The sequence below is a fragment of the Eretmochelys imbricata genome, chromosome 1 (assembly GCF_965152235.1).
Source record: "Eretmochelys imbricata isolate rEreImb1 chromosome 1, rEreImb1.hap1, whole genome shotgun sequence".
In the NCBI taxonomy this organism is placed as follows: domain Eukaryota; kingdom Metazoa; phylum Chordata; order Testudines; family Cheloniidae; genus Eretmochelys; species Eretmochelys imbricata.
In genome coordinates this window covers 294,309,625-294,361,484 of record NC_135572.1, presented here as the reverse complement: position 1 = coordinate 294,361,484, position 51,860 = coordinate 294,309,625, and the positions used below count along the sequence as shown (strand labels likewise).

The following is a 51,860-nucleotide window of genomic DNA, read 5'->3' as shown; positions in this document are numbered from 1 at the left end:
GTTAGTCTCAAAGGTGCCACAAGTCGTCATCCTTTTTTCATCCTCTGAATGTTGCTGTAATCAACAGTGAGTTGCTACATTTGTCACTGGTCACTTTGACACTTATTTTCTGGCTAAGGAAACCGAAGTCACTCGATCTAGTGACAAAGTAGCTAAGGTGGGTCAGCCTCCATCGGCCCGGTGCGACCGCGCCTCGGTGCAACCCGCCCTCCCGTCACCCTCAGGGGCTCTGCTTGGCCCGCGGAAGACTACAACTCCCAGAATGCAATATTCAATAGGGTGGATGTGCTCGGCCGAGGCAGCCTTTCTGCTTCCGGCCGACAGGGAGCGGCTGCGCCGCGGGAGGCAACGCAATTTCCGGTGGCTGCTGGGGGGTTAGCTCGTGGCCTGGGGACGGCTCGTGCGGCCGTGACTGTGAGCGGGCGCGAGGTGATCGGCAGGACGCTGGTAGCAGATTCACCGTCACCATGGTAAGGCCGGGGCCGGGGCCGGGAAGCGAGCGGCGGGGCTAGGCGGGCTCGTGCCTGCGCTAGGTCCGCGTGGGAGCGCGAGGAGCTGTGGCTTTCTGCCGCCGTTGCCGCCCGCGGCTCCGGGCCCTCCCCCTCCTTTGTGCGGCGGCGGTGCCGCCAGTCACGGGGGAGCTGGACCCTGCCGCGCCCGGCCTAGAGCGGAGCGCTGGCCGAGAAGTTTCTCGAGCGGCTCCCCATGCGGGGCCGCTGCCTGGCCTGCGTCACTCGGGGGCCCATCGCCACGGGGCCTCCGCCCCATCCCAAGGGAGCGAGGGGCGGGGCCCGGCCGGGCTCTGACGCGGTCGGGTTTGGGGCCGATGTCCCATGTGCCTGCTGGCGAGAGGGGCAATGACAGCTCTGGGACCGGACAGCGACAGCTCGGCAGCCGCTCTCCCGCGGGGCACCCGGGGGTGTGGCTGAGGCAGGCGGCCCTTGGCAGACTCCAGGTTAGGATTTACCTGGGTAACAGGATCATCCACCGCAAACAAGGTAAAATATGTTTAAGGGAGCTAAGTCTTTGTGTTTCTGCACACAAGGCTCCTAGTAACTGACGGGGGCTTGGGAAGAAACTTACTCCTTGGGAAAAACTATTCCAGAATTGGCCCAACCATATATCAGAACAATCTACTGTGTTAAAAGTTTGCAGCGGTGTAAAATTGAATATACTGTAAATATCCAAACATCCTAATACCACTGAATCATTTATGTTCCTTTGCGTCTGGTTCTGAGTTGACTTGAAGCTGCTGAAGAATCCTGAGTTCGCTTTAGAATGCAGCATTCGATGGTGTACAACTTAGTTCTAGATTGCTGCTGATTTCATGGGGGCCTTGATTAAGTTTAGATTTCTAATTTTAATGGGCTAAAAGATACTACTATTATGGTCTAATTAACATGGGAAAGGCAAGGAAGTAAAATTGTGATAATGTTAACTTAAAAACATTGTCATCTAACAACTTTTAAGTTTTTATGTTTGTTTTCAGTAATTCCACAAAACTTTGAAATGAGTGGCTCCAATTTTCTGCTGGGTGCAGCAGAGCAGTGGAGCAACAGAGGTTCTGGTTTCCTAATTTTCTGGTGGGTTCACCTTTGCCCTGGTGTAATTAAGAGCTGATTCCTTTAAACTACACCAACTGATAATGCTCCTCCAGGGTTGCTAGCTAGTAGAGAATAGCTGTATTCACTCCAGGAATAGGGGTAGCAGAAAGCTAGTTCACTGCCAGCACAGGTGAAATCTCAGTCAGGGAGATCTGGTTAGTTTCCAGGCAAATCTGTGTTCTGCAGGGCAGGAAATCTTATATTTGCTCTGTTAGTTCATCTCAGCAAAGTTGGAGACAGCATTTGAGTTCTTTGGTGCCCCTGAGGTAATAAATATCTTTCTAAATTAAGAGGCTCTATATAATGTCAGTGAAGTGAAGATTAAAAAAAAAAATGTAGATAAAAAGTGTGTTAAAGATCCATTTATTACATTATACCTAGGAATAGGGGATATTAAGTATTGTAATTCAACCATAACAGAAACATAATGTAATTTAGCTTTATCACTTCATTTTCAAAACATCTCACAAACATAAGTTGAAATTAAATAATGATCACCATTATTTCAGGCATCCCTTTCGTTAGCACCTGTGAATATTTTCAAGGCTGGAGCAGATGAAGAAAAAGCAGAGACAGCTCGGTTGGTGAGTTTATTTAAATATCAGCAGAACTGCTAACACCTGCTATAGGTATGGTTGGCTGACAGTTTCCATTATAAGTAAGGCCCTGTGTAAATCACACTGTCACGGAGGGCATGGAAACCATTAAATTGCCTCCCCTCCCCCCAAATGGCGATCTTTTAAATATTTATTTTTTAAAAAAAGAGAGTGTTTACAAGAAAGTCTTCAATACAAAACATTACCTTTACTTGCAGTGGTGTGTGTATCCAGAAGAATAGAGTGCTCTGTGCACACAAAGGAATAAGACTGCTATGTGCATGTGTGTGGAAGAAATTGATTAACTTGTAAAATTCATTCAGTTATTGAAATCAGCTAAAGTTACCTGTAAAATTAATTGCATGGAAGCTCCCTGAAAAGCAATACTTCGCCATTTACACAGTTGAGAATTTTCTTTAAAAAAAAATAAAATTACAATTTACACCAAGCCCTAAGTGTAAGACCCTGTTTTCAGTTGCATATAACAAGTTTTAAGCAAAAATGGTTCAGCTGTTTTCAAGAACGAGATTTGGGGTGGGGGAGTGTGTGTGCGCTCATATTAACAAAATATTAAAAAGTGTCTGTTTTGTTGAGAAGGTCTGCTCCTTCCGTGCTTTGGACCGAGGATTTGAAATCTGAGAGTGGGATTTCTTTTGCCACTCACATGAAAAACTGCCAAATTTGGCCATATTTAATAATTTTTTTAAAAAAATTCAGTTTGCATTTGTTCAGTAGTAGAGGCTTACTGCAGTATAATTCTTTGAAGATTTCATCTGTACTGAGAATGCTCCAGCCTAAATTTGTAGGGATTGAGCAGGAGTTTCCATGGAGTTGCTGCTTCTAGCAGCTGTGGGTCGGTGGGGTGCTGGGTACAGAATGAGCAGACAGAGCAGCATCTCTTGAGCTCTGAGTGGCTCCTCTACTGGCACCCAGGTTATGAGGAGAAGGGAGCTGCCTGACTTTAGAGCTGGACCAGGGGAGGGAAGGGGATGGGATATGGTGGTGGAGGGAGTAGATGAGGGCAAGTAATTGTGATTCCTGACCCTGTTATGGTTTAATCTTTAGCTGCTTACTCTTATAAAAGAAATGATGAATCCTTGTCTGATGCTTGTTCACTTTTATTCCAGTCATCCTTCATTGGTGCTATTGCCATTGGAGACCTGGTTAAGAGCACTCTGGGACCCAAAGGCATGGTAAGATATCTGCAGGCTCTCAGATAACAGTTGTAAAGACAGCTAAAACTGTGGTAACGCTATGAAGTACATGTTCAAGCAGTATCCCAAATCTTGCATCCTATAGGACAAGATTCTTCTAAGTACTGGAAGAGACGGCACAGTGACAGTAACCAATGATGGTGCAACCATCCTAAAATCTATTGGAGTAGACAACCCAGCTGCCAAGGTTTTGGTTGGTGAGTTTGACTAGATGTTTTTCATTACAATATTTTAAATCATCCTTGTAGGTCAATTATTAGATAGTTTACTTTAGCAAACAAAACATCCTCTGTGCAAGTTTCTTTTGCTATGTAGCAGGTTGATAATATGATGCTCAGTTATTGCGATTAATCCTGCCCTTATGTAGTTTTTAAAAACCCTGTTTTTGATTTCCAAACTAGTGTGTATCCATAATATATAATATTTGTCATTAGTACTGAGCAGTACAGAATATTTGAATAAATAAACTAACATAGTAGTATTCTCTCTTAGACATGTCAATGGTTCAAGATGATGAGGTTGGTGATGGAACTACATCTGTAACTGTGCTGGCAGCGGAATTACTTAGGGTAATGAAACTTTTGTTTTTAAACATTTTCTACTGTATCTGGCATTTGAGTGCTCTGGTACCATATACAGCATAGGGTGCCACCAAGAGAGTAAGCATTAGTGTATCACTTATCAAATTTTTAGAAACAGGAACAAAACTTAGATGATGTCTGTGCTGCTTCTTGGGAGTATCCAGGGTTGTGAAGCACCTTGCTACCTCCTACCCTTAATGTGAGGAATTCTTGTCTGTCTGCTGTGTATCAGTTCCTTGACTTCACCAGCCTCTGGCAACGCAGGTACTACCTTCTAGGCCTCTGCGTGCCTCACTCTCTCTGTACAGGCTAGCAATAGGCGCTCGCCAACCCCCAAGTCCTCCAACCATCCCTCTGGAATGCCCACCCCCATCTCACTGAGCACTTGGAGAAGCCTGACTTGCTATTCCTAAAAGAGTAGTATTCACCAGCCACAAGATTCAACTCAGGATCACCACCTTACTTTACACATAGCACCTGGGGGAGTGTGGGGGAGATAGTGAAAGCAAGAATAAATGTATCAAAGAACAGAGATTCAAGTGATAGAAAGGAAGAATATTGGTAAGAAATGGTTATAGATATATATAACCATCATAACGTGCGTTTTAGAGCCTAAACTTAACTCACAAGGCCTCTGTGTCCTACATGATAGCTTGCCCCAAGTCCTTTTTCCAGTGTTTCAACCAAGTTGGCTGAGGTCCCTGCTTCATAAGATCAAGCCCACTGGTGGCTTGTCCTCACAAGTTAAAGGATAACTTCATCTGCACAGGTTGCCAGGAAAACCACCCCAAAACAAGTCTGGTTCGTCCAAACCACAAAAAGACCCCACCAAAAAAATAGCAAGGGGTTAGCGGTTTGCGCATGATGCTGAATGGGGCATAGTTCAAGGGGGGAAAAAGCAGTCCCAGAGATGAGTGGGCGGTGGGGGGGAATTGTGGGTGCGGTGGGGGGGAACTGTGGGTGCAGCTCCATGAAAATGGCCTCCCAACTGCACAAAAAGAAACCCAAAGCTATTTATTATATGCTGTTTACTCCTAAACCTTTGCTGTGTTTTCCTGCAGTCCCCACAATCCATTAAGTAACATTTTGCTCAGACTATAAATGGGCATCCATTGTGAGCCATACAACATTTGATGCATGTGACCAGGCGCACGCAGATAAGCATCTCGTCCTTCCTGCCTGTCGGGAGCTTGTGGATCATCTTCTGGTGGCCTACCTTAACTCTCGGACCTAGAGAACTTAACTTTTTCTTACATATTTTCTGTAGATACATCTCACAGTTGTGACCAGTGTGACACAGGCTATCATAAGAGACCTTGCATGATACTCTTTGGTTAACTAGTATGTAGACACCAGACCCAGAGGATCTCTGAAACCCTTATGTGTTCCTGTTCCCTATGCCAGTTGGCGTTAAGAGGTCCTTGGGTCACACTGTTCTGTTAATATTTATAGTATTTTAAACAACTGTATTCCTTATCTTTTACTAACAACATCTTGAATTATTGCAATTGAAAGGATTTTGTCTTCCTCACGCAACTGATATGCAAAAGGTAAAAAGGCAATTTCATTGTTTATCATATAATCAGTTTTGCTTTCTGGCTCTTGCAGTTAGCAGACTGGTACAGTGTTTGATTGCAAACTGAGTTTTGACTCTGAGCTACCTGTGGAGGGAGCTTCAGAGGCAAGAACCTCCTGCTAACAAAGCTCTTCAACAAGGCCTAGAGATTTTAGCTCCAGGAACTGACATCAAGAGCACCTGCTGATCTTAACTGAAATGATAGGGCTTAAGATGAGAGATGATCTCTTGGGTAGCTGATTTATCAGGGCTTTAAAATTTCTCACCAGCCCCCTGAGTTACACCCATAAGTGAACAGGAAGCCAATGCAAAGCTTCGAGTAGATGATACATTTTTAGAATAACCTGCTTGCCTGTTCAAAATATAGCTATGGCTTGGAGTAGACAAAGCTTCCAGATGATCTTCAAGGGCCACCCTGAATAAAGCACATTAGTTGCTTAGGTAAGAAATACTAGCAGCATGAATGGCCACATCTGTATTTGTAGTATTAGAGGGTAAATACATATTTCCTAAATCATTCACGTTAAGATTATTTTGATCGTTTTGGCTGTCAGGTGGATTAAAAGACTCCTTTTGGTGTTGAAAAGATTCTAAATTATCTTACTGAATAAATTGCCTTCCTCGGTTCAAATTTGACGTTGAAGTAAATTAATTATATGTTTTATGTTAATAGGAGGCAGAAGCATTAGTTGCAAAGAAGATTCATCCTCAAACCATCATTGCAGGTTGGAGAGAAGCTACAAAAGCAGCAAGAGAGGCCCTCTTGAAATCTGCAGTGGATCATGGGTTAGTAAATATCTTACATTTGCAGTAGTAATCTTCTTTGGTTGTCCTGATTAATTTCTGTGTAAACTGTGACAGATGGGTAGGACAAACAGATGAGAATTGTTCAGCAGGAGGAAAACAGTTTGGTTTTCTTCATTTTTATACTTTAGAATATAATATGATCTAAGCAATATTTTTTGAATAGATGTTATCACAATTTTCTTTAGCTAAACTATAAAGGCTTTTTAAAAATATAGACAAATTATCTTAAAATACTAAAGGATGTAGCTGTTTAACTAGAATATAGTTAGCCTTAAAATATAATTTTCCCCTTCAGCAAAATTTGCAATTTTGTTCAGATTTTTCAATGTGTACTATAGACTTCTAGTTTCACTTCCAGATTCTCTATATCCATAAACCCAGATCCAAAGTTATTTCAATCTCAGATGGATACAGTTGACTTTAAATCTATTAAAAAAAATCAGAACTAGTTTCAGGACCTGTACTACTCCTGAGGGCATTCTGCGCCAAAAAATTAAAAATTCTGCTTACAGTATTTTAAAATTCTGCAAGTTTTATTTGTCAATAAATAAATGCAAAGACTCCAGCATGGCAGTGGGGAGCACAGGCCACTAACTGCAAGAAGTGGAAACTCATCCTGCAGCCCCCCACTCCCAGCACATGGATTCAGTGGTGAGGCTGCTCCCGACCCTGACACAGCACAAGGCCTGGGCCTGTCCCAAAACATGCAGGGGCCATGCCCATCTGCACCAGGTGTGGGGTAGGTAGGCTCAACCAGGCAGAATCCAAGTGTGATTGGAGGCTCCAAGAGGCTCGTTGTGGGGGTGCAGGGTCTTCGGGACTCTGCAGGGGCTTCCAGGTGAAGATTGTTGGGGCTCAGTGGAAGGGTCCAGGTGTGGGGGTCTCAGCAGCAGGAATCTGGCTGCTGGGGGAGTGGGGCTTGGTGGGGTGGGGGGGTCTGGGTGCAGCTAGCTGGGGGTCTGAAGGTGGGGGCTCAGGGTGGTGTAGGTGTGGGGCTCATCAAGATCAGGGTCTGAGTGCAGGGAGCTTAGTGGGCGGTGGTCTGGATGCAGGGGTGGAGGTCCAGAGGCAGAGGGTCTGGATGTGGGGGGATTCCAGATGCAGGGATGAGGTTCAGTGGGGTGGGGTTTGGGTACGGAGGGCTAGGGGGGGTTCTGGATGTACGAGGTGAGGCTTGGCAGGGGTGTCTGTGTATGGGATGTCCAGATGCACAGGGGTTGGGTGGATGGGGGAGCAGCTCTCCATACAGTGGCCCCTCCCCTCTACAGCTGAGGAGTGGGCAGGAAGCAGGGGAGGATGCTGAACTACCTGCAGCTGGGGGAAGTTTCTAGGGGTGAGTCTGGCACAGCACCAGCCACTCATTGCAGGGAAAGAGGAAGTCCCATCCTCTCCTGCCTCCAGCCCAGCCAGGACTAGCAGCTGATCCTGGCTCAGGGTAGGAGCCACTGGCTGGGGTGCCCCAGCCCCACGGTGATTTACCTCTCTGTTGGCTGCTTTGGATGCCTGAAACGTTGTACATGCGCTGCTAGGGAGTGGTGCGTGACTGCTCTTGCAGCTTCCCTTTGCTTCCCTGTCAGAAAGTCATTTTTCTGCAGGGAAGCAAAGAAATCTGCAGGGGACATGAATTCTGCACATGCGCAGTGGTGCAGAATTCCCCCAGCAGTATTCTACCTAGTCCTGAGTTCATATTATCTAGCCTAATACAAATGAAAAAAGGCACCTCTGGCCAGTGATGCTACCTAGGAATTCAGAAGCCAATAGGGATTTCAGATGTGTGTGACAGAAAAGGAGGGTTGTTACCTTTAATAGGCTGAAACCACCCAGCCACCTTTTCCAGATTTCTCCAACTTTGCAACATCATGTCTGTATTGACTAGAAAAAGCTGCAAACAGTTTACTTTGGTTCAAACCAAATCTTCAACAGGTACTGGGAAAATAGTTGCTGTACAAGCCATATCTGAGGATAACGTGTCGTTATGTAATGCATATTCTCCTGGACTTGGGGAGTTGGGCAAGAGATTTGGACAAAGGAAGCGTTGTGTCCCCTTTGTGCTCACTGTATTCTGGAGCCTGCCTGACATAAATTAGAACCTCAGGGCACCTCCAGTTTACCCTGCTTCTCATGGACCCCATATCTCTGGGAAGAAGAGAATAGTCATAGTATGGTACACTCTAGCCATCCCCTTGAAACCTTCCCTATCCACTTCTGTGCTGTTGCCTGTGAACAGGGCCAAAATAGAGTACTTGCCGTTGCTAGGGATCTGCACAAGGGGCATTCTTTGAGCCACTTAAGACCCCTTTATACTGCCAAGGTGGTGTTATGAGGCCTTAATGTAACTGAGAATTTAGCTCAGTAACTCTGCTCAAATGTTCTGTCTTCATCAAGACTCCTGTAAAGAAGCAGTTCCTCGTATTTGGCCCAAATGATCTGTGCAGTTTCTTGTTCTGTCAGTGAGCAATATAGATATGAAATTATTCTTTACCAGTTTTCATAATCAAATACCTGAATGAAGCAGCATCTTGGAATATGAGTTGAAGGTACAACAGGCCCTCTGATACCACACCTGTCACCATGGTATCGGACCGTAATAAGAAAGGTGTGACCACTCATTCGAGTAATCTGAATATTTGTTACAATAATCCCAGTTAAATTGAAGCACTTAAATACAGGTGTTTACATTTTATTCTAAAGGAGAAATAAAGATCAAAACAAAATACAGTACTGTGTTGGGGTTCCCTGAGACCTTTTCCACTCAGTTCCCCAAAAACTCAGTTTGGCTCCAATCTCATCTTTCGTATTCCTTTATTTGGCATACAGCAAAGATATGTTGAGTTGATTAGACGCAAAGTAGCGGGGTGGATGCAGGATACAGCATAGATCCAAAGTCATACAGTAAAACTTCCTTATATTCATTTCTACCAACACTAGTTCTTAACTAGTGCCTAACTATATGCATCTTACATTTCATGTTTGACTTGGTTACTTTTCAGGAACCAATCCCTGTATAGCATACACTGTTCATGCATAATCTGATCTTCAACTTTTCTTACATTTATGCTTGTTTGCTAATATCAGGATATTCCTACTAATCTTACCTAGCCATCCTGACTCCAGCATACTGTTCGTTACGACAACTTAACCTTCCATGCACCTTCCCAATCATGCCCATTAAGAAATGAGGCAAGTTGCTTATGTCAAGTCTACATACTGTTTCTGTCTGTGACTTTCTCCAACTGAAAAATGGGGGTGATGATTCTTACCCACTGTTAAGTGTTTTGAAATGTATAGGTGAAAGCACTATGTAAGTGCGAAGTATCAATAATATATATGTGCAGTAATGCAACAGGCCATATGTGGTTTGTTGTCCATTGAGCACCAACTACTTTTCAAGAGGTGCTTTTATTCAAATTCATATCCTAAGTAGAGAGTGCTTCATGTAGTGAGGCATACAATGGAATAATCGCAAAGTGCAACTATTTTGCAACTGCACATCACTTCAAAAATGTTGAGGAAAAGTATATAACAATATATCTGAGTGTAAATCTGAGTGTAGTGTAGTGTCAGTCAGTTGAATTGCTTCTTCAGTCCTGTCCGTTTAATTTTACTCACTTGGTTACATTGTGTTTGTTTTAGTGATGATGAAATAAAGTTCCGTGAAGACTTGATGAACATTGCAGGGACCACGTTGTCCTCAAAACTACTTACTCATCATAAAGATCACTTTACTAAACTAGCAGTGGAAGCTGTTCTTAGACTGAAAGGATCTGGTAATTTGGAAGCTATCCATGTTATCAAGAAACTAGGTGGAAGTCTGGTAGACTCTTACTTAGATGAAGGTATGTTTTATTCAGTGACTGTGTATTTGAGAGTTGAAATTAATACTATATGTGAGAGAGATACATATGTCTGTATGTGCTTCAGGAAACATTGCTATGGTATTGGTAGGTGAATCTGTACAAATTTTTGACACATTTTAGAATAATAGTCCTTTTCCCATTTTAAGGCATGCTGAGTTTGTGCTACTTTCTCTTTCACTGTAGGCTTTCTGCTAGATAAAAAGATTGGTGTCAACCAGCCAAAAAGAATTGAAAATGCAAAGATACTTATTGCAAACACTGGCATGGATACAGATAAAATTAAGGTAGGTGATTAATATAATAGAAGCCTTCTTTATAAGTTGAGTTAATTTTCAAATAAATCTTACATCTTTGTTTTTAATTTAGGTCTTTGGCTCTCGTGTAAGAGTGGATTCGACAGCAAAGGTAGCAGAAATAGAACAAGCAGAAAAAGAAAAAATGAAAGAGAAGGTTGAACGTATTCTTAAGCATGGAATAAACTGCTTTATTAACAGGTATGTATTTTTTGTGGAAGGAATAAGGTATGTGACTATGTCCCACATGTTATATATTATTAAAGGCTTGCTGCTTCATAACTTTTTTAAGATCCAGCTCTCTCTACCCACACACATAAGATTCATCCAGCTGTTTATCATCAGACTTCTTATTTATTGTAACATCTTCACTGAGTCCAATATCACTCCTTACCACCCCGTTCCACTCCATGGAAAACACAATTGCTAAGTAATTTTCTTACCTGTCATTCTGACTGCGCCATGCCCCCTACCTTTTAAATCCTTCCACTCACTCTCCCTACTCCCTTGCATTATGTTGAAGCTGCTTGTGATTGAGTACAAGAATCTACTTATATCTACCCCATGTTTTCTGAATGATCTTTGGCCCAGATCCTCAAAGCTATTTAGGCACCTAACGCCCATTGATTTCAATGGGTGATCGGTGCCTAAATAGCTTTGAGGATCTGGCCTTTGTTTCTTACTGTCATCCCCATCCCTTTTGTTGTCAGCCGTGACACCCCTTGTGACTGGTACTCCAGCTCTCTCCGTGTAGTGTTCCATGCCATTTGCTACATATAGAACACCTTTTCTGAGCTGGTCTGCAGAGCCACATTCTTCTTCTTCTTCTTCTTTTTAAAAACATTCCTTAAGATCATCTTCTTTTGTGATGCCTACAATAAACAACTGACTATAAGTTGATCTCTTTATTTATCCATTTCATATACTTATCACTGAGGACTTGCCATTTGAAGGCTGTGATCTTTTGAATAGTAAAACCAATGAGGCTATACTCTTGCTGAAAGACTCACAAGTAACTCAAAGATCTCTGTGAGTCTACATGCCTGTACCAAGAAGGAAGCAGGCCAGACCACAAATGTAGTCTACACAGAGGTACCAAAGGAAGACACTCTGCCTTCCCTTCATTGGCTACTCACCCTGTGGCTACATCAAGGCAGTTAATTTTACATCTTGGTTGAGAGCTGTTTACAACATCTGGAGGATCTTTACTCATCCTGTCGCATCCCAAAGGGGTGGGGTATTTGAAACAATTTCAGAGTCTCCCTACCTTGCACCCTCCTTCCCCATCCCTTTTTCAGGGATTTCTCTCATGAAAGACTGTTAAGTCTGAAGAAAAAACAGGACTGGTGCCCAATTCTAGACTCTCTCTGGTTCTTCAGATAGCCTCTATAATCCCTTCCTTAGATCCTCGTTTCATATAACAATCCATTCAACTCATATGAAATGTTTGAGATTCCAAGTGATAAATTCCCACTGTCAATACAGAGTTCTGCCATTTCAACTGTCAACAGCGCTAAGGGTCTTCAACTCCATGGCTGTGGTAATAGAAGCTCATGTGAAAAAGTAGGGAATCATTTGAGTGAAATCAACACATGTAAGTGACTCCATTCTTCAGCTGTTCACTATCCTGGGACTTGATCAATAAAAAAGTTGATTCTATTGTCAACCCAGAGGGTAGACTTCATAGGGACGTTGCTAGTTTCGATAACACCAAAGTCTTATCTGCTTTAGGACATATTCAGTACCATAGTCGATCTCATGAACCAGCTGCAGGCTCAGCCTTAAACATGAATAAGAACATAGGGGCCATGTGAGCCAGAAGTCACACGGACCCTTGGATATATGTCACAAAGCATGCCAGACTTCACCTATGCTCTATGCAAAAATCTGTGCATCTGCCCAGTAAATGTCACATAAATGTTAAAGTGCAAGACCCCCCCCCAGAAGTCCTACTGTAACTGGTGAAAGAATCCTCTAAATGTAAAAGGAGGTACCCTTTCTCACTGTTGCCATCCAGTACACTAATGACACATGCTTGAACTCACCTAGATCATCTGCAAATCCAAGGCCTCTGGACTCCTGAAGACGCTTGCCTTCACTTAAATGTACTGGGGTTGAAAGCAATTCATTGGACACGCAACAGCATTCCTTCCCATATTGAGAGGATTGATGGTCTCGATATAACATGACAGCAATGTCTTGTATAAACAGGCAGGAAGGAGCACAATCATTTCCCTTTTGTCAATAAGCTGTCCAACTCAGCAGTTGGTGTGTCCCACAAAATCACTCTGGTTGCCTTTCATTTACCAGGCTTATGGGATGTCCTGGCAGACTGCCTCAGAAGGCAGTTCACAAATGATCATGAATGATCTTTTGAAGACACCATCACACAAGACATCAATAACTGGTCACTTAGCCATAGACTTACCTCAAATGAGAACAAGAAGTGTCAGGGGGGTCTGAGTCTGGGCTCCCTATCAGATGTCTTCCTCATTCCCTTGACATCAGGAAAAAGGTACATCCCCTGCCCACCACTCCCATTAATACCAAGGGTCTTAAGTGAGTTCAGACGTGCTCAGCTGTAGTAATCATGCTCACTCCAGCTTGGCCAATGAAGTTTTTGTTATCAGACCTGCAGAATCTATCCACTCAACCTCTGATACTTCTTCCAGACATAATCTTCCAGAACCAGGGACAGATTCTTCATCTGGCCCCAGCTTTATCCCTGACAGTGTGGATATTGGCTGGCTAACCATGACTTAAGAGGAGCTGTTCTGCTGAGGTCCAGAATATACCAGTTCACCAGTAGGAAAGACTACTATGTTTACTCATTCAGCCAAGTGGAAAAGATTCTCTATTTGGGCCCAACAATGCCAATTCTCTCCCTTAGAGACTCAGGTACTGCTATTTTGGACTACCTTCTTATTGCGGAAGAACTCAGGGCTATCTTATCAGCTCAGTAAGAGTCACTTGGCAGCATTATCAACCAACCATCTCTCCCATGCAGGGTCATGTAGTGGTCTCCCACTTGATGATAGCTAGATTCCTTAAGGCTTTATGTGGATGTGTTTCCCCTCAATAAGGGAGTCTTCTCCTCCTTGAGACTCTGTTGACCTGCTCACTTTACCATTTATCCATGAACACAGCCTTCTTGGTGGCAATATTGTTGACTAAAGGGTAGGAGAAATCCAGGCACTTATGACTAATCTACTGTGTACACTACATTCCATAAGGACAGGGAGACCCTTAGGCCTTATCTGAAATTCTTGTGGAAAGTAGACTCAAGCTTCCATATAAATAAAGTGATCCATCTGTCTGTCTTTTTTCCAAAACCCCACTCCAACCAAGGGCAGGCCAACCTACACTCCCTAGATGTACTTAGGGCACTGTCGTTCTGTCTAGACACCACTAAACTTTTCAGGAATTCCCCAGACGGTGTGTATATTTGCAGATAGGATGATGGGTAAGGCAGTATTTGCCCAGAGGTTATCTAACTGGATTCACAGTTGCCCTAGGGCAACTATGAAACAGCCAGACAAGATCTACCAGTAAAGATTGGAGCCCAAGCCAGGTCCCAGGCAGCTACTGTGTACCAACCTGAGACTTGTAGGGCAGCTGCATGTGTTTGGTACACATTTTATACAACACTACTCCCTTGTAGAAGCATCAAGGACTGATGTGTGCTTTGGCAGACCTGTTCTGTGGTAGGTGTTCAGATACTTAGATCACCCACCTCCTATGCTCCAGGTCACTGTATTTGAGTCATCTGAAGTGGAATACATACAACCTGGTCTCCTTTCGTGCTACTTCAGAATCTTAAGCAAATTGGATTCTGTATTGGGGAAGGAACTCGGGGCATTTGGGACCACTTTTCCCTTTGGTCCCTTGGGTGGGGGATCATGAGGAGGACTACAGTGCAGGCGCAGCCCCAACAGGCACAGATAGCCAAAATAATGTGAATTTGAACCTTTTGGGTGTATGTGCATCACAAGTGGAATAGATCTGGATAACCCATTTTGAAAAACCACAGTTAGAAGTTACTTTACAGTGTCTTAGTTTCCAGTTACTCCCCCAGAATTTGTGTGACTCTTCATGCTGTGTGCTCTTTGTGCAGGGACGTTTTCTCCATGTTTGGGAAGTGCCTCACACCCTGAGTGTTTTTGGAATCTAAATAAATCAAAATCCATTTCTGTTCATGTTGAGAAGCAGGTTTACTTCTGTCGCTATCATGTAATTTTGATGAAAGATGCAGTCTTTCGATAGCATAAATATGTGTGTGTGCTTCAATTGTAGGCAACTGATTTATAACTACCCCGAACAGCTGTTTGGTGCTGCTGGTGTTATGGCTATTGAACATGCAGACTTTGCAGGCGTAGAACGTCTGGCTCTTGTTACAGGTATAGAAAAGAATGCTGCATCATAGCAGTATGTCCTGGGTGTTGACATATCAGTAATTCATTTTCTGCTAAATGTTAATGCATGATTCCATAGTTGATACAACTTGCCTTTAATTTTTCATTTTAAGAAAAGAAGTTAATTTAAAAAGTGGTGGAGTAATATGAACACAATTTACTTGGGAGTGTGGGGCAGTTAAATACAAAAGAACCTGTAAGGATTTTTTTCTCAAGGTAAAATCTACCCAAAAGTAATTACTATTTATCAGAGATGAAACCTTGTGCTCTTGATGTCCTTAAACCTCTGATTGCCATGGACAATGGGATGGATCACTCAATAATTGCCCTGTTCTGTTTGTTCCCTCTGAAGCATCTGGCACCTGGCCACTGTCAGAAGAGAGGATACTGAGGTAGATGGAGCATTGTTCTGACCCAGAACGGCCATTCTTATGTTCTTGATGGCTCTTGGCCTCTGTAAAATATGTTACTTTGCTAATATACAGCTGTCTACGTCCCAGTTAGTACTATTGTCAAAAGGGAAGAGATGGAAACTGAGTTGAACTCTCTTCAATTTATTCTGCTTTAAATTTAAACTTACTGTTGTCATTTGGCACCAGCTCATGAGCCCTGCATTATCATAGCATGCTGATAAATAGGATCAGACTATATTTTAAAGGTACCCGTAAATAACTATTTAAAAAAAAAATTCAGAATTATGTGTTTCGTACCCTAAGTAACCAATATAGAAAGTCTGGAGAAAAAAAATGGGATAGGCCTGCTGCAGATAAGCCTTGCTAGGTATAGCATTGTTTGGTTTTGGGGAACTATAAGTATTCTAGTTACAATAGTATGTAAAATAAATTAAATATCCCAACAGAACTATGATTTTTTTTAAGGTTGTATTGTTTAAAGATCATATGGGTTTGTATGTAGTGATCATACTGTAGCTCTATATCACTCGCTTTGCATTTTATGAAACAGCGGCCCTAAAGTCTAAAAGGAGCTACACTCATGGTAGTCAAGCATTAGAGTGAAATAAGAAATAGTTGTGTACTGGATATGGTTTTCATGTAGGAGCTGAATCTCTTTAATCAAATAATTGGATTAAATTCAAAATTTTAAAGTAATACAGCCGTGTCTTCATCAGATCTCAAAGTGCTTTTGCAGAGGTGAAACAAACATATACTTCTAGGCTCTGTTCTTAATATTTTGGTGCCAGGAATCTGGAGTTTCACAATATATACTGTTGAATTTCCCAAACTCTTCAAAGCTGAGCCTCCACTTCAGGAAAATGAAACCAGTTGCATCCTACCATATAGTGATAAAGTTTTATGTTTTAATGTATACATCTTCCTGACTCCTGTGCCCTCCACATGCTTTGGGAAATGGCAGAAACTTTGTCACCGTTTCTTACATGGGTTGAGCAGTGAAATGTTTCAAATAGCAACATTAATTGTCATCATTGACATCTGAGTTAGCACCCATTGAAAAGGATGGAACAGTCCAAGCCTTGGAGGTATTGTTTAGGGCTCTCTGTAAATTCAAACGTCTTTGCATTGTTTTCAGTTGTTTAACAATTTGGCGTTGTTGTTACTAAAGCGAAAAGGTGTATTCTCAGCTCAAGCTAGCTGACTAGTTGTCTAACAAGGTGAAATCCTAATGAAGACAGGGCAGTTTGTAGCTTTCATGTGAGTTAGTAGGTCAAGTTAGAAATTATGGAGAGCCTAGTCTTTAACTTGACCACCTAATTTGTATGTAGAAACTACAAACTGCCTTGTCTTCACTAGGATTTTACATCATGTTAGGTTTCAGAGTAACAGCCGTGTTAGTCTGTATTCACAAAAAGAAAAGGAGTACTTTTGGCACCTTAGAGACTAACCAATTTATTTGAGCATGAGCTTTGAAGTGAGCTGTAGCTCATGAAAGCTCATGCTCAAATAAATTGGTTAGTCTCTAAGGTGCCACAAGTACTCCTTTTCTTTTTACATCATGTTAGGTAACTCCAGTTAGACCCCCCCACACACACCTTTTTTTCCCTTAGTGAAAATACACACCCTTTAAAGACTTACTTTGCGACCATAAAATAAGTCTAGCTTTTTTTTTAAACATGAAAGTGGAGACTCTGGGAATAACTGAGATATTCGGTCCTGCCACCAATTTTAGAAAACACTGGTGTAGTGTTGTTAGCAGCTAAAGGAAGCTTTAGATCTTCCCAGACTTGACGTAGACTGTAACCAAACAAGTAGTTTAATATGAACTTACATTCATAGGTGGTGAAATTGCCTCAACCTTTGATCACCCAGAGCTGGTAAAACTAGGAAGTTGCAAGCTTATTGAAGAGGTTCTGATTGGAGAAGATAAACTCATTCATTTCTCTGGTGTAGCTATGGGTAAGTATTTTACCATTAACCAACCATTATAATTTCATTCATTTATCACTAGAGCCCTGCCAAATTCTCGGCCGTGAAAAATGCGTCACGGACTGTGAAATCTGGTCTCTGGTGTGCTTTCACCCTATGCTATACAGATTTCACAGGGGAAACCAACATTACTCAAACTGGAGGTCCTGACCCCAAATTAGGTTGCAGGGGGGGTCTCGGTATTATCACTCTTACCTCTGTGCTGCCTTCAGAGGTGGGTGGCTAGAGAGTGCTGGCTGCTGGCCGGACATCCAGCTCTGAAGGCAGAGCCCCGCGAGGAGCAGTGCAGAAGTAAGGGTGGCAATAACATACTATACCACCCTTACTCTGTGCTGTTGCTTTCAGAGCTGGGTGGCTGGCAAGTAGCAGCTGCTGTTCTGAAGGCAGCCATGCAGAAGTAAGGGTGGCAATACCATACCATGCCATCCTTCCTTCTGTGCTGCTGCTGGCAGTGGTATTGTCTTCAGAGCTAGGCTCCCAGCCAGCAGCTGCTGCTCTCCGGCTGCCCAACTCAGAAGTGAGTACTGCTGCCAGCGGGAACGTAGAAGTAAAGGTGGCAATACCGCAATCCCCCTACAATAACTTTGCAATCCCCCTTTGGGTCAGTATTCCTACAGTTACACTGGGAAATTTCAGATTTAAATATTTGAAATCATGAAATTTACAATTTTAAAAATCCCATGACTGAAGTTGACCAAAATGGCATGTGAATTCGGTAGGGCCCTATTTATCACTAATAGTTATATTTAACTTGTTCATTAAATGGTTGTCATTAGAATAGATACTTTAGATGCACCGTGTGACAGGTAACATTTTGTCTTAAAAGCCTGGCCAACACTAAGGCTCTTGTCCTTATGATATGTCCATAGGTTTAATTTTACTGTATTGTGTTATGTACGTTCATAAGTGTTTGCAAAATTGGGACCTAAGACTTTGCGTCCCCTCCCCACACCCCTTTTTGGTAAATGAAACAGTGGTGAGGCAAGTGGCAACCTGTTAGCAGGAATCTTCTAGAATAGATTTCAGTAACTTTCATTAACCAGAAAGTGCCAATACTTCTGATCTATATGTAGTTTATCAAGTTATTGCTTGATATTTGATGCTTCTAACTTAACTATTTAATTTGCAAAGAAATACAGCAAATTCTATAGTAGGACATGGATGAAAATGGCATGGTTAACGAAGTTCATTAGAAATTTTCATTTGTACTGTGAAATGCCTACTGTTGCATTTTTTCCTAATAGGTTAAACTTGTCCAAGGTGATGTCAGTAAAACTAGCATAAATGCTTTTGGGACTGTCTTTGCTTTTCATTCTGTCAAAGCTATTCTGTCAAAATGTTGTTGATGTTCTGTTGGCTATGTTCTTAGCTCTTTGGTTTTGCTATTTTTGACCTTAGGTGAAGCTTGCACCATAGTACTGCGTGGAGCAACACAGCAGATTATAGATGAAGCCGAACGATCTTTGCATGATGCTCTGTGTGTCCTTGCCCAAACTGTGAAAGATACTAGAACTGTTTATGGTGGAGGTGAATATTAAAGTTCTCTTTTACATTTTCTTTTCAACACTATGTATAACCTTTTCTTGTTGTCAGTCAAGGCAGGTTGTAAGGTACTTACATTCTTTTAATATACAGGTTGCTCAGAGATGCTGATGGCTAATGCTGTCACAGAGGTTGCCAATAGAACACCAGGCAAAGAATCTGTTGCAATGGAGTCTTTTGCGAAGGCCTTGAGAATGGTAAGTTAATGTTCTTCTTCAAATAGTGTCCCTAAGGGTGCTCCACTATAGGTGCACTTGCGTCCCTGCGCTGCCAATTGGAGAACTTTGGTAGCAGTGTCTGTTTGGCCAGCACATGCACTGTACTCCATCCTCATGCATTCCTCCTCCCCTCCTCCTGCCCCCGCCCGCGCTCGGTTTGGAGCCCAGGCTCTGGGACATGAGCCTGGAAGTCTACACAGAAATGAAACAGCCTTGCAGCCCAAACCCCACAAGCTGGAATCGGCTGGCATGGGCCAGTTGTGAGTTTTTCTTTAGCTGTGTAGGCATATACCCTAAGGCTAAAGGCAGAAGAGAGCAGTAGAACGGGCAGCGCACATTGGTTCCAGCTGATTTAGGTGGCTGGTTCGGGGAGATTACAGTAATGCTTTAATAGAAAAAATTCTCTAGCACTGTCTGAACTTCCCTATATAAAATCTTAGAAAATATTTGCTTCATCTCGTGAAAAATGAGACACCACCACAGAAAAGTGAATACAATACACATTAAATGCTAACTTTGCTTGTATTGGAGCACAGAGTTGGGAAAGCCTGACTTCCAGTAGCAACATTTTAAACTAGGGAAAACTTTTTTTCAGAAAGTCAAGTAATGTTTAATTTAGAGAATACTGTCTCTTTAATGACCCTACACAGTTTGCTCTAGCATCACTTAGACTGACATGCATTGAGTAAAAGAACGTTTTGTTGAAAAATGCTCATCAGCAAGATTACATTGTTAAAATGGAACAAGTGCCACAAGACCAGTTTGAAATCATTAATGAGAAAATGTGCTCTTGTGTTCATGTGTTAAATTGAAGGAAAAACCTACTAAAATATCGTAGCTAGCATTCCCTCTACTACTGCTTACAAAGATCTCAAGCCTGAGGGAATAGTATTCTCATAATAAATGTTTTGGTCTATTTTTTCCAATTTCTTTCTTACTGAAATATATACCTTTAATACAAATTAATAGGATTTTTTTTAAGAGCTGCTTACTATCTGTTTCAGCATTAAGGTTGTCGTTTTGGACTTTTTCTAAGCTATATATTTTCAACCAATCTAAACACCTTTTGGCCTGTAAATTTGCATGTGTATTCTCAGTGTAGAGAATTATTTTGCACGGATCACAAGAAATCATGCAAACCATTTGAATTGCAGATAAATATTTTGTTTCAAGTGGTCATAGTATAACTTTGTGTACCTATAAATTAATGAAAAACATTTGTTGACGACCTCAACTGGGGAACTTCTGCTTATATATGTTTTTTGTGACTATGCCTTTCTCTTTTACAGCTGTTTTTGTAACTGAAGAGTAAATAAGCAACCTTAAGTTTGTATAGAGTTGTTGCAGTATGGTTATTTTGTTGGTTTTTACTTGCTTTATTTGCATCCTCTGATCTGTTGTCATGCATATTTATTCTTTTAGATCCCAACCATTATAGCTGATAATGCTGGCTATGATAGTGCAGATTTAGTGTCTCAGCTCAGAGCTGCTCACAGTGAAGGGAAAACAACTTATGGACTTGGTGAGAAATTTGATAGCATGTGAATTGTATTGAATTTTTTGTCCTTTTTTATGGTGTGGAATGTGTGCCTTTGCATTGTTGTGACTTACTGGGCGCAAACTTGACCTTTTGATAAAGTCAAGGCAAGAGTTTACTGCATCACAAACAAAATAATTAGGATTTAAAGTATAATCTTAACACCCTAGCATGAAAAATAGTCACACCTATTTGCATCAATAGATGTCCAATTGGGTGGACATGAATCATGGTTTCATATGATGAATGAAAGTACTAGCTTTTTCCTGTACTGTCTTAACATGTAATTGTCTCGGTCCTCTGAGGTGGTTATGCTAGGAGACCAGTTCATGGTTTGTATTGATCATTTGGAATAGAGATGGCTGTATGGCTATAACCTATTCTTTTACCTTCCTGGTTAAAGTATAAGTAAAACATCAGTGAGTGTTAATGCTATGATTCAGTCAAGATTGAGTAGCAGCATTAGGAAGTGACAGTAAATAGATGAAGAATTTGAAACAAAGTGATAAGTAACATAAGGTTGAAAAACTCCACTTTGACATGGTTGTAATAGAAAGGATGGTTATAGTAAATAACTTACTATTTTAAGTTCAAATATAGAAGACTACATCTATTCTATAATATGTAAATGTTATTTTCAGGTTCTTAGTTAATAGTGCAAAAAGTTATAAATATATCCTGAAAATTAAACATATTAATATTCTCATGCATGTGTTTGCATATCAAATATATACACATGCATAGCAAGAAAACATGGTACTCATGATGATGTGATGCAAGTTTTATTGGCTTGAATTTGGGATAATTGGTTCAGTGTGGATGCTCACTTTGAAACAGGGGCAGATCAAAGCGCACTGTATAACTTTGTGTGAAGGGTCCCATAGACAGTTAGCATGTGGCAGCCTAGTGTAAGGTAGGCTTACACCCCAGCTTGTCACAGACTAAACTGTTCAAATACACAAGCCCTCAATAACAGCTTGTATGTACTTAATATATCGTGAATTTAAGACCACCATATTGCAGCTTTGTAGGGCATTTCATAATGGAAGATTCATACTGTTGGAAAGGGGATATTCACAGCTTCCCAAGGGAACCTAACACTCTCTTCTAGCCCAGGAACATCCCAAGATGGTGAATTTTGTAGTTGACATTTCTGTATGTAGAAAATCTATTTTAGGTCACTTGTGGAGATATTTTACATTATCTCCCTTTTAGCCCTGCATAGTTGGACTCATAGTCATTAAAGCACCTGGCTTTACAGGTGGAGGGAAATAGGTAATAAGTATTGACCCTTTTCTTTAAAATATATAATTTCTAAATTAGTTTTTCTGTAGAATCTATGACATATGGGTAATACGTGGTTGAGATGTAATGTTTTTATCTGCACTTGATTTAGATAGCTTTGTGCATAATGCAGGTTATTAGCAAGCTTTTCCTCTTAAAAAACAAACACCAAAAAAAACCCCTTCTGGCAAAGTATCTTTCTTTTTAAAGATATGAAGGATGGTGTCATTGGAGACATGGCAACGCTGGGAGTAACTGAAAGCTTCCAAGTCAAGAGACAAGTTCTGCTGAGTGCAGCTGAAGCAGCAGAAATGATTCTTCGTGTGGATGACATTATTAAAGCAGCACCAAGGTATCCTAAACTCTGAATCTAAGTTTGGTGTTCTAGTTATACCATTAGATAAAACCCTTCTTTTCAAGCTAAATATTGTCTTTTTTTTTCCGATAAAGCTATTTTTTGTTTCTACTCTAACATTTCCCACATTTAGTTTGCAATAGCAAAAACAATTGACTCTCCAAAGTCATTGTGATGTTTAAATTAGAGTATGTTCAAGCACCATCTAGCCAATGAAAATCCATAGCTGTGACGCAGAGTTTGATCAGAGCGTGTAGAACTAAACTCTGAGTTCACTGGAGAAATCTGTTTGTGGAGAAAAATGAGGAAGGCAGTTTTTGATTCTCTCCGTTAAGAAACCCTAAAAGCTAAAATTGTAGCTGGATGCCCAAAATTATCTGAAATGGAATCTGCTACTGCTTGTGGCTGTCTGTTTACTATTATTTTGTCTACTTCGGTTGCTGATTGGTGTACTAGGAGTAAAGTTCATCTACCGATCTTAATGTATAACCCACATTTCTTCATGTCATTGCCCGCATGGATTCCACTCTTGGGGCACATGCAAACCAAGAGTGGAATCCAAGTGGATGACACCTCTCTAAAAACTATAGTTACTGTAAAGTAAGTAACATCATTCTTTGGATGATTCAGAGGCTGTAACTTAGAGCATGTTGACATCTGTGTACCTGAAAATATTCTATAATTTTGTACGCCACCTTGAAGAGTCACTTCATATAATTTGTGGCAAAAGATAGTTCTTTCCCTGGTTAAATCAAGTCCTGCACTGAGGAATTTATTGGAAATAAAATGACTGCTAATGAAGAATCCCTCATTGTTCCTTACCAGTAAAATTCATCCCTGGGGCAACAGCCTTGCAAAACTAATTTGGTGTTACCTAAAAGGTTTTGGTGACACAAAGGGCTTATGTAAGCCCTCACCATATTGGTGAATTTCAGCCTTAATTTTAACTTCGTAAAAACAGACGTTAGACAATATTAGCGAATTGTCATGGGAAAAGTTAACAGTGGGGTGCCACAAGTTTCTACTAGAACTGCTGATGTGGAAAAGGGAATGAACGGGGAGGTGGCAAAATGTGCAGATAACACAATTTGCAATTGTTAGCCAAGTCCGTAGAGGATTCTGAGAAACTTCAGAGGAAATTTCCAAAGTTAGGTGAATGGGCAACATGAATGTTGTTGATAAATATGAATAACGCATCTTGGAGGGGAAAATTTGAACAACTCATGCACCCTAATGAATTTTAAATTCGCCATCAGCTGGGAAAGATTTAAAAAGTTGAAATTTTTTATGTACATAACATATCCAGTTACATTAGTAAAATTATTACTTAAAGTTTTAGAAGGTGTATAAAATCTAATGCTTTAGGTCTCAACTGAGTAATTATTAAGAGAAGATGCTTACTGGACAAATTAGCCCTAACAGTTTATCATTAGGTTGCTTGCACCTTCTCAGGAAGCATGTGGTGCTGAGTACTGTCAGAGACAAGATACTGGATTTGAGGGACTGGGGACACATCCAGATGGGCAGCTCATATGTTCCATACTTATGGAAGTAATTGGCATTGACTTTACAGTAGTGTGAAAAACTTAAGGTACTTTAAAAAATGTCTGCTGGACTTCAAGGAGAAGATACCACTCTAAATCATGTGATTTTCTTTCAGGAAACGTGTACCAGACCATCGCCCATGTTAACTGTTCAACCCATAAGGATGTGTGGACCAGATCTCGCCAAGTACTTAAACAAAAAAAAAAAAAAAACCCTGAGAGATTATGGAACAGAAAGAGTGTGTTCTTTACTGGCATGTCATTATTACATTTTTCTGCAGATTTAACTTATTTTGGTTTTGTGCTTTAAAAAAGGCATTTTACATTCAAATAAAACATGGGTTGTATGAAACATCTATATTCTTTTTGTTCCTTTCCTAGTTCCCTCAATAGATCCCTGAAATAAAGTTTCAAATTCATATCTGAGAGTTTTTTTTCTTGATAAAGAATGAGTGAGTGCAATCTTGATATATCGAGAGAATTGCAATGGACTTTCTCAGCATCCGGAGCTGAGAAATATTTAATATTGTGGCCAAGAAAGTGGATACAAATGACTGTCCTCTCACAGTGGAAGATTTACATTACTACTTTAGCTTGAAAATGATATTTTAGTGCCAACTAACTCAATATATGCTTTGCAGGCTGTGTATTTCCAGCCGTGGGTTTTGCTTTATAACGGGCACTGGCTACGCAGTGTGTTTTTTTGGCAATCAAAAAAGACTGGGTTTAACTTGGATGTTGAAGAAAATCTATTGCTGTTAAGCTTTTTTTTATCATTCGGTTAGCACTGAAATTTACAATATGCCATGGAAGGAAATGCAATGACAAGTTGCAGCAAGATTTGTCCTCCGATTGGGAGGTTCTTGGATAAAATCCGTATTTTTATACTGAAACATTTTAATTTAGTAGAGCTGCTGCTTTTTTCATAATTGTGCGTAATAATCATAATTATTTTTTAGCATGACTGAACATTGGGGGAAGGGAGAACAGGATTACAGTCTTGGGTGATCTTTAAAATTATTTGTATGTAGCCAATCAAGTGAATGGATAAAGTTATTAAGACAGCTTCATGTGACAAAAGCAGATTGATGTTAATGGATTAGTAGGGGAAGCAAAAGTGGATGGGAACCTGGGAGGCAGTGACCCAAGAGATGGTCGAGTTCAGGATCCTGACACAAGGAAGAAAGGAAAGCAGCAGAATACGGACCCTGGACTTCAGAAAAGCAGACTTTGACTCCTTCAGGGAACTGATGGGCAAGATCCCCTGGGAGAATAACATGAGGGGGAAAGGAGTCCAGGAGAGCTGGCTGTATTTTAAAGAATCCTTACTGAGGTTACAGGGACAAACCATCCCGATGTGTAGAAAGAATAGTAAATATGGCAGGCGACCAGCTTGACTTAACAGTGAAATCCTAGCTGATCTTAAACACAAAAAAGAGGCTTACAAGAAGTGGAAGATTGGACAAATGACCAGGGATGAGTATATAAATATTGCTCGGGCATGTAGAAATGGAATCAGGAAGGCTAAATCACACCTGGAGTTGCAGCTAGCGAGGGACGTTAAGAGTAACAAGAAGGGTTTCTTCAGGTATGTTGGCAATAAGAAGAAAGCCAAGGAAAGTGTGGGCCCCTTACTAAATGAGGGAGGTAACCTAGTGACAGAGGATGTGGAAAAAGCTAATGTACTCAATGCTTTTTTTGCCTCTGTCTTCACAAACAAGGTCAGCTCCCAGACTACTGCACTGGGCAGCATAGCATGGGGAGGAGGTGGCCAGCCCTCTGTGAAGGAAGAAGTGGTTCGGGACTATTTAGAAAAACTGGACGTGCACAAGTCCATGGGGCTGGATGCGTTGCATCCGAGAGTGCTAAAGGAATTGGTGGATGTGATTGCAGAGCCATTGGTCATTATCTTTGAAAACTCATGGCGATCGGGGGAAGTCCCGGAAGATTGGAAAAAGGCTAATGTAGTGCCCATCTTTAAAAAAGGGAAGAAGGAGGATCCTGGGAACTACAGGCTGGTCAGCCTCACCTCAGTCCCCGGAAAAACCATGGAGCAGGTCCTCAAGGAATCAATTCTGAAGCACTTAGAGGAGAGGAAAGTGATCAGGAACAGTCAGCATGGTTTCACCAAGGGCAAGTCATGCCTGACTAATCTAATTGTCTTCTATGATGAGATAACTGGCTCTGTGGATGAAGGGAAAGCAGTGGACGTGTTATTCCTCTACTTTAGCAAAGCTTTTGGCACGGTCTCCCACAGTATTCTTGTCAGCAAGTTAAAGTAGTATGGGCTGGATGGATACACTACAAGGTGGGTAGAAAGTTGGCTAGATTGTCGGGCTCAACGGGTAGTGATCAATGGCTCCATGTCTAGTTGGCATCCGGTATCTAGCGGAGTGCCCCAAGGGTCGGTCCTGGGGCCGGTTTTGTTCAATATCTTCATTAATGATCTGGAGGATGGTGTGGATTGCACCCTCAGCAAGTTTGCGGATGACACTAAACTGGGAGGAGTGGTAGATACGCTGGAGGGTAGGGATAGGATACAGAGGGACCTAGACAAATTGGAGGATTGGGCCAAAAGAAATCTGATGAGGTTCAACAAGGACAAGTGCAGAGTCCTGCACTTAGGAAGGAAGAATCCAATGCATCGCTACAGACTAGGGACTGAATGGCTAGGCAGCAGTTCTGCAGAGAAGGACCTAGGGGTGACAGTGGATGAGAAGCTGGATATGAGTCAACAGTGTGCCTTGTTGCCAAGAAGGCCAGTGGCATTTTGGGGTGTATAGGTAGGGGCATTGCCAGCAGATCAAGGGACGTGATCGTTCCCCTCTATTCGACATTGGTGAGGCCTCATCTGGAGTACTGTGTCCAGTTTTGGGCCCCACACTACAAGAAGGATGTGGAGAAATTGGAGAGAGTCCAGCGAAGGGCAACAAAAATGATTAGGGGACTGGAACACATGACTTATGAGGAGAGGCTGAGGGAACTGGGATTGTTTAGTCTACAGAAGAGAAGAATGAGGGGGGATTTGATAGCTGCTTTCAACTACCTGAAAGGTGGATCCAAAGAGGATGGATCTAGACTATTCTCAGTGATAGCAGATGACAGGACAAGGAGTAATGATCTCAAGTTGCAGTGGGGGAGGTTTAGGTTGGATATTAGGAAAAACTTTTTCACTAGGAGGGTGTGAAACACTGGAATGCGTCACCTAGGGAGGTGGTGGAATCCCCTTCCTTAAAGTTTTTAAGGTCAGGCTTGACAAAGCCCTGGCTGGGATGATTTAGTTGGGATTGGTCCTGCTCTGGGCAGGGGGTTGGACTAGATGGCCTCCAGAGGTCCCTTCCAACTCTGTTATTCTATGATTGAAAGGTGGGATTGTCTGAATAATTTTTTCTTATTCTTTCTCCTAAGATACATTAACTGTTTTTGCCATTAGTCGTGCACTTAACGACCCCCTGAACGCCACAGACATAAGAGGTATGTCTTTTATTTTGAGTGGTAAAACCCTCCATACTTGGCTGTATTTTGCCATGTTCCCCCACTCCCAAATTTAAATAACTCAAGTAATGCTGCATCCGATGAAGTGAGCTGTAGCTCACAAAAGCTTATGCTCAAATAAATTGGTTAGTCTCTAAGGTGCCACAAGTACTCCTTTTCTTTTTGCTGATACAGACTAACACGGCTGCTAGTCTGAAAGCTACTCTATCTGGTTCCCTCATTGGTCTTGTCTAGACTAGGATTTAAAGATGTGATGACAACACATTTAACATTATTTCAGTGGAGACAAATCATGCTGCCTTTTACGCATTCTAAAGAGTTCAGTATGTGTTAGACAGTATGTTTTCTTTACATTAGAATTTTAGAACATTACCACCTTTAGATACGTGCTGTTGTGTACGTTGAAATCCTATTCTAAATGAGAGCACTAACACACAACATTTCTCCCACTTCTCATTCCATTTCCTTCTATGATTGGATAACAAATGTGAATTATGCCCCCATGTAAAGCAGGGCTTGTCTAAATTTCCTTTGCTGTGTCTTTTTCAATTGATAAGCAACAGAATGAGAACGGCTTCTAGATACAATAAGCAATGTTTCCGCTTGCCCACAAAGACCTTGCTTTAATTACAGGCAATTCTTTGCCTGAGAGTTCCAGCTCACGCTCTTATATATCCTGTTTGGTAGGGACAGTTTGATCTAGCAGTAAACTACTTGCAAAGTCTGATGCTGCTTGAGTTAAAATGAGATGATGGTTAAGAATACATATATGGTTAATCGTGGCTGGCACTAGTATTGGTGTATGTAACTTGGGTCATTCTGCATTTATCTAAACATTCATTACATATAATGTGTTCAGACTAAAACTTCATCTTAGTTTAAATATTGGCACTGTTGGAAGTAGTGGTGGGAAGAGGTTCTTCGCTCTTGGCATTAGGGAGAATCTGAAGCTAACTGAGTTGCAAATGCAATGTTGTGTATATGTAAACGGTGCTTACGCAAAAGAAATCTTATTCTCCTTCAAGTGATTGTGTGCACACATATTACACTAGAGACAGGTGTATTTGTGACCGTGCACTAAATCAGACACTTTTGCCAGCAGTACCACTAGGTGGTGCATGTGCCCCTGCTCTCTAACTCTCAGGCCAGGGCATAAAAGGGACATATTTGCTGCCTCTGTCAGTTCCTTCTTATTGCCTGTGGAGACAGTGGGAGCTTCATATAGCATTTGCTTCTGTTAGCCAGCATTCCATAGCTTTAGTGTATATAGGTATAGTTAGTATTTATTGAAGTTTAGCAGGTTCCTGGAGGGATTTTATTATGGAAAAAGTCCTTGGGTTTTAAACAACGTGCCACATGCTTGGCTGTTTTCTCTGTCAGGGATAGGCACAAGAATAATTTGATCTCTCTTGGTGAGGGACAGATGCTCTATTTGTACCTCCTTCCCCATCAGGACTAAAAAACAGTCATCTTAAGATTCACTTTATGAAAGAGGCAATGTGACTTGCACCTGAGCTGGGCCCCAGCTGTGACACAGGGAACTCTAAATCTAGCATGCGTTGTCTTCTGTGTCAGCTTTGAAATGTTCCAAATATTCTGACTAATGAAACCTGTAAGTTTTGGTTTTCTCCCAGAAAACTTTCTGGTAAGTCCTCCAGTTTGAGACCTCACAAATTGAGGTGCTCACCAGTCCTTTCTGAGGCAGCACCATTGATTCCATCTCCATTGGGACCGTTGAGATCAGTGTTTTCACCCATCCTGGGTCCTTCTTCCCCGGGTTGATTCAGTGTGCTTTAGGTCCACTGGCACCATCTGTGCCAATCCATTTACCTGAGGTGCCTTCTTGTGGCAAGGGGCTTCTTTGTCTTTCCTTACCGGACACTCATTTGCTGCAGCCAACTCCAGTGTTCGCTCCGCTGTCAACACATTGTGGCATCTGACTTCAACAATGCTCCCAGTGCTGTCAGTGCCCAGCACCATAAGTGTGTTCTGTGGTTATGCTGGCGCCAATCAATTAATTGACATTTGGAGTCTCGTGTGTCTCTGATACCCAGACCACCTAGAACCCCAATGAGAACTGTTCCTATTCTGGAGTGGCTTCTGTTTCATCTTTGGACTTCTTTCAGATCACCCTACAGGTCTTCCACTACCAGTCCTAAATACTAGGACCGGTTTCCCTACAGAGACACTCCAGCTTGGGGTCCCCTGCCCTGGATGACCATCTGTACCGTATCTTCCATGGCCATACTGGTCTTGGGCTGTCCCAAGAGACTCTAGATCTCTGTCTCGTTCACTTTCCAGGAGGAAGTTCTCCTGCTTTCTTAGTATGAGTCTTCTCAGCGTCCTGCTACCATACATCAACCTGCTGTGCTGGATCCCATGGAGGAGGGAGAATTGTTGGAGGAAACACTAGACAGTCCCTTCCCCTCCATTTCTTCATCTTCATGAAACAAAGCAGTTAATCCAGAGCTGACACCCCACTCAATGATTTGAGTTTTCCAGGACCTCAAGAAGAGGGAGGCTACTTCCATAGGGGTGCAGGCAGAGAATCTGCACAGTCTTTCGGGTATTGTCCAGTCTCCTTCTCCAGGAAGCATTGCCCTTCCTATCAATGAGAACTTACTAGAGCCAATGAAAACTCTGGCAGTCCCCTCTATACCTCTTACAGCTAAACAAGCAGACAGACGATATCGAGTTCCTCAACAAGATTTTGGCTATTTCATTACCCTTCCAGTTCCTGACTCCTTAGTGGTCACAGCTACTAAGCAATCTCATCAATCCCAAATTAAGGCCACTCCCAAGGATAAGAAATTTGAGATTGGATTTATATGGTCATAAGGTTTGTTCCACTGCCACACTTCAAATGAGAGCCACCAATTATCACAATCAGGCTCTTGTCAAAATAAATCTTAACGTTGCTGATAAGTTGCCAGAAAAATATAAAGACCAGTTTCTAGCTTGGTTTCTGCGGGTAATCTTACGGCACATACATCCCTTCCAGCAGCAATAGATGCTATTGATAGCGCCTCGCTTTCTGTGGTCACTGCAGTCTTCTGGCATTTCAAAGTTGCTGCACGATACAATAGAAGATTTACCATTTAAGTAGTCTAAATTGTTTTCTGCCAAAACAGACTATGCTATATGGACACACAGACTTTTGTGCAATAATTCATTAATTAGGGGTTTATACTCCAGTTGCGAAAAGGAAACCGTTTAGATCACAAAATTACTCCAGATCTTCCTTCCATCAGAGGGCTCAGTATGCTCCTAAGAGAAGGTCAGGATTGCCTTGACATCACTAGCCATCTTCAGCTGCAGCAGGTCCCTCTTACCATAGTACTGCAACCTCGAAGCAATCATTTTGACTTTTCAGTTGAGGATAGCATACTGATGGCATCTCCTTTCAGATCAGGCCTGTCTCTCTTTCTGTGTTTGGGAAAACGTCACATCGGACATTCAGCACAGTAAAGGAGGGATACGTTATCTAATTCATCTCTCTTCCCCCCCGCCCCCTTTCCCAACCCACCTTCCTCATCAGACAGGGACCCCTCTCATGATACCACGTTACTTCAAGAACTGTGGTCTCCTGTAGAACTGGGGGTGATAGAAGAAGTTCCTTACCAACATAGAGGAGAAGGAGAAGCCTTCTCTTCCTGGTACTTCCTGGCCCAAAGAAATCTGGTAGCCGCCATCCCCTTCTAGATTTAAGAAAGCTGAACCATTTCTTCAAGGAAGTCAAGTGCAAGATTGTCACTCTCGCTTCCATTATTGCTTCCTGGAAGATTGGTTGCTGCCCTCAGTTTACATGATGCATACTTCCATGTGGGGATACATCCCTGCCACAGAGATTTGTAGTAGGCACCAACCATTACCAGTACCCGGTGCTTCCCTTTGGTCTGTCATCAGCTGAGGGTCTTCACAAAGTGCATGGCAGTGGTAGCATAGAAGCATGGTAGCAACCTCTGCTCCTATTTTCTTACCTGGACGATATCAAGCAACCAGATCCAAAATAGCATTCTAGTAATCAGAGCACTGTTTTCCCATCTAGGCCTGAAATTAAATTTGGAGAAATCACACTTAGTGCATAACTTTCATAGGAGCAGACCATGATGCCAGAACAACCATGGCTTATCTTCCAATGGTGAGGTATCAACCTATAGCATTTCTTTCCAAAAGCCTCAAGTCCATCCCAATGACAACAGTGCATGTCTGCCTGCGTTCAGCTCCTGGGTCATATGACCTCGTGCACATACTACCTAACTCCAGGCTTCACCTTTGCTGTCGCAGGCCTGGCTCTGTTCAGTGTATGATCCTTCCAGGCACCCTCTGGAAATGCAAATTTGAGTACCTGAACAAGTGCTTCCATTTCTCAATTGGTGGTTGCATCCTTCCTCCTCTGTACAGAGGAGTTCCATTTTTGTCCCTAGAATTATGACTCTGTAACGGATGCATCAACCAGAGGTTGGGGAGCCCATCTCTGCCAACTCCTGACACAAGCGCTTTGATCACTCCAGGAAGTTTCACTGCACATACATGCATTGGAGCTCAGAGCTCTTAGTCTGGCCTGTGAGGTATTTTGCCCACCATCGAGAACCAGATGTTACAAGTTCTTACAGACACCAACATTACCATGTTTTATCTGAACAAAGAGGGAGGTGCAAGATCACCGCATCTGTGCCAGGAGTCTGTCATCCTATGAAATTTGTGCATTTGTCCCAAAGTTTCCAGAAGGTCTTTCACCTTCCAGGAGTGAGAAATACGGAAGTGAATATCCTTGGCAGGGTTTTCATAGACCAGGGATCAGCAACCTTTGGCACATGGCCCGCCAGGCAGGCCGGGCCGGTTTGTTTACCTGCCATATCTGCAGGTTTGGCCAATCGTGGCTCCCACTGGCTGCAGTTCGCCGCTCCAGGACAATGGGGGAAGCGGCGCGGGCCAAGGGATTTGCTGGCCGCCCCTTCCTGCAGCCCCCATTGGCCTCAAACAGTGAACCGGGGCCAGTGGGAGCTGCCATCAGCCAAACCTGTTGATGTGACAGATAAACCGGCCCGGCCTGCAAGGGGGCTTACCCTGGTGGCCCATGTGCCACAGGTTGCCAATCCCTGTCATACACCAACAGGACTGAGCAATTAGGAAGGATGTTCTCCAGATTTTTCCATTGCTGGGGGTACCTAGTATTGGACTTGTTCACAATCAACCTGAACAAGTGCATGAGATTTTACTCCAGGGCTGCAGCCCACATTCCATCACAGATGCCTTTCTTCTTCCATTGTCCAGTCATCTCCTATATTCATTTCTTCAACTCTTCTAATTGTGAGGGAGCTCAAGAAGCTGAAAGAAGGCCAATCACGATTAATCCTTACTGCACTGGTGTGGCCGAGACAGAATCGGTTCATGGACCTCTATCAGTTTTCCCTCCAGTCGCCCATAACTTTATTGCTAGTCAAAGATCTTAAGTATCAAAATCAAAGAAAGTCTCTGCATCCCAACCTGAAGGCTCTCCGCTCTATGGCATGGATGATCTCTGATTGAATATTTGCAAAAAAATTGTGCTCCCGAGAAGTTCAGACTATCTTGGTAAGCAGCAGAAAGGAGTCCTCTAGAGCCATGTACACAGTGAAGTAGAAGAGATTTCTGATTTAGTTGCACTCCCAGTGTTTCTCAAATCATCACGTGCAGATTACACATGCTGGACTGTATTTTACACTTGAAATCGTTAAGCATTTCAGTTAGTTTCTGTGAGTTCAGCTGGGTTTTTTTTATACTACATCTGCCAATAGATGAATTTTCCATTTTCTCTTATCTGCTCATTTCTCTATTTTTTGAAAGGCCTAATCAATGTTTACCATTGTGTGTCTGCCCCTGTATGTCGCAAAAAGAAAAGGAGTACTTGTGGCACCTTTAGAGACTAACCAATTTATTTGAGCATAAGCTTTCGTGAGCTACAGCTCACTTCATCGGATGCATACTGTGGAAAGTGTAGAAGATCTTTTTATACACACAAAGTATGAAAAAATACCTCCCCACACCCCACTCTCCTGCTGGTAATAGCTTATCTAAAGTGATCACTCTCCTTACAATGTGTAAGATAATCAAGGTGGGCCATTTCCAGCACAAATCCAGGGTTTAACAAGAACGTCCGGGGGGGGGGGGTAGGAAAAAACAAGGGGAAATAGGTTACCTTGCATTCCCCTTGTTCTCCCCCCCCCCCGCCTGATGTTCTTGTTAAACCCTGGATTTGTGCTGGAAATGGCCCACCTTGATTATCTTACACATTGTAAGGAGAGTGATCACTTTAGATAAGCTATTACCAGCAGGAGAGTGGGGTGGGGGCAGGTATTCTTTCATGCTTTGTGTGTATAAAAAGATCTTCTACACTTTCCACAGTATGCATCCGATGAAGTGAGCTGTAGCTCACGAAAGCTCATGCTCAAATAAATTGGTTAGTCTCTAAGGTGCAACAAGTACTCCTTTTCTTTTTGCGAATACAAACTAACACGGCTGTTACTCTGAAACCTGCCCCTGTATGTATATGGGATTTAAATCTGGTCCTCTCCAAATTCATAGATGGCCTCCTTTTTGACCCTATGGCTATAACTTAATACTTTGTCTAAGACAATGAGAGTTTTTTGTGACAATCACTTCTGCAAGGAGAGTTTTAGGACATAAGGCTCTAACTGACCTTCCTTTTGCAATCTTCCATAAGGATAAGGTTTCCCTTTGGCCACATCCTAAGTTTGTCTAGGGTTAGGGTTAGAGTCAACTTTCTATCAAAACCAAGCATTTAATCTGTTGGTATTTTTCCCAAAACCCCATTAATCTAAAGCTGAGAACATTTTTTTTATACTTGGGATGTTCGTAGGGCTTTAGCATTCTACTTGAACTGCACTAGAGCATTCAGAACTTCCCCCAGGTTTTATGTAGCCTATGCTGGCAGAACTAAGGGTCAATCCGTGTCCTTTCAGCAAATCTCACACTGGGTTTTTGACTGCATTAAAATCTGCTACAATCTTGCTAAAGTCTCTCCTACACAGAGAATAACTGCTCCACAGGGCTGTACACTTCATTACAAAGTGAGCAAAGTTCCAGTAGATGGTGTACTCAAGGCAGCGACATGGCTGTCTGTGTGTACCTTTTCCACTCTATGCCATTGCGATGGACTTTCCGGAGATATAACCTGGAACTGGGGTACTGCTGTGCCCTCTGGCATACTAATCTGGACCCTCTCTCACACTGTGAAGCTGTGACCACCTGCAGACTGCTCCCAGACCTGCACTCATACAAACATTTACAAAGGCAGGTACACACCCCCCTTCAGTTACATTAATGCTACTCCTCAGCCACTAATGCACTAACAATAGAGAGGCTCCAGCCAGCTCCACTTCACAGCCTAGGACCCCAGCGCTTGCCCTAGTCAAAAGCCTGACCCGTGTAAGTTTATTATCCAGTCTGCCCCTCAATGCACCAGAGGACTATGTGCCAGTTTTTGTTCCTGAGCAGATTCCCCAAGCACGTCTAGCAAAACACACTGTTTTACATAAAAAATATAAAACAAATTTATTAACTACAGAAAGATTTTAAGTGATAAGTAGTAGCATACACATCAAAGTTGGTTACCTAAGAAATAAACAAAATTGCAATCTAAATTCTATAAACTAGACAGGATTTGAATCAAGCAGTGTCTCACCCTAATGGTACAAACAGTCCACCCATCTTCCATACGCAGGCAGGGCTTTCTACTGTCCTGCCTGGGACCCTCTTCCCCAGTTCAGTCTTTGTTCCTATGGTGTTTCCAGGTGTTTAGATGTAAGGAGAGTGAGGCCAACTGGTGATGGTACTTCCCCGTTTTATGGCTTCTTCCAAGTGGAGGGAACTTCATTGTCCCAAGTAAAGTCCCCAGCACAGTTAGTGGAAAAATACAGGCACAAGATGGAGTCCAGTATCACATGATCTGGTCACCTGCCCTTGCATGCTTTGATGAGTCATAGCAGCCATTACTTATACATTGGCTGAAGTGCCAACAGGAAAGCTCATCAGGTGAGGCTAAGCTTTTCCCATGGCCCATTGTTTTTGCTCAAGGGCCATTACCTTGAATAGACTCTGGCTAGATTAGATGTAAACTAACTTGTAGGAGTTACCCAGGAACATGCACATTTGAAATATAGATGTATAGTCAATATTCATAACTCCAGATATAAAAATCATACATTCATACAAATAGGATAATTCATATTCAGCAACCCATAACTTTTCCATTGATACTTCACGACATATTTTGTACAAGATGCATCATAATATCATAATCCTATCACTATGGTGAATATGGGGTGCAGAGTATCATAGCCATCTCATGACCAGGGATCCTATAAATCAGTTTGCTATGGAAAAACACATAATTTGCATTTTTATAGAGAATCTTTAGTTTTACATTTTGTGGAAAAAATAAAAACATATACGGTAGAACCCTGTTTATCCGAGCCTCCATTATTTTGGTGCTCTGTATTAACTGAACTGGGGTTGACAGTGAGAACCCCAGATTATCCAAATTTTTGATTATCCAGTCTGGCCTTGGTCCCAATTAGATCGGATATACAGGGTTCCATTGTATCAATAAAACATTTTGTTCAACTGATATCTATATATATTCTGGCTAGGGAAACTGAAGTTCAACGTTTCATTTTAATTTTGGAAAACCCTGGGTTTTTATGGGTTTCACATCCCTGCTTGTGACACGCCAAACTTTGGCAAATTGGTGTTAGTCTCTGTTCAGATAATCCAAAATCCCTCCACCTGTAAGGGAACTGCTGACGAGTCACCTACAGTGGAATGCACAATCACTTGAAGGAGAGAAAATGGTTACCTGTACAGTAACTGTTGTTCTTCAGGATACGTTGTGTAAATATGTTCCAGGACTCTCCCACCTTCCCGGTACTTCAGACATTGCGTATCGTGGTGCGAAGGAACAGAGAGGGAGGCAGTAGCCCCTTTTATGCCCTCACCAGACATCAGGGGCATGTGCACCACCTCATTGTACTGCTGGCAAAAGTCTCCACCTTGAATGCACTGGGCACGCGTACGCTCACAGTGGAAGGTATTTGTGCACAACACGTCTCGAAGAACAACAGTTTCTGCACAGGTAAGTACCCGTTTTTTCTTTTGTCTCTGTCATAGAGAGTACTAAATACTTCAGTTAAGAGAATTGATTTGTTAGGACAGGAAGTAGACTCAATCATTTATGGGCACTTTTAGTAGTACTAAAGTCTCCCTGAGTTGATCCAGTCTCAAGACTGTGGGCCAGGTTCTAGATGCAGGAAGGGCAATATTGTAGTGGTTGCTCTCAGTTCTGTCTTCAAGGTTTTCTTCACAAACGTGTGTCCTAGACAAATGGAAAACTGAAAGTGTGTTTTGTACAGCAAGGGAAGGGGCCTAAGGAAATTGTGCAATACAGGGGCCTTATTGGTTGATAACTTGGTTAGTAGTTCTGAACTCAGGCACTGGCTTACAGTAACTCAGGGGTTCTCAGACTGGGGGTTGGGACCCCTCGGGGGTCGCAAGGTTATTACATGGGGGGTCGTGAGCTGTCAGCCCCCATCCCAAACCCTGCTTTGTCTCCAGCATTTATAATGGTGTTAAATATATAAAAAAGTGTTTTTAATTTATAAGGGGGGGGGGGTCGCACTCAGAGGCTTGCTGTGTGAAAGGGGTCACCAGTACAAAAGTTCGAGAACCACTGCAGTAACTAGAGCAGTGACCTTTAAAAAGGAGCTGCTGCTACCTAAGTGCGGAAGGAAGCCTTCCTGTTGGCCCAGGGAGGAGGTGGGGAATGGTTTGCTCAGAAGCTGCTGTAATCTGGGAACAGGAGGAATTAGCATCACAGATAACGGGTTTCAGAGTAGCAGCCGTGTTAGTCTGTATTCGCAAAAAGAAAAGGAGTACTAGTGGGACCTTGGAGACTAACCAAATAAATTGAGCATAAGCTTTTGTGCATCCGATGAAGTGAGCTGTAGCTCACGAAAGCTTATGCTCAAATAAATTGGTTAGTCTCTAAGGTGCACCAAGTACTCCTTTTCTCATCACAGATAAGTGGAACTATTTGTTATGTTTAGGCCTCCTGTCAAGGATATCTCGGTACATCCCCCTGGGCCCCCTTCACCTTCCTAGAAGCAATGCCAGAGACCCTCCCTCCCATGGCCATTGTTGTTGAACACTTTCATAGAAGTGGTTTTATTTTTTTCGTTTCAAGTTGCTAGTTCCTGGTTTTGTAATTTTCCTTGTTATGAAGGTTATTCATGATCAAAACTCTGAGGTGGCGCTCTTCATCACACGGTTACATTTGGCCCGAAAAAGTTATTCTTGCCAACTACAAGATAGAAATGTCGATGTTGTCTAGAAAAGGACACCTTGGAACCAGTTCAAAATAATCTTACCCGGAGACTTGTGTGTTGTCTCATCCATTTCAGGGACAGGTGTTTAAGATAGAGCAGTGTTTAGCTGAAATTTACAAATCTTCTGATATGTATATATTGCACTGGAGTTCTAACACAACATCCTCTGGAAAGATGTGATAGATCAACAGGAAAAATCTTAGAATTGTTTAAATAGACTGAACTGTGTTACTTGCTATCTGTTACAATATTTGAAAACAATGTATCTGTAAGTACACTCTATGTGATGACATTCATGTGGTAATGACATTTATCATGCACTTCTGATGGTTGCATTTGTACTCTGCCCCTTACTCCAGCTCCACTGCGAGCTGTCTGATCTTTCAAACACTGCAGCTCTTACCACAGCTTACTAAATAAATATTTGTTCCCCCATAGGTGATGTGATCCTGCACAGTTACATGGCGAATAGTCAGTCTTGCAGTAGTGACACAGGGCTAAGATCTGGTAGTGCATTATCCATTACAGCTAGAAAGAAAAATAATGCGTGTGACATTTAAAAACTCAGATATTTCTATAATAGTTGACCCGCTTTATCTGTAGTGTCTGCTCAATTCTCACTCTGTTTTAAGCATGTAGCCATGAGATAAAAATGTAAGTCTGGTTCCGAAAGGTAGCACACACAGTTCTCTGGCCACCTTCATTTTCACTGCCGAGCTGCAGGCTACCAACACTCAGAATAGAATCCCAGCCAGCTTGCTTAAGATGGAGCATCACATCCTCAGACTTGTCTCTCTCAGATATATCTGGAAACTAGCAATGATGATGGAATCTCTATTTAATTCAAATAAGGGCCTGATGCTGCTTTCTTTTGTATATCTGTCCGAGCAGGATGCTGCCTTCTTCTCTCTTCCATATGAAACTGAATTGATCCAAGAGGCTACTGCTCTCTTCAAATCTCTCAGACCCACCTTTACTGTAGCCTATACGATTTCAGCCTACCCTGCTTGGGGCTTCCAGCTGCTACTATAATATAAATAAATACAAATTATCTAGATTTCCCACTGTTTAGAAATCTGCATCAATTTGGTTTATTCTACTCCGAGAAAAATAGCGAAGTGAAACTAAATGTTCAAGTGCAAGACTGTGTGTATGTCCATTAATTTTTTTTAATATGTATACTGAATATTAACTTCATAGAGCTTCCATTGTTACTGCCTACAACCAGCCTTGCACTTTCTTACCTGTAAGGACTTTTATAGGGAAAAAATGGCTCACCATTTAGTATAGAACTCCCTTATCTAATTATTGAAGCTGTAAAGCTTGGCTTGAGTCCAGTCTTCTGATTTGTTCACTCTGTGTGAATTTATCAGCACATCAAAAGATGGTAGTAAAATAAGTGACGGACGATTGGGTTGTGGCTCTAATAACTTTACATGAGTATCTGAAGTCCCATTTGCTGATGTCTGTATTAAACCCGCCAATCTATGTACAATACAGCGTTTCAAAAGGTTACATCAAGGTCAAAATACAGCCATGACTTTCACCGGCAGTGACTGGTAAGTGTTCGCAGTAACAATCAATGTCACCAGAGCCCCAGTGCAGCTATTTGTACATGCAGTGATTGTGGTCACTTAGGATGGGAGTTATAAACATAGTTAAGGATCCAACGCCTATAAATAGCTCTTGTGAATCCCAGCCTTAATGTCCAACTCATCAGTCGCAGCGCCGAACATCAAGGGGTCACCAGCAGGACTGAGAGGCACAGTCGCATTCCTGTATTGTTCAAAAATTGAAAGGGGAGTGGCAAGAGAAGGCAGAAATGTAGCCTTGTGATAGGGCTGATTTAAATCCTTCCATTTTTTTTTTTTTGAAAGTTATGGGGTATGGCTTAGGGAACATACTTTCAAGTCACAAATAATTTTCAGTCACCCTCAAGGGCCACACGTTTGACCCTACTGATCTAAATTATGTCAGAAGGGCAGTGATGCCCAAGGCTGAATAAAATATTTCAACAGCTCTTCCTAGGGCAGCTAGTGAAAGGGCTGTTACAGAAAGCTATAGTAGACCGTCAGTACCGCCTGGGCTTATTTTATTGTTACACAGGTGTACAAAACAAAAAGTTGCAGTTTCTTGCCCAGTAATAAGATTTCGTATGTGTAGCAAAGGAAAGCTGCCTCCATTAGACCAAACAGGAAAGAGTCACATTAATTCTAGTGGAAACAAGAAGCAGGCATGCATCTTCATATATAAAATCCAAATGTTATTCCCTTTATTTCACGAAAGAAATGATTGTTAGTTTGGCAGAACAAGATTTGGCAAAGGCTTTGAGAAAAGTAATCCAGTTAACTCCAGAGCAGTACGGCTTCCCTCTGCTAAAGGCGCTTGAGTACAACTCCAATTCATTAGTTTAATAAATAGGAAGCACGCTAGGTGGGTACTAGCCAGATCCAAATCCAGATTTTACGTTAATTAGACAGCAAGGACTAACTGATTTTCTACTTTCCAAATATTCTTTCAAGAATGTAAATGACTTTAAATAGTCACTAAATCAAACCTTTTATGGAAAATTAACTGTCATTTTTGTGTATTTGTGCTGTTAAGATGACAGAGACGGGTAGCTGTGAAACCCCATTAACCTGTCAAGTTTGGTGCTGAATATAAAAAAAATACTATGAATCAAAAGAACAGTCTCTGCAAGTATAACTTAGTAGACATAACTTCAACCCATTTTGAGTCAGTCGTCATTACCCGGGGCACATTAGCGCAAAACATGCAATGTAGCCCATTTCCACATGTGGTGGCAGAAGTACAGGCCTCAGCTGTGCAAAGATTAGCAGGGGAGTAGTCCCATTGAAGGCCGGGGCTAGCTGTAGTTAAGCATAGGTGTGTTAGCAGGTTTGGGGGCATATTTAGGTATTACGCCTGTAAGTTGCTCTGCCAATTTTTGTAGTTTTACGATCAGATCTTCCTTTAAAAAGACAAAACAAAACAACTCCTTTTGCAGGTGTGAAAACCCACCCCATGGAATGGAGAAATGACCCTGCATAAAGTGCTAGCAAAGGCACAAAGTAAAATAAAAACCTCATTCTCTCTCGGGCTTAGTCTAGTCATTTAAGGTGTTAGCTGGGGACAGTCAAATGATGTTTGCTACACCCTCTTTCCAGGCAGAAGAGGGGGTCTTGACAAGCTGCTGAGATCCCTTTCATCATTTGCATGAGAAACACTTCTTCTGATGCAGGCTACATAAGGGGTACGGCGTCCAGTGCTCACTTACAAGTGCTACAGCGTGATCAGGGGAAGGGAAAACTCACTCAGTCATGCTTTCTTAGGCGGCATTTGGAATAAAATGGATTTTGCTAGATGCAAATCCGTTCCGTCACTTCAAAGGGTCGGCTTTATACAGTGTTTTTCACCTGCTCATCCTACAAAAGGAAGTGCTGGGTTTTAGCCCTAAGTTTGGAGGCTTTTGGGATAAGAGGGAGAAATTTGATGGCACATCTATTTAAATAGCTACACCTACTAAATGAGATCATACAGGCCTCTAAAATACTGTTGTGAAGAACAGTCTAGGCACTATCGTGTGCATTTAACAGCTGAGGTAGCAGGAGGTGAAGAAACGCTCTATTTAAAAGGCATTTTTGCTGTAACCAGCCAGAGGTGCGCAAATTGCGTGCAGCCAGAGGAGACGGGCACAGGTGACAATTTGCCAGCTGCCCATGGCAGCACCAGCCAGCACCAGCCTGGCTGATCCTTAGCAGGGCTGGGGCTGCTTGTCAGGGGGAAGTGGCAGTTCCTTGTCATCGGTCTCCTCCTCCCTGCCCAGCTCGGAGCGCTTCCTGGGCTCGGGGGTCTCCTCCGCCCACCTCCCCACTCTGCGCACCCCCTTGGCCACCTTGGGTGCATTCCTGCAGGGGTTGTGGTCGTAGATCACCAGCTTGAGGCCGGGGAGGTGAGCCAGGCTGGGGAAGGACCTGATGGCGTTGCGATCCACGTCGATCACCTCCAGGAAGGGCATGTGCAGCAGCACCGGGGGGAAGTCAGCCAGCAGGTTGCCGGAGAGCCAGACGGTGCGCAGCTCCTGCAGGCACCGCAGCCCAGCGGGCAGCGTGCACAGCGCGTTGGAGCCGGCGTGCAGGGTCTTGAGGAGGCTCAGCTCACACACCACCTCGGGCAGGTAGCTCAGGCAGTTGGACTCGAGCCACAAGGTTTTGAGATTCTGCAGGAGGCTGAGCTCCTGGGGCAGGTCGCAGAGCTTGTTGTTGCCCAGGTAGAGGATGCACAGCTGCTTCAGGGTGCACACCACCAGGGGCAGCGCTTTGAAGTTGTTGAAGTCTAACGCCAAGATCTGGAGGTTCTGCAGCTGTTCTAGCTCTGGGGGCAGCTGATGCAGGTTATTGTCGCTCAGGTACAGCTTGACGAGCTCCCTGAAGGAACAAACATGCAAGGGAAATCTCCTCAGCTGCCTGCTGCTCAGATCCACCGTTCTGTCAATTGGCATCTCTTCAAGGTCTCCCAGGAGGTATTTCTGACAGTCGTCAGAAGGAATGAAGGCAAGGATTGCTCTCAGCGTGTTGCCCATACTGAAACTGTCTGCATTTAAAATCACTGCTACCATGTGGAACCCGGAGCATCAGGAACTCTCCCTGGTTTCTACTTTGTGCACTGTCCTGCTGGTATTTCCTTCTTCCCGTTATAATACACAGTTTACATGGCAACAGTCATTAATCTCAAGAGCTCTGAAATGTTGCTGATAACCGAATGAGTGCTTGGTGATGGGAAGTGCAGACAGCATGACTTTCGGAGAACAGGTCTCTCTCACACACAGAAAAGAGGCCATCTTCCCTGTGAAGACTGTAAAAGTTCTAAAATTGCACTACACTTGACCAAAAATAGTTTCTCAAATGCTCCCTGCCTCCCTGTAGATACAGCCACACTGTCTGCGCAGCCGGTACCAGCGCTGGCGATTGGCTAAGGAAAGTAAACATCGCTGAAGAGTGAATTTTTAAACTTAATTTAAACTAAACATTTAATCTTGTAGCAGACTGAGTGGGACTGTCAGATGGAGTCTGATTCCTGTTTAGAATACCTGTCAAGACTCAACTAACTTTCCAGACCAGTGGAACTTTTATGGAGTTACTTTGTGAAGTGCCAAATACACATTTGAACAGTGTGACCTGCCACCCAATACTTATCTCATACATTTAAGATAAATACTTGGCAAAGTGCTCTTTAGCTGCCTCAGTATTTACTTTCTTAATTTAACTGTATTTACTAGAGCTGCTGGGACTTTTAGCTGTGTGCCGTCTTTTTGCTAAATTGCATTTGGGTTATACTGCCTGAATCCCATATACAACACATTCACCATCACAACATGCCTCCATTCTTCTAACCTCCTGCCACTAACTCCCAGCGTCTAGCTGCCCTTTCATCTGGCAAAAGACTTTGTCATTAAATCCATGGCAATGTTTTCATAGAATCTCAGAGTAGGAAGTACCTCAGGAGGTCATCTAGTCCAACCCCCTGCTCAAAGCAGGACCAATCCCCAATTTTTGCCCCAGAATCCTAAATGGCCCCCTCAAGGATTGAATTCACAACTTTGGGTTTAGCAGTGCTCAAACTGCTGAGCTATCCTGAGCTTAAATGTAGCCAGTTATGGATTTGTACTCAGTAAAACCTGCCTTAGAGACCACCTCTGAAGAGAGATCACCTGTCACGAGCGACTGCTTGCAGAGGCCCCAGAACCATCACTCTCTGCCATGCAAACTTTTGAAGAGAGACCACCTCTTACAAGCGACCACTTTTGCTAACTCCGATGAGTGGTCGCTCTTGGCAGGTTTTACTGTAGTACATTCACTGTTATTACTAATTTAGATATTCAGTCTGCAAACTTTGGTGCATAGCATCCATTCATTTGTAGAGGACTTCCAATCTTTAGAGAGCAGCTCAATAGATGCTTCGAACTCTTGGGTGATTCTTTCTACAACACTCTTGCAAATCTTCACATCAGAGGTTCAGAAGAACTTTGATTTTTGAAAGAGCATTTCCAACAGATGGAGTTGGATGTTTGGTTTGATTTCAGTTCACACATCAAATGGCAGAGTTTGACTCTTTATCTGCATCAGTTGTGATCAAGGGAGGCTATTTTCTTTAAAGTGTGTACAACTACTTTCCAGTAGCACCTTCAATGTGCTAGGTGCTGTACAAACACAAAAGAAGTCATGGTCGCTGCCTTGAACAGTTACACTTAGTGGCGGTGGTGAGGAAAGTCAGAACAAACAGAAGATAGGGAAAAGGGGAAGAGCAAACAGTTAAAGTGGCCTCAGAGCAAATGTCTACATCCTGGTCATACAAATTTGCATTGATACTGTTTGTTTTTAAATGTACTGTACTGGCAATTCCAAATTATCCTACAGCCAATCCATCATAGTTAGTTGTACATGTGTCATAGTAGAAGTTGGTCTGTAGCAGAGATTTGAATGAGGAGAGGGCAGTGATGTGGGACCAGGTCTTGAGGCATGTTCCATGCAGAAAGGGTGCTATGAAAGAAGGCCTGAAGACACTGATGGGAGAGACAGATAAGTGGCATGCTGAGGCTGGATCTACTGGCAGAGCAGAGCGGATGCTAATGCATCAGGGTGACCTGAAATGAGATTCAGGCTGATAAGCAGGAATGGGCAGAGTTATCAGGATCTTGAAGGCAAGGCGAGCTATTGCAAGTGTCTGTTGGCTTGCTGTAAGGATCAGTATTGAAAACATTGTCTTGAATTAGTACACCGGACAATGGCAAAGCAAGTGATGTACCATACATATGGCAGTACCACAGTAACAGTGGAGTTTCCACTGAGGAACCTTCACTTGGTTGCTGCATTTTTTTATAATGCAATACTGTGCTGTATTTCAGCGAAACTGTGTAAATAGCACGTCAGCACTGTACTTTCATAATTTCTCCTTTTCTAAGCAATTATCATGGAAAATTTAGATACTTTGATTTTATGAAATCCCTTTAATCTGAAATACTTTGATGTATCCCAGTTTAGCATCTGCATTTTAATCTGTTTTATGACCCCCCCCCCCAATTTTTATGAAAGTTTTGAGCCTTTCAAAACCCTCCAAAATGTACCTGATTGTGTCTGTCAAAACACACAGAGAAAAGACTATATTTTGGTTAGTTGGCATACATCACTTTTTAGTGGTGTGAGCTATGATAGAGAACACATCCATGATATAGGTATTTCCATAATAATATAAGGGATTCAGATACTGTGGTGACCAGTGTGGTACAAAAACCTAGGTAATAACTTTTTAGTTATTAATATAGTTTGTTTGAAGTGTAATTTGCCTTTTACCAGTGTAGTATGGAGAAAAGAAAAAATATCTCTCTACTTTTTTGTCTTATCAGCTTGGCATTTGTATATGAAAGTATATGTTTGTATATTTCTAGAGCATATTTCAGGAAGATTTTTTTTCTTTTAGTTTTTAACTAAATATATATTGGGAAAACTCTGGGTTATAGTTTAATCATTGCTATAGCTTATCAAAAAAAGTCAGAATGACCTTTCGTTGCTGCATTTTGTGCTTTTGTTGGCAAAGTTAAAGTCTGTTTGGAACACGCTAGTGAAATCAGAGTATTTGGAAAAAAAAAAAGGAACTCAACAATAGAAGAATGGGCTTTTGAGGGGACATTAGAAATATAATAAAAAGCCCTGATTCATTTAAGCAGTAATGATAATGAGGAAGGGCATTTCTAGGCAGCTAATGATTGAGTGGAGAAGCTGAGGGTGAGAGCAAGTTAACAAATACTCAGCCAGTCAGGAAATGCCCAACATAGTTATGCCTAATGTAAGATATTGAAGTCACTTTTCATACCTTGACAGTTAGTCTTACTGGCCCTGATATTTCAGTGGGGCTCTACCATATTACAGGGGTCCACCCCCTCGGACCTCATTACAGGACTGAGCTCATTGTCAGTTATGGTTCTGTTGGGTTCTTTGTTTTTGTATAATCAGGTGTGTCTGTCCCATAAAAATAAAAATATTGAGAAAAAAATTTAACTGTACTGTATGTTATCATGCATCTGGTGTTCTGCTGCTCTTAGCAGTTAGTGCCTACAACTGGTTCGATTGAATTGGGTGGGAAAACTCCCTTTCACAAATAAGAAATCAGGACTTCATTCTCAGTTATTTCTCTAGGTTTATTAAAAAAGCAATAAGATCCAATGAGAATATATTTTTATTACTGCACACTACAGAAGGTGGTGCTGGCATTTGACTTTAGTTATTTGAGAAGAGCAAAGGAACTATCCGGAAAAGGTTAATTCTTAATGTACAATGAGAAATACAGATCAGTGAGGAAAATTATCAGACTCATGGTTATTATTGGATTTAGCTGTCTGAGAAATGACTTCTTTCTCTGTGACTGACCTCCCACAGTAACTACCTCCCACTAGAATGCGAGAATGTCCACAACTAGTGCCTGTGAGCGCAGGAGACAGAACTTCGTGGGAGCTGGACCAAGACTATAGCGCACACTCACACATGAGATAAAAATCACCACAGACCCCGCCGAGTTCAAAAATAAATACCAAACCCATCTCTTCAACTTAGCTTTACCTGGAGAAAGTCTATACACCTACAACTAAACTAATCAAGCTATTTTTCCTATGGAATGGGGTGGAAGAGAGAGAGAGAGAGACTATCTTTAATTCTAATTTGAAATACTTGACAGGTTCCATGGTGAGCAGGGCCAAACCTAGATAGACGGGCAGATAGATTCATGGCATGTTAAAAGCCTAATCCAACACCCCCTGAAATCAGTGGAAGGATTCACATTGAAAACAATGGACATTGCATCAGGACTAAATGTAGTATGGACAATACTCATGGAATTGTTCTTTGAACTCACAGGGGAGTGTTCTCTTTACCATCTGTCTCTCAAAGTTACATCCATAGGTCTGGTCTATACACAATTTTTCTACTGATTCAATTATATTTGTTAACAAGTGGTTACACTGGTGCAAACCTCTAGTGTGGATGCAGGTTTACTGACATAAACACCTTGACACTGGCAGAGTTTATTCTGGTCACTTTACTTAAATGTAAAGCGTATAACTGCATCCATGCTAGAGGCTGCACCAGTGTAACTATATCTATTTCTAAACCAACATAGTTAAATGAGTTCAAAATCTGTGTGTGTAGAAAGGTCCCCCGCAGGAGGATTTCAGGGCCCATCAAGAACTCTTAAAGAGGAGAGGAGATGGAGGAGCCCCCAGACTCCCTGTTTAACATGCTGTCCCTGTTGGCACCAGGTAGGGTGGCCTTGCCCCTCCATGAAGAGGTGGCTAAGATTTCAAATGCCCCGTGGCAAACACCAGCCTCGTTGGCCTCCATCTCTAAGAAGGCGGAACGCAAGTTCTTTGTACCCACTAAGGGGCATGAGTACTTGTATACCCACCTGGCTCCCAACTCCCTGATGGTCAAGTCGGTCAACTACAGGGAACGGCAGGGTCAGCCAGCCCCAACCCCAAAGAACAAAGACTCAGAGACTGGACTCTTTCAGAAGGAAAATGTATTCATCTTCGAGCTTCCAGTTATGAGTCGCAAACCATCAGGCTCTCCTGGGCCAGTACAAATTCAATCTGTGGGGCTCCCTGCCCAAGTTTGAGGACTCCCTCCAGGACCACAATAGGAAGGAGTTCAAGGCGCTAGTGGAGGAAGGGGCAGCGGCCGCTAGGGCATCCCTGCAGGCAGCCTCGGATGCTGAGGACATGGCCGCACAATCCATGGCCTCCGCGGTGTCCATGAGACGGGTGTCATGGCTCCTGCTCTCTGGGCTGTCCAGCGAGGTGCAGTCTTCCATGCAGGATCTCCCATTTGACAGGAAAGCTCTATCTGTGGTGGAAACAGATACAAGGCTGCATGGCATGAAAGACTCCCGCACGACCCTACAGACTCTATGTCCCAGCTCCGGCAAAACCTAAGTTCAAGCTGCAGTAGACTCCTGCCCAGCTGCCCTCCTGAAGTATGAGGCTGCCCATAAGAAGCAGTGGGACTATAAGAGATGCCCTTAGAGGCAGTCTTGGCCTTCCCCCCAGCCTGGGTCCTCCAAGGGCAAGCAGGCAGGGAAAAGGCGCTTTTGACGGGATGCTTGGGTGCACGCCACCAGTCCTCATCAGGGATCCACCCCCAGTAAAGCTTCCCTTCTTCAACCGGTTGTGTGCTTTCCTCCCGGAATGGTCGCGGCTAAGCTCAGACTGATGGGTCCTCAACACCATCTCCCGGGGTTACACCCTCCTGTTTACTTCCTCCCCACCAAACCACACCCAGCTCAAGCAGGAGGTAGGGCTGCTCCTAGGACTAGGAGTGATGGAGGTAGTGCCCGAGGAGTTCATGGGCCAGGGGTATTACTCCTATTATTTCCTCCTCCTGAAGGCCAAAGAGGGGTTCAGGCCCATCCTGAACGTGCGAGGTCTGAACCAGTACATGGTGAAACTCAAGTTCAGCATGGTTTCCCTGGCCTCCATCATCCCCTCCCTGGATCCCGGGGACTGGTACGCTGCCCTCCATCTACAGGATGCATACTTCCACATCCACATATTTGAGGGGCACAGGCGCTTCCTCCATTTCGTGGTGGGACAGAATCATTACCAATTCATGGTCCTCCCATTTGGTCTGTCCACTGCCCCTAGGGTGTTTACAAAATGCATGTCGGTGGTAGCAGCCTACCTCAGACCAGGGGGGTTCCAGATATTTCCCTATCTGGACGATTGGCTTGTCAAGGACACCTCCCGGTCGCAGGTGAGGGATCACGTGGTGCTCCTTCTGTCCACGTGCACCGACTTGGGCCTGTTGGTAAACAACACCAAGTCCACGTTAATCCCGCTCCAATGCACAGAGTTTATCGGGGCGCTCCTGCACGCAGCGTCGGCCAGGGCCTTTCTCCCACCAGACAGATTCGGGACCCTGAAAGGTCTCATCGACTTGGTCACAAGGTTCCTGGTGACAACAACCAGGGTTTGCCTGCAGCTCTGGGTCACATGTCGGCATGCATGTACGTGGTCCGTCATGCCAGACCCAAGATGAGGCCTCTCCAGCTCTGGTTGGTCTCAAAGTTCTCCCAGGCCATGGACAGGATGGACAAGGTCCTCTCCATGCCAAGACTCTGTGATCACCTCCCTATGGTGGTGGTCCGCCCCAAACAACATGCTCTAAGGAGTCCCATTCAGGGACAGGGCCCTATCGTTGGAGCTGGTGTCCGATGCGTCGGACCTGGGTTGGGGGGCCCATGTGGGGAACTTTCAGACCCAAGGCCTGTGGTTAGCTCAAGACCTGACCCTACATATAAACGTCAAGGAGCTCAGTGCAGTGCAGCTGGCATGTATGGCCTTCCGCTCTCACCTAGAGGGCAAGGTAGTCAGGGTCCTCATGGATAACATGCCCTCGATGTTCTATATCACCAGACAAGATGGGGCCCCATCCTCTGCCCTCTGCCATGAAGCCCTCAGGCTGTGGGACTTCTGTATAGCCCACGACATCCACCTGAAGGCCGAGAGGGCGGATCACTTAAGCAGGGACTTTTCCTCGCAACATGAGTGGTCCCTCCACCGGACGTGGCCCACCGGCTCTTCCGAAGGTGGGGAACTCCCCAGGTGGACCTATTCGCAACTCAGCAGAACCGGCGATGCCCCCAGTTCTGCTCCTGGGGGGCCTGGGGAGGGGCGCTATCTCCGATGCCTTTATCTGTCCTGATCCGGCTGGCTTCTCTACGCCTTTCCCCCGTTCCCTCTAATCAGCAGGGTCCTGGAAAAGATAAAGACGGATGAGGCCCGGGTCCTCCTGATTGCCCCGGCGTGGCCCAGGCAGCATTGGTACAGGACCCTCACGGGCCTGGCAGTAGCTCTGCCGTGGCCGTTGCTGCTCTGCCCGGACCTGCTCTCTCCGGACCAGGATCGCCTCCTCCATCCTAACCTAGCGGCTCTTCACCTTACGGCGTGCCTGTTCAGTGATTAGGTGGAGAGGAAAGGATGTGTTCAGAACAGGTTCAGTGCATCCTCCTCAAAAGTAGATGGCCCTCCACTCGCCGCGCTTATTTGACGAAGTGGTCCTGTTTTCTAGGTGGGCGGCGGACCAGGGTGTCTCCCCTGTGGCCGCCCCTATCCAGCTTATCCTTGATTACCTCCTCTACCTGAGGGTCCAGGGCCTGGCGCCCTCGTCAGTCAAAGTGCACCTGGCAGCCATATCAGCCTTCTATCCGCTGGTGCAAGGGCACACGGTATTTTCCTATGCTGTGACTGGCCAGTTCCTTAAGGGTTTGGACCGTCTTTTGCCATATTCTAGAGCCCCGGTTCTGCAGTGGGACCTAAACCTGGTGTTGGCTCGTCTCATGGGGCCCCCGTTTGAACCACTGGCCATGTGGTTCTGGTCTCACCTCTCATGGAAGGTTGCAATCACATCAGCCAGGTGGGTCTTGGAGCTCAGGCCGCTGACCTCCGAGCTGCCGTACACGGTCTTTTATAAGGACAAGGTCCAGCACTACCCACACCCCGCGTTCCTCCCGAAGGTGGTGTCTGCCTACCACGTGGGTCAGGACATTTTTCTACTGGTCCTCTGCCCCAAACCTCACGGATCCAGTGAGGAGCACCACTTCCACATGCTCGATGTGTGGTGGGCTTTGGCTTTCTACCTCGAGCGGACCAGGCTGTTCAGAAAGTCCTTGCAACTGTTCATCACCTTGGCTGAGCGTGCGAGGTGCCAGCCGATTTCCACTCAGTAGCTTTCCAATTGGATCACTTCGTGCATTTGCTCCTGTTATGAGCTGGCAGGTGTCCCCCTGCCACCCATTGTGAGGGCACACTCGACTCGGGTGCAGGCCTCGTCAGCTGCCTTCGTGGCCACGTCCCCGTCCAGGACATTTGTAGGGCCACGTGGTCTTCGGTTCACACGTTCAGCTCGCATTATGCGATCGTCTCCCAGGCCAGGGATGATGCCGGGTTCGGCAGGGCGGTACTCCGTCCTTGGAACTTGTGAACTCCTACCCACCTCCAACAGATATAGCTTGGAATCACCTACTGTGGAATACACATGAGCTATCACTCGAAGAAGAAAATACAGTTACCTTTTCCGTAACTGGTGTTCTTCAAGATGTGTTGCTCATGTCTACTGCACATCCTTCCCTCCTTCCCTTCTGTCGGAGTTGTCTGTCAAGAAGGAACTGAGGGTGGGGGGAGTGCGCAGCTCCCCTTATACCATGCCAGGCAGGCGCCACTCCAAGGGTTGTGGGGGGCGTTCCCACCCCCACAGGTACTGCTAGGGGAAAAATTTCCAGCACCAGGGCATGTGGCAAGCACGCACACCTATTGTGGAATAGACATGAACAACACATCTCGAAGAACAGCAGTTACGGAAAAGGTAACTGTCTTTTCTTTTTGATTTAATTTCTTATGTCTGTCCAAAGGTGAATTATTTAGTTAGTGTAAATGCACCTTCATGCTGATATCAACCTGTTCTTTAGCTCGTTTTGAATGCTAGGAAAGTGTGGAAAAATGCATTTCCCCCACTTTCTAACCACATTCTTTTGAACAAGATATAGCAAAAATGGCTCATATTTGGCAGTGCACCTTAGTGTAGTTCACCCTAAAGAGTATGCGCTTTCCTACATTCTTTGTGGAGGAAAGACTCAAAATAAAACAAGTCATAAGCAATTGGAACATCACTTTGGAGCATGCTCAGTAGGCATCTGCTAGGATCTTTATCAGTCTAATGAAGCAGAGTCCCCTTATTACAAGATTTTACATTTTCCTTGTTTGGTCTATCTGTAGGCCTTGGGCATGGATGGGGGCTTCTATCTTCAGGATAGTCAGAAGAAAAAATTACAGATGTCTTGTTGAAACCACAGCAAAATCTCCATTAAAACCTGCCTTGACAATGTGTGAGAGGGAAAAAATCCTAGGCTATTTCGTGCATTACTTTGCATGCCACCATCTTGTTTGACGGATAACTTTTTTTGGATGACAGTCCGTTTATTTATTTGAAATACAGGTTTCACATAAACAGCACACATAGCTTAGTTTTAGCAAGGGCATTTATCTTCAGTTTTTGGGGGTGTGTGTGTGACTTGTGACACATAGGTGTCAGATCCTCTTGAAGCAAGTGCCACATAA

General features: G+C 43.4%; 2 protein-coding genes across 2 annotated transcripts; one reads left to right on the top strand and one right to left on the bottom strand.

Moving 5' to 3' along the window:
- The first annotated feature begins 327 nt into the window (after nucleotides 1-327).
- CCT2 (chaperonin containing TCP1 subunit 2) lies at nucleotides 328-24,174 on the top strand. Its single transcript, XM_077832925.1, has 16 exons — nucleotides 328-470; nucleotides 2,114-2,188; nucleotides 3,328-3,393; nucleotides 3,500-3,611; nucleotides 3,907-3,983; nucleotides 6,245-6,357; nucleotides 10,012-10,214; nucleotides 10,419-10,519; nucleotides 10,602-10,729; nucleotides 14,822-14,925; nucleotides 17,193-17,312; nucleotides 18,741-18,869; nucleotides 18,978-19,081; nucleotides 20,525-20,624; nucleotides 22,134-22,275; nucleotides 23,939-24,174. The coding sequence occupies exons 1-16, from the start codon at nucleotides 468-470 to the stop codon at nucleotides 23,967-23,969; spliced, it is 1,608 nt and encodes a 535-aa protein (XP_077689051.1). The 5' UTR covers nucleotides 328-467; the 3' UTR covers nucleotides 23,970-24,174.
- Nucleotides 24,175-41,456: 17,282 nt separating this feature from the next.
- On the bottom strand, nucleotides 41,457-42,320 carry LRRC10 (leucine rich repeat containing 10). The gene has a single exon (XM_077807745.1). It carries the CDS (start codon nucleotides 42,318-42,320, stop codon nucleotides 41,457-41,459), a length of 864 nt encoding a protein of 287 aa, XP_077663871.1.
- Nucleotides 42,321-51,860: the final 9,540 nt, after the last annotated feature.

Coding starts and splice junctions, on each gene's coding strand:
- CCT2 (XM_077832925.1), top strand. Junction 6,358..10,011: donor AAATCTGCAGTGGATCATGG/GTTAGTAAATAT, acceptor TGTTTGTTTTAG/TGATGATGAAATAAAGTTCC. Junction 20,625..22,133: donor GAAAACAACTTATGGACTTG/GTGAGAAATTTG, acceptor TTCTTTTTAAAG/ATATGAAGGATGGTGTCATT.
- LRRC10 (XM_077807745.1), bottom strand. CDS start 42,320: ATGGTAGCAGTGATTTTAAATGCAGACAGTTTCAGTATGGGCAACACG.